The sequence below is a fragment of the Staurois parvus genome, unplaced genomic scaffold, assembly GCF_062004578.1.
Source record: "Staurois parvus isolate SC_StPar_1 unplaced genomic scaffold, SC_StPar_1.0 ptg000087l, whole genome shotgun sequence".
In the NCBI taxonomy this organism is placed as follows: Eukaryota; Metazoa; Chordata; class Amphibia; order Anura; family Ranidae; genus Staurois; species Staurois parvus.
In genome coordinates, this window is record NW_028317883.1 from 6,505,436 (window position 1) to 6,577,524 (window position 72,089).

Consider the following 72,089-nt stretch of genomic DNA (forward strand, 5'->3'; position numbering starts at 1 on the left):
ACTATAATTTTTATATTTTATTTTTTATATTCTAATATGTACAGGTTATTTATGTGTATCATTTGTCACCACCACAGCAGATACCCGTCTGCACACTCAATTCCCCTTCCTCTTCTTTTCCCTCTTACCTATCTCTCAATTGTAATTATAATTACATTATTATCTTTATTTTTATTATTGTTTTTATATATCTTCTTAGATAATGGTCCAATCCCATTTTTTTACTATTCTTCAATATGCTATACACCCCCACTCAGTCCTTACAAACATAGTTCCATTTTTATTTATCTTTGTTTTTTATTTCTTGCTTTCCCAGTCTCCTATTGTTTCACACCAAACAGTCTGCTCCGTATTTACATCCAGCTTGGTCTTTTGGAGGCATGTACCTTCCTTCCCACTGAATGCCCCTTTTCCCGCCTCTTTACCTCTTTATTTAACTGACTCTCCCTAATCCTGAACATTGATCTTGAAGAAGGAGCTCTGTTCATGCTCCAAAACGCGTCACCACTCCATGCTTACATCACTTCCAGTCCGTGGACAGCGTGCGTTCCAGCATGTGGTCCAGTGGTCCGAACAGGCAGTGGGAGGGATGGGGGTGTCCCATCTCACTGCTTGTAAAAGCGATCCAGCGGCTAAATATTGGGTAGGATTTTGTTTACATGAATGCTGATGTTACGGATCCGCCAGGTGATGCCTCTGGCAGCCCACTAAACCGAATCACCTGGAGCGTGGAGTCTAAGTCCCGGTCTGCGTTTTCACCAGGGCCCCTGATGGTGGGGATGGACTTGAAGCAGAACCAGGACCAGGTCACGACCTCCGAGCAATACCACCAGTGGCAGAGGGAACCTCCGGGGATGAGTGTAAACCAGAAGAGAGCCAGATGTGAGGAGGCCGGCAGGACCAGGCAGGATAAACAGGTGGCTGTCACCGTGGGGGATGGCGAGGTACCGAGACGGCAGGCAAAGAGCGGTCAGGTCACACGCAGGGTCAGTATCGTAGTCAGTCTGCAGAATGGTCAAACAAGCCGGGGGTCGGGATAGGAGAAGGCAGCGTAGTCAGGGGCAATCCGGGTCAAACTTAGGAGAAGACAGCGTAGTCAAACAATCCGGGTCAGAGCTGGAGCAGGCAGAGAGGTCAAACAATCCGGGTCAATAATCACAGGGCACAGGAAACTCAGGTAAGCGGTCAAAACTTGCGGCAACTTGTGACAGTGCAGGGCATCTTTAAATATCGCGCCCTGCACTGTCATTGGCCGCCCAGGACGCGCCCCCGGGCTGTCATTGGCCGCCCAAGGCGCACCCGTGGCTCCTACTGCGCATCCGCGGAATCCTGTCAGCCGTGGCCCGCCGGGACCTGGTGCTTGTGTCCCGGCGTGAGCCGCCGCTAATGCGCGTGCGCCGGGGAAGGCGCCGCGGCGGTCCCTGACAGCTGACCACCAGCTAAAAAAAAAAGATATAGGATGATGCTGCAGACATCATCCCGGTATATCCACTCAAAATGCAGTGAAGTACCAGTATGTTATTGGTCCATGTTGGGCATATACCGTATGTAACAGCAGAGAACATGGACATATGATGAATTGGGTCTGTGGACCAATACAACCGCAATTCATTCTTTTTTTGTAATGACCATATTGAGGGTTAGGCCCAAAAGATTTTTAAATTCAGAAACTGTGATAGGTTTCCATGCAAATTGTCTGCAAGAGCTGAATTTGGGTGGGCGATGTATTGTTGTGCGTATATATTGCTTTGGCCCACAATCAATTGATACAAATCTTCTGTGAAAAACAGTGGAGGGGCTAAACTCTAGTGCTGGCTGTGAACAGGGCTCAACCTGCTAACACAGCGTTTTTGGGACACTATACAAAGGAGACACTAGTATAGTTCTGTTTGTGATCAATATATTGATCTGCACAAATACTATACTAGTAATGGTGGTGATCAGCGACCTATAGGGAGAGTGCAATAGTGTGCAAGCAATCTAATGCTAGCTGACTCTGGCTGGGAGGGATGCTAACTGACCGTGACGTTATCTGTTGTTGCTAGTGGCAGTAATAGAGGGATCAGTGAAAAATTATATATAATGACACTGTAATCGAAGAGTTAAATGTGCTAATCTAATGTGTGCGTGTAAAATGTAGTGCTTTTACTCAGTGCTGTGTTTGTTCTTCTCTCCCTAGACAGCACAGGGGGCAGTGGGGGGAACACACAGACACCCGGAAATAGAAAAGATTACATTGCTTTGCCCAGAGCCACCATTCGCCTGCACATTGTTGGCGGGTGGGTGTCAAGCAGTTTTAAAAAAAAAATTCTAAATTTCTCCCAATTTTTTTTCAACATTTTTTTTTTAATACTTTCATCATAGTAATGCAATGTCACCATAGTAACATTATACTACTCTGCGGTGGGGGTATGGTCAGTGATTTTTTTTTTCTACACTTTGCATTGCTCTGAACTGTCACGAATGAGTTAAGGTTATGACAGTTCAATAAATAGAGATCAGTGATTGGCTGCTGTTGGTTCCATGGTACAGGGTGCTGTGATTGGCCCCATGTGTCATGTGAGAGCTGTGGACCAATCACAGCTCTCCAGGAACAGAAGCAAAGCTCTAACAATCAGATTGATTGGGAAGAGGAGAGCCAGTAAGCAGCATTTCTCAGAGGGGACATCTACACTTAAAATAAGGGCACTGCTCATCTGTACCCTAATTACCAGTGCCCATCAATGCTACATGTCACTGCCCATCAGAGCTGCCTTTCAGTGCCCGTAATGATGCCTATCAATGCCCATCAGTGCAGTCTATTAGTACCCATCAGTGCCACATATCAGTGCTGCCTTTCAGTGATTCCTGTCAATGTCCATCAGTGCAGTCTATCAGTACCTGTGACAGAGATCAGAAATATTATTTTATTTTTGTGTTGTTTTGTTGAATTCAACAAGTGTGTCAAGCAGTCAGCTTATCTGCTTAATTAAATCTTGGAGTTCCTATGCCCCACAGTTGGTGGGAGATGAGGTCCTGTGGCTGTGAAAAGCCAGACGTGTCGGCACGGGGGGCTTGAGGCTTGGTTAAATTGAAATAATGTCCCTCTGGTGGGAGAAAACTCTCAGAATGTGCAGAGCTTGAGTAAGGATGGACAGAGCAGCTCATGGCTGCTGGCCTCGCTAGGAGATGCATTGAACTTTGCTTTTTGCAGTGCTGGGACTTGTGGTTCTACATTGTGTGGCTTTCTGGACACTGGGACTCTGCTCTCCTCTCTGCTCTGCCTTTTTGCTGTGTCCCAACCCCTGCGCTGAGGATCCAACCTGGACTTAATCCTTGCCCGCCAGAGTTCTGCCTCCTTGCCTGTTTTGTTGCTTCCCCCTGCCTGCTGCTGAGCAAGGTCGGTGCTGCGGCCAGACCCCACGGACACCCCCCATCCTCCTTCACTGACAGACTGCCAGCCTGCTACGGACCTCCCAGCCCTTTCTGCCCCCAGGCTCTCCACTGCTAGCTGGCGAGTGGATTAACCCTGTTGTGCCCATACCTCTGCCCTGCATTGGACTTAACCCTCTCTGCCCTGCTCTGCATCCTGTTTATTGGACTAACCTCGTTGTGTCCAGACCTCTGCCCTGCATTGGACTTAACCCTCTCTGCCCCGCTCTGCATCCTGTGTATTAGATTAGCCCCGTTGTGCCCGGAGCTCTGCCCTGTGTTGGACTCAACCCCCTCTGCCCTGCTCTGCATCCTGTGTGTTGAATTAGCCCCATTGTGCCCAGACCTCTGCTCTGCATCCTGTGTATTGGATTAACCTCGTTGTGCCCCGACCTCTGCCCTGTGCTGGACTTAGCCCAATTCTGCCCGAAACCCTTGCCCATGGACTCCAACCCCTGTGGTGCCCTGCCCTATTGAACCCTGTGGACTATCAGCCCCCTGTTGTCCCTTATTGCCATCCTGAGAACCCTACTGTATCGCTGTGTCTGTTGTTGTTCTGTGGACTAGCTGTTCGATTGCACCCCAAAAAACTCCCCAATAAATGCCTGCACGTTGGCTTCTGTATCTGTGAGTTCTCTGTCTGCGCTCCTAGTTCATCACAGTGCCCATCAGTGCTGCCTATCAGTGCCGCCTATCAGTGCCCATCAGTGCCGCCTATCAGTGCCCATCAGTGCTGCCTGTCAGTACCCACCAGTGCTGGCTATCAGTGCAGTGCAGTCTCATCATCACACATCAGTGAAGGAGAAAAATTACTTATTTACAAAATTTTATAACAGAAACCAAGAAAACACTTTTTTTTTAAAAAATGTCTTTTTTTAGTTTGTTTAGCAAAATATAAAAGATCCAGTGGTGATTAAATACCACCAAAATAAAGCTCTATCTGTCTCAAAAAATACTAAAAATTTGGTTTGGGTACAGTGTTGCATGACCGCGCAATTGTCATTCAAAGTATGACAGTGCTGAAAGCTGAAAATTGGGCTGGGCAGGTAGAGAGTGAAAGTGCCCGGTAGGCAAATGTACTAAAGCCCACTACCACATATGACAGCAATGCTAGCTTAACATGGTCCTCTGGTGACTCCCCTGCCCTCCTGTAGAAATGTGTTTTATTAAGCATTTTCCCGTATTGATAGATCATAATGAGAACAGTAGTAAGAATGCAGGCCTAGCCATTTTTTTTAAATAGGTATTTCTCTTTGGTATTGTTATCCATGGCTACCTATAGCCCTTTACAGTCTGGCTTTATCCAGCACTCACATGCAGCCCTCTACTACACCCTGGGTACCCTTTGGGGATTGTAACCACTTGGCACTGGGACAGGAGATATGTGATCTTCTGTTAACATACTGCTATCTACCATTGTCTGGTGATTTCTCTCACTAGTACAAGGTTCTGTATATTTGTCACAGAGGATAAATATCTACTGTTACTCTGTTACCCAGACCATATATGCTGCGTTATGTGACTGGAACAAAATATGCATACCCTTTATATAAAGTAGGGAATGGCTAAACCCTCATCAAGATTTTTTGCCTTCTGTCTTTTGCCCATTGGAGAAATTTCCCTTCTTTTCCTTCCCTAGAGACATGACAGAAAGTTATAGGAAATCTCTCCTTAGGAAGAAATCCTCTCTAAGATAGTTGTCACCAGAACGGGTGTCCTCTGTTTTGCTGACCACTGTACAATTGTACTTCCCATTACTTTGTGTCCCGATGATAATGGTTACAAGGACCATTCAACATAGTAAAGATTGGCAGGGAGTATCTGATGCATACTGCTTGTCAAGAGTAATTCTGTTCAAATTCCATTGATTCTGTACTGTAGGGCAAGACATGAGAACCAACTTAGAATGGCAAGTAGAAGACATTAATTTAGGATTAGAGAGAACCACCCATTGACCTTTTTTCTTTTCTTTTTTACTTTTTGGGGGGGTCTCTAATTATTGCTACCTGTACAATTTTGTCATGTTGGATCCACTGTGGGTATGTCTCTTCTAATTTCTTCTCATTGTTTTAGTTTCCTGCAGCTTCTGTTTCCCACTATGTCAAGTTCTCTTTTGATCTGGAACTGTCTGGCCTTTGCTCTACAAACCTGAAAACTGCTGCATGGGGGAAACCTATGCATCTCCTATCAGGCAGCTGCCCAATTCACAGCTCATGCATTGCTGTCATGTGCTGCAAACCTGCAAATAATTATGGTTCAATGCAGCAGGAACTCAGAAACCAACAAGGTTTTATAATTAGATCAAAATGTACAGCAGCACCAAAGGTTGCCTTGACATTGCTATACAGTCCATGTGAAAGGATTAAATGGAATATAGCTGAATCCATTTTGTATACACTAATACAAGATGCTAGTTTAATATATATATATGAGATGTGTGCACACTAACAAAACTGTCTATCTCAGCTTCATGTAGAAATGAGTGTTTTTGCAAACCCTTACAAAAAAGCAGATAAGGTTTACTCTCACTTCTGAAAAGTTTTAACCACAACTTGGGTGTTAGGTCAGATTAGAGCCATGGTCTGGGCGTTGGGTCAGATTACAGCCATGGCCTGGGCGATAGAGCAGATATGGTATGATAGATAAAGCAGAAGAGTGAAAATGCAAACCTCATACAAATAATTGTTGAGTTAAGGTAAAATAATGTACATGTATTTGATTGGAAAGTCTGAGGGTGTGTTTGCCTAAAGACTACAGTATAATAACCCTGACGTTATGCCAATAAAACTGAAGTGTTTGCAATCGCAACTGAGGTGACTTGAGTGCATTCACTTTCCGAGATCTCGTAGCTGTGTCCAGGTGTGACCGTTGGTATCTTGAGGGGGCCCCCACGGAACAGGAAAAAGACCACCTACCTACTTTCACCATGAAAGTAGGACAGGCATCCCTTAGGTGAAAGGGGATATTCACTAATAAAAAAATTGGAGAGGTAAGCAATTTAAGCAAAAGGAAATGGGAGAAATGTTGTGACAACTCTTATCAAACATATTCTAGCTATATTTCATCATTACAGATTATAATTATCATCATACATCTCTCTGGCTGCAATGAGGAATTTCTATATTTTTTCTATGCTCCTAATTGATAAGAAAAAAATGCAGATAACTACAAAACATCTCAATATTACAGCTAAGTTACAAAATAAAAAGTAATAATATAAAAACTTTTTCACCCTTTCTCCTGGGACTTGAACAGAGTGTGACATAATTCCACAAGAGAATGTTGGTGCTTAGGAGCAGAGATTCTTCCAGTTTGATGGATCATTAATTCCACACTTACAGTCCTGTTGACAGGTGATTGTTCCACCTTATTTTCTATTCTCACTGCTCATTGATGTGATAGGGCCAGTCATAAGAAACAAAATAAAACCAGAGCACATTGACATTGTGAAGGTAGTAAATCACACTTTCCTTTTAAAAAGATTAAAATAATAAAAATCCTCATCTTCTCCTTAGCTGGTCCTTGTTCTGTAACAATGCTGAACATCTCTTCATGCTTGGGTGCACATCCTCAGCTGACGTATTGCAAGAGGTGTGCTGTCTTTACCAGAGAGTAACTGATTTAACTCTGCTCGCCCTCCCAACTCAAATCCATATTAGGTCACTATCTACTTGGTAACAATGTTTATATCAACCTTTAGCACTGTAGAAGTTGAACAGAGAGCAAAACAATCTTTGTTCATTATACATTAGGGTGTAACATTACTCAGCAAAGGTATAAATCATTGTCATTCTTCAATTGCATTTTATTGGCCACAGACCAATGATTTTCTCACTCTTCAGAGTATGTATTTTCCATATCTTTCTGGAAAATTTTAAAATAAACATTCACTAGTCTTTGGTGTTCAAGCAACTACAATGCAGTGTCCTGCAGCACTATGATCAGGAGTTATGTTCTGAAGAACACTGCTGTCAAAGTTAGTGCTTGCAAGTCATCTCTATATTGTCATAATCAACAAACTTTCTTAGTGACATCATTCAACATTTTGTTACTAGAAGGCTAGTGCTAGCTGTTATTTTTAGTGCATGTGATTTGCAAGGGCTCCTAATCCAAACAATTTCCATGACATGATCAAACTATTGGCCTTGATTTATTATTATACAGGATTTATATAGCGCCAACAGTTTGCTCAGTGCCTTACAATATAAGGGGAGACAATACAGCAATAATACAGTTCAATACAAGAGGGTTAGGAGGGCCCTACTCTTTGGAACTTACAATCTAAGAGGGAGGGGCTGGTGGCACAAAATGTAATAACTGTGGGGGTTGGACTGATAGGAGGAATAGAAGATTCTGTTATTAGCTGAAGGCAAGATAGGCTTCCCTGAAGAGAGAGGTTTTCAGAGATTTCCTAGAAGTGGGCAGAGTAGGTGATAGTCTGATAGATTGGGGTAGAGAGTTACAGAGGATGGGGAGGCTTTGGAGAAGTCCTTGAGACGAGCATGGGAGGAGGAGACAAATGAGCTAGAGAGCAGGAGGTCATGTCGAGGAGCGGAGAGGATGGTTTGGGTGATATTTGCAGACAAGATTGGTGATGTAATTTGGGGCAGAGTTATAAATGGTTTTATATGTGATTGTTAATGTTTTGAATTTAATTAGTTGGGAAGTCAGTGGCGGGATTGGCAGAGAGGGATAGCGGATATGGAACGGTTAGTAAGGTTAGTAAGCAGCATTCATGATAGACTGAAGAGGGGATAGCCTGCAATGAGGTAGGCCAATGAGGAGGGAGTTACAATAGTCAAGGTGATAGATAACCAGGGAGTGAATAAGTTGCTTAGTAGTTTCAGAGGTTAAGAACGGGTGTATCTTGGAGATGTTGCGGAGGGGAAGTCTACAAGATTTGAACAGTGATTGGATTTGGGGCTGAAGGGACAGATGGGAGTCTAGGATTACACCTAGTACCCTGGCATGAAGGGAGGGACTAATGGTTGTATTAATGATGTTGATAAAGAAGTCAGGGGAAGAGGCATGGGCTGGATGGAATAGTATGAGCTCAGTTTTCAAAAGATTGAGTTTGAGGAAGTGGAGTGATATCCATGCCGATATGTCAGTAGGTTAGTAATGCGAAAGGAGACTGAAGGAGCAAGGTGAGGAGAAAGATTTGTGTGTCAGCATAGAGATGGTACTTAAAGCCATGGGAGTTTATCAAGTGACCAAGGGAGTAGGTGTAGATGGAGAAGAGAAGGGGTCCAAGGACAGAACTTTGATGGACCGCTACAGAAAGAGGAAGTGGAGTGGAGGAGACAAAGTTATAGGTAATGCTGAAGGAGCGCTGCGATAGGTAGGAGGAGAACCAGGAGAAAGCAGAGACTCGGAGGCCAAGAGAGTGGAGTTTTTTTTGAGGAGGGGATGGTCAACAGTATCAAAAGCCACAGAGAGGTCAAGTAGTAAGAGTATAGAGTAGTGGCCATTGGTTTTAGCAGTTAGTAAATCATTAGTGAGTTTTAGTAGGATAGTTTCAGTGGAGTGTAGTGAGTGAAAGCCAGACTTTAAAGGGTCAAGAAGGTTGTTGTCAGTGAGGTGGGAGCTCAGACGATTGTAGACTAAGCATTCTAGGAGTTTAGAGGTAAATGGGAGCAGGGAGAAGGGTCTTAAGTTGTTCAGGTTGGTGGGGTCTAGCGAGGGCTTTTTAAGTATGAGAGTGATGTGTGCATGCTTTAGAAGGGTGGGGAAGGCACCATTAGAGATGGACAGATTGAAGATGTGAGTGAGGGAGCATAGGATAGAAGAAAAGGGTGACCATAGTAGTTGTGAGGGGATGGGATCCAGGGGACAGGTGGTAAGACGGGCTTCTGAGAAAACTTTAGTGACCTCTTCAGTAGTAGCACGGTCAAAAGAAGAAAGTGTTGAGGGAGGTTTAGTATAAGGTATGCTAAGTAGGATAGATGTCTGTGCAGTGGAGATGCCCCTTCGAATTGCATCAATCTTGTTTTTGTTACAGGAATAGAGCATGGTCACTTTGTATTCTACATGTTCACTTCGCTCAATGAATAATTTGAAGCTGTGTTCATTTCAAACATATGTAGCCCTATTTTAGGGGAGATTATAAGAAATAATCCTCCCCAAACAGAATATTGCTCTAAACGGTTGGTAAACAAGAGGACTAGAACCTTCACTAAGTGGAAGAAAGGGGTTGATAATAAAGTGCCTCCACCCAGAAAAGGGCCTCAGTGAACAAAGGGGATTCCTTTTCTGAGAAGCGAATCAGTAATATAAGCTATGCAATTGGGAGCAGAAGAACTATTGCAACCAGTATATAACATTAACCATAAGTATATAGATGCATACAAGTATAGAGATAATAGAAGCTTGATATAAGAAGATATTAATAACAGTACATACATCCAATGTAAAAACAGGTATTACCAGCAAAGGGTCCAATAGTAGTCCTGGTGGGATTGTGCACATATACGCAGGTATATACAGTGGGGATGGAAAGTTTGGGCACCCCAGCTAAAAATTTGTATTAATGTGCATAAAGAAGCCAAGGAAAGATGGAAAAATCTCCAAAAGGCATCAAATTACAGATTAGACATTCTTATAATATGTCAACAAAAGTTAGATTTTATTTCCATCATTTACACTTTCAAAATAACAGAAAACAAAAAAATGGCATCTGCAAAAGTTCGGGCACCCTGCAGAATTTATAGCATGCACTGCCCCTTTGCAAAGCTGAGACCTGCCAGTGTCATGGATTGTTCTCAATCATCATCTGGGAAGACCAGGTGATGTCAAAGGTTTTAAATTCCCAGACTCGTATGACCTTGCCCCAACAATCAGCACCATGGGTTCTTCTAAGCAGTTGTCTAGAAAATTGAAACTGAAAATAGTTGACGCTCACAAAGCTGGAGAAGGCTATAAGAAGATAGCAAAGCATTTTCAGATGTCAATATCCTCTGTTTGGAATGTAATTAAGACATGGCAGTCATCAGGAACAGTGGAAGTTAAAGCAAGATCTGGAAGACCAAGAAAAATATCAGACAGAACAGCTCGCAGGATTGTGAGAAAAACAATTCAAAACCCACGTTTGACTGCACGATCCCTCCAGAAAGATCTGGCAGACACTGGAGTTGTGGTACACTATTCCACTATAAAGAGATACTTGTACAAATATGATCTTCATGGAAGAGTCATCAGAAGAAAACCTCTTCTATGTCCTCACCACAAAAATCATCGTTTGAACTTTGCAAATGAACATATAGACAAGCCTGATGCATTTTGGAAACAAGTTCTGTGGACTGGTTAAAATTGAACTTTTTGTCTGGAATGAGCAAAGGTACGTTTGGAGAAGAAGGGGCACAGAATTTAATGAAAAGAACCTCTGTCCAACTGTTAAGCATGGGGTTGGATCAATCATGCTTTGGGGTTGTGTTGCAGCCAGTGGCACAGGGAACATCTCCTGAGTAGAAGGAAAAATGGATTCAATAAAATTTCAGCAAATTTTGGATGGTAACTTGATGCCATCTGTGAAAAAGCTGAAGTTAAAGAGAGGATGGCTTCTACAAATGGATAATGATCCTAAACACACCTCAAAATCTACGGGGGATTACATCAAGAGGCGTAAACTGAAGGTTTTGCCATGGCCTTCACAATCTCCTGACCTCAACATAATTGAAAATCTATGGATAGACCTTAAAAGAGCAGTGCGTGACAGACAGCCCAGAAATCTCAAAGAACTGGAAGACTTTTGTAAGGAAGAATGGGCAAAGATACCTCAAACAAGAATTGAAAGACTCTTGGCTGGCTACAAAAAGCGTTTACAAGCTGTGATACTTGCCAAAGGGGGCAGTACAAGATATTAATTCTGCAGGGTGCCCAAACTTTTGCAGACGCCATTTTTTTGTTTTCTGTTATTTTGAAAGTGTAAATGATGGAAAATCTAACTTTTGTTGACAAATTATAAGAATGTCTAATCCGTAATTTGATGCCTTTTGGAGATTTTTCCATCTTTCCTTGGCTTCTTTATGCACATTAATACAAATTTTTAGCTGGGGTGCCCAAACTTTCGATCCCCACTGTATAGCTATAAATAGAGATACCTCCCGATGAATGTTGAAGCAAAGTCCAGTTGCAGAGGACCCTGAGGAAGATGCAACATCTATCTTTATGTCAGAGACCTGAAGACAAGAACAGGGGTCATGGGGGGATCCTCCAACTGTTGCCCAATCAGCCTGGAATGGAGCTTCTGACTGGTAGGAACTGTGTTGTAGCACTGGAGCTCACAGCTTGTCTACTCTGCACTTTAGTCCCTCCCTTTTAGTTTCCAATCTGACATGCAACCAGTCCTCTAACTGCCAGAAGTGGGCATCAGTTGCCTAACCTAGTTTTAGACTTTGCTGGTTATTGAGCCCTAAGCTAAAACATGCTATAGAATCCTACACCAGAAGGGAAAGTACTAACAACAGAAGCTGCATATAAACAATAAAGTAGGAATCTGCTACAAAGTATGTTAAAATCCCTGCAATGTACACAGATCACCCAGAGGGGAATGTTTTTCTCAACAAAAGTGGAGTTACTTGGAGGGTAAGAATATGCATGCATCATACATACTGGGGGGGGGGGGGGGGTACAACTGGGGGAATCAATGAATCAATGGTGGAGAAGGATCTGGGGTTTTTGGTAGATCACAAGCTTAATATTGGCACCTGTACAAATCATTAGTAAGACCTCATCTGGAATATGCAGTTCAGTTTTGGGCACCAATTCACAAAAATAACATTGGGGAACTGGAGAAAGTACAGAGAAGGGCAACCAAACTGATAAGAGGCATGGAGGAGCTCAGCTATGAGGAAAGATTAGAGGAACTGAATTTATTCTCTCTTGAGAAGAGGAGATTAAGGAGGGATATGATCAACATGTATAAATACATCAGTGGTTCATATAGTGAACTTGGTGTAGAGCTATTCACACTGAGGTCATCACAGAGGACAAGGGGGCACTCTTTACATCTGGAGGAAAATAAATTTATTCTCCAAACACAGAAAGGTTTCTTCACAGTGAGAGCTGTGAAAATGTAAAATAGACTCCCTCAAGAGTTGGTTCTGGCCAGCTCAGTAGATTGCTTTAAAAAAGGCCTTTATTTTTCTTACATACACAGAATATAACTGGATACTAACATTTATAGGTAAATTTGATCCAGGGAATATCCTATTGCCTCTCGGGGAACAAATTGGATCATGGTTTGCTGGGTTTTTTTTGCCTTCCTCTGGATCAACTGTGGATTAGGATTATAACTTTTTTTTTTTTTAATGGTTGAACTGGATGGACCTTTGTCTTTTTTCAGCCAGACTAAATATATAACTATATATATATATATATATATATATATATATATATATATATATATATAAAACTATGTACTCTTTAAGGCCAAGTGGTTTGGTATGCAAAGTGAACACAACTTCACCTTATTTACTAGACTAAGAAGTATTATAAGAAGTGACGTCACCAAATTAATGGAAGCTCCTTCCCACGTACCGACGGGTTGCGTCATGTTCAACACGTGACTTCCTCAGACCCTGAGGAAGTCACGTGTTGAACGTGACGCAACGCGTCGGTATGTGGGGAGGAGCTTCCATTAACGCGGTGACGTCACTTCCGGCGTGGGGGCCATATTGGATCACCCTGTTCGATCACCCATGCAGCACACCCATAGCATGAGGTAGAAAGCTGGAGGAAGAGACGTTTTTGTTGCAATGTGAGTGAAATACTTTTTATCTGGATATTTATCTATTAAAACTGGTAGCACTATGGAGGGTCTCTGCTTGTGTTTCATTATGACCCTGGGAGGAGCTGGCTGCTAATCTGGTGAAGGCTGGAGACGTTTACCAACAGTGAGGGGAAAGCCTGAGAGGAATTTATTCTTACAGGATCGCTTGATCCTCAAAGCGTGCTGGCCCTGTGGGGTCTAAGTAAGGAGGTTAGGGGGCATTTTGGATATTGAAGGATTGACACATGTGAATCACGTACACTGCACGATACTTTGCACGAAGAGTGAAGTGGGAGGACCACCTTAAGCATCGCATTTATTTTTCAGACTTTGGAATTGACTATTTGTTCACTAATATTGTGCACTATTGTGTTTTTTCACAGTATTGATTTAGGGTTGTATTTGTCACCCTATGCACTGGATATTCCCTTATGAGGGATTCACGCATGACACTATTATCTATATATGTGTGTGTTGTTTTCCCCGATGTTTATATTCAGGGGATGTTTAATTTATTTTGTGTTTTGTAATCACCGATTTACATAATACTTCTTAGCAATATTAGCGCTACACTGTTTTTATTTTTATGTCAAAGGAAGAGGAGTCTTCTCGAAGAGGGACTGAAGGAAGTGGGGCAGCTGAAGGAAAATAGACATGCCTTTTCTACAATATTGTGAACTATATTCTGTTCACAATATTGTAGAAAGGCAATATTGGCTGTAGCATCAAATTCAAACTGCTAACTCTGACCTACAAAGCCATTCACAACGCCGCCCCAAAGTACCTAACCGACCTGATACCCAAATACCACCCTACCCATGCCCTTCGCTCCTCACAGGACCTCCTACTCTCTAGCTCCCTGGTCTCCTCCTCCCATGCCCGATTGCAGGACTTCTCCAGGACTTCCCCCATCCTTTGGAACTCCCTACCCCAATCCATCAGACTGTCACCTACCCTCCTCACCTTCAGGCACACCCTGAAAACCCACCTCTTCAGGGAAGCCTACCCCACCCTCACCTAACAACTGACCTCCTCCACTCCTCCCACCACTCCATCCCCTACAGCCATTTCCACCTGTATCACTTTCCCCTCCCTCCTAGATTGTAAGCTCGAAAGAGCAAGGCCCTCGAACCCCTCGTGTATTGTATTGTTACTGTCTTGTCTCATGTTCTGTCCCCCTTGCTATTGTAAAGCGCTGAGCAAATCCTTTGGCGCTATATAAATACTGTATAATAATAATAATAATAATAATATGTAGGCAATATTGAAGAAAGGCAATTGTAGAGGGCTGTATTCAAACTTACACTTACCATGTACAGTATAAGTGTAAAGAGATGTAAGAGATATCCTAAGCAGGTGGATTCCAATATCATGCAGCTCATGTAAGAGGTGAAAAATATGATAAAACGAAAGCTGTACACACGGACTGAAAGTTCACTGGTTCTTGCTGAACCAACCGTTTTTTGGCTGATCTTTGATTCGTGTGTACCCAGCTTTATTGCTCTTGTAGGTCCAGCCCTGCAACCAGCTGTTGCTGCAATGTCTATTTACCAGACTAACTCCAACTGGGTGAGACAAATGAACAGAGACAAGGAACCTGTCTTTGAAGATCCTGCTACTTTAAAACAATTATATCCGATACCTTCACCACTATTATTTTGTGTTGATGTGTTTGAGATTGTAATTCACCAAGTCTCCAGAATCTCTCTTATCTCTGTGCATGAGCACAGGACTTTATGGCTAAAAGCTTAGTCTTGTGAACATGCCTGTAAGAAACGTCTTCTATGCATGGCACCTGTTTGGGGAATCTGTTGACAAATTCATTAAGGAAATAGCTGGGGGAAAGGTACTCCTACCCCACAAGAAAAAGTTTAGGTCTCTACTCCTATGGCTTTTTTCTTTACTCAGGGATGCTGAGCGATCATACCCAGCTGTCAACCTCAAAACCAAAGCTTAGTACTTCCTTTCATAGCAAGCCTTGGCCCACAAACCCCATCAAGCCTTTCTTCAATGTCCTCTTCACGATTAAAGGGCATCCCCATTCCTCAGCACCAGAAGCTTAGCAGCCCTAAAGGAAACAAGTCTAATATTCTCATGGGCAGAAGCTTATATTCCAGCTCTTTTGGCCATCCACATTCCTGGAGTGGAGATTTGACAGGTGCGCGTCTAAAGCTGTTTATGCCAAGACTTGGGAGAGTGGTCTCTGCACCCCTAAATATTTAAAATTTTTTGTCTAAGGTGAGGAAGACCAGATGTGGATATTCTGGCCTCCATGTTCAACAACATACTGAACAAGTTAATAGCCAACACTAGGGATCTTCTAGCCTTTACAATAAATGCTCTGGTTATTCTGTAGATTCATTTGCAAATGGTTTACTCTATCCCTCTATTTAGGATCCTCCTTCATCCTCCTTCAACTGGGAATTACTGGGATCCTTAGCGGTGGAAAGGGCCCCAGTAATTCCCATCACACCAAACAAATTGGCCCAGAAGAATGTGATACACAAACATATTCTTCTGGCAGATAAGTCTTGACCTCTTCCAAACAGACTAGACTTACAGGCCCAAGGTCCCCTATTCCATACTAATTTTCAGTCACTGCCTTTTTGATGTGTTGGCTATTGAAATCCAAGTCCTAAAAGATAGGGGTGTCTCTGATGTAGTTATTCCCACCTTATCTAGAGCAAGGAAATCCAACTCACACAAGTTTTCACATGCACTTTGCACATGGAAGACCTTCTTTGCATGATGTGAGGACAGAAGGCTGAACCCTAAGGAACACTCTGTAACTCTTAATTTGATCTTTCTTTAGTCTGGTCTGCACCAACACCTGGCTCAGAGTTCCCTCAACGAAGATGTTTTGCCTTATCCATCCTCCTCCAAAAACCCCTTGCCTCGCTATCCTTTATCTGAACTTTTCTACAGGGAATTGCTCATATAATTCCCACAATTCAACCTCTTGTGTCTCATTGAGATCTCAACCTGGTGCTCTCTGCCTTTCAGAGACCCTTTTTTGTACCAAGTAGAGACATTCCATTTGAAGACTTCACCTTTAAGGGTGCCCTCTTGGTTGCCATCATGCTGTTATGCATGTTTCTGAGTCAATAGCTTTCCCTTGTTTTTACTTAAGGTGATCTCCTTTTTCCAGCTCAGTGAAGACATTGTACTCTTTTCCCTCTGCCCTACCCTAAAACATGGCAAGGAATATGACTTACATTGTCTCTTTGACAGAAATATCCTTTTTTCACAAGATTGAGTCCCCTTTTGTTCTACCAGGAGGTTTTTGTAGAAGACATTCTGCTTCCTGCTGCACCAATGCCAAGTGGATCAGACAACTCATTTCTGGGGCCTACACACTTAAGCAAAAGACTCTTCCCTTTCCCATCAAAGCTCATTCCACCAGGACTGTTGGTGCCTCCTGGGCTTTTCAGCATTAAGCATCTGTATCTCACATTTGCTGCCATATGGTCCTCTGTCCACACAATTTCCACAATGTGGACACTCAAGCCTCAGCTGCAAGGTGTTTTAAGCTGTTATCTAAGTTTTTTTGGGGGGTTCCTTAAACTTTTGTGTTTCTTGTGGGCCTATCAGGAATTCTATGTTGCTTTGTTGTTGCCCACCCCTCAGTTTTATTGCTTGGTTACATCCTATGGTCTATCAATACAAGTTATGTGTCCTGTACTGTGTGATTAAGCTATAATGAAATGTGGCTTACCTGTAAATTCCTTATCTTGGAGTACTGTACATTACACAGATCTGCCCCCTCTGTGCAGTGATCACTCCTTATTGCTTGCCAATAAACTGGAGCCCTGTGGAGTAAGTAGGGTTATATGGGTAAACGCTAGGGTTGTCCCTAACAATATTCAAACCAGGCGCTAACTTAAATAGGGGTCTGACATGACCCACTTAATTAATTGGGTACCCCATGAAACAAAAAAAAAATGCCCCAAAATGCGTATCAGATCCCCTATCTGAGCATGGCCAAGAAAGGAGGGGCATATTAGGCCACATGCCATGGATAGGATACCTTGCTAGTGGGTGAGCACCTTGTCCCCATGTTGATTTCCCCATATCCCTGGTCCAGTGGATGTGGAGGTCTAAGGGGGTGGGTACTTATCAAAATGTGGAAAACCCAAGCTACCCCCTCATCCCCACCATGAAGATTGCATAAGGGATACATAGTACCCTTGGTTGCTCATTCACAAAAAAGAATATTACAATGTAGATAACACACCCCATATTTAAAAGAAAGTCCTTTAAATCTGTCATCAATCATATCATCCAGCAATGTCGATCAGGATGAACAATGATCCTGGTGGCAAAACAAAACACACTGACCTGCTAACATATGACATGGATATGACAATGGATTTATACTGTGGGGCATTTTTTTTTTTTTTTTTTTTTTTTTGCAGTTTTTCAAACAAAGGGCTTTTTCAAATGTGTGCTGTTTATTTACTTTTCACCTTTTTTGTGAGGACATACCCCTTATTCATTCATACAAGGGGGTGGCATCTAGGGGCCCCCTCTTTTTGAAGGGGGCTCCCAGATTCTGATAAGTCCCCTTCATGCAAACCCCCCATATTCACTGGGCTAAGCATGTGGGAAAGAGGCCCTTGCACTAATCAACAGGTATGTGGCCTGGTATAGTTCAGAAGAGGGGTAAGGGGGTCATGTCCTATATGAACATGAGCCTATTTGGTCAATAATGTCATGGCCATTCCTGTGACATCATTAACCATGGGCAAAGATGCCACCCAGGAGCCCCCTGGACCTGTCATTCAGTGAAAGTAAGTGACAGAACCAGGCATAGGTCGGTGGGTGGTATTTTTTTTCTTTTGGTAAGTCAGTGGGCTTTGGGCTTCATGATAAAAGTAGATTTACATTGCTGTATGATGTAACTGATGGTAAATGCATGTGGTGGGACTTTTCAGGATATTTTATTAAAGGATTTGTCATAACCTATGTATGTGCGATTTTTGTTTTTTACTGTTTTTTGTGAATGAATAGGGGTACCATGTACCCCTACTACTATGTCCTCCACAATTCTCACTGGTACCTCTTCTGACCTCCATGCAGCTACAGGAGACAGCAGTGAAGCAGGGGTCTGCGGGAGAAACCATTGAAAGCTGTGGTGGACACTAGAGTTTGTCACATCTGAAAGTGTTGGTTATTTAGTAGATTCTGGGGGACCATTCCTCTGGATGGAGCAGTGTTTGGTTTCAAGGAAAGGGTGGAAAGGTAAGTTTTTTATTACTTTTCTTTCCAGGCTAAAGTGTATTTCCACTTTTGTACTCAGATTTATATAGCATTTTCTTTAGATTTTTTACATGTTCTTGTTCACATAACATACTGAAAAAATATTTGTAAATTTTTTTTTTTTAGCTTTTTACTTGCTCTTACATTTTACTTCTAAAGTAAATTTGATTGTGGAATGCAAGGGGATTGGGGAGTAAAGTTGGCTGTCATGTTTCACATGACTGTCATATGCCTTTAAGTGTGCTCTATATTTTATCTCTGCTCCTCCCTTTCCCCTGGTTAGTTCTTGCTGTATAGATAGCCCACCCCGTTTCCCAGTAATGCATTTCAGCAAACCTCATGTCTCATGAAGCAGAGCACATTATGATCTTTTGACCTATCAGATGTTCATTGTTGTAAGATTCTCTCAGCTTATGGAATAAACTTCACAAGATCTACAAGATATCATCTCGCTTGAGTCACTGACTGTGGTATCCAACTGAGATTGGAGTTATCTTTATCTCATCAGAACTGTAAATTACAGAGATTACACTTTCAATGCTTAGATTGGAGAGACAGAACATTGGCCATACTAAGTTCAGTTCTTTTATTCAGCCAGTGGGTGGAGCAAAAAAATAAAACCCAATTCTCCCATCCACACATTCCAGGGGCATTCCAGTTTGCTATGCTATTGAATTGTGACAGCAAGGTGACTACCCCACTGTCAGAATACACATATCAGCATTGCAGCCCCTGATCAAGTGGTTTTTCTCCTACAGGGCTGCTAAACAGAAGTCTATCAGTAGATTTCTGTTCTGTTCAACTGCAGTGGCCACCCATGGATAGAAATTCAGCTGGTTCCTGCTAAACTGGCTAAATTTTGATCCATCTATGGCCACCTTAAATGTGTACCTTAAATGTCTGCACTGTGCTCCTTATCAGATGTAAACTAGATTTGAACTCTGTCTGTACTAACAAATGGTCAGGTAGCCTCCAGCATTCTATGTTAACCACTTGCCGTCCACCTACTGTTTTTAAACGGCAGGACGATGTCACTCTAGGGGCGGGTTGCCGTTCATAAACGGCACCCGCATTTTCTAGTTGTGCGTGCTGCCTCGGAGCACGCAGCACCGCGAACCGGAGCCCGCTGTGTCCTCCGGACACAGTGGAACACCGATTATCGGACGGGACCTCTGTGTGAGGTCCCGATCATGTGATCGCTGATTGGCCAATCAGTGATCATATGCAGCGTAGTAAGCAAGATGTCACTTGTGAATGATCACAGAGGTCACATGGTACAAGGCTATTCACAACAGCCTTGTACCATGTGACAAGCTGTGACCAATCACAGCTCACTCAGTAGTTCTCAATGGCTGTAAGAATGCAGCCAGAGAGAAGGAGAAATGATTGCTTTTACAGCCTTTATGGGTGTAAAAGCAATCAGTGTAGAAAAAAAAATAAAAAAATCTTCATCACACCCCACAAGTAGTACAGTGTCACCTTGTTGGCACTGTACTGCTAGGGTGACAGTATGTAAAAAAAAACCAAAAAAAACCCCAAATAATAATATAAAAAAATAAAAAAAATGTAAAAAATTAAAAAAAAATTATAATTTTTGGTTATAAACTAATTTGTGTTTTTTTTTTTTTTTTTTTACTAAAAAGATAACAGAATAAATTTTGGCCAAGATTTATGATGAAATATTATTTATTTGCAAAATTTTATAAGAAAAACACTTTTTTTCAAAATTTGTGGACTTTTTCATTTAAATAGCAAAAAAAATAAAAATCCCAGGGGTGAATAAATACCACTAAAATAAAGCTTTATCTGTCTCAAAAAATGCTAAAAAATTCATATGGATACAGTGTTGCATGACCGCGCATTTGTAATTCAAAGTGTGATAATGCTGAAAGCTGAAAATTGGCCTGGACAGGAAGGGGGTGAAAGTGTCCGGACAGGAAGTGCTTAATGAGGGATACGCAGGTGTGTCCCCAGTCTCAGTGAGAACAGAGACACTGTGAAAGTGTTCAGAAATGCTTGCAGTCAACCATGAGGCTTTCCCTTCAGAAACATTTGTTTTAAAATTTATATGTAGGTGTGCATGTGAATGGGGAAACATAACAATCAGCTTTCAGGTTTTTTTTTTTGTCAAAGCGTCATTGGACAAGCTGATTGACGACCATGTACATCTGCACCAGATTTTGCACTCTAGTTTTAGTCAATCTCCCCCAAAGTGTATTTTTCAGTAAAAGTGGAAATGTCCTTGTAAGTATTACAGTTTTAGTAGAACAGGTGTTATGGTCTGTGCACCATTTAGGAATGGGTAAAACAATAAAGCCCCGTACACACGATGAGAATATTGGACGAATGATCATCCGTTTTTGGCTAGTTTCATATCGAAAGTGAAGAGGTTATTAAAGTTCCGAAAATTATTGTACAACCAAATGAAAATTTACCCCCCTTCCTGACCAGGCCATTTTTTGCATTATGGCACTCCATTACTTTAACTGACAATTGTGCAATCATGCAATGCTGCACCCAAATGAAATTTACATTCTTTATACTATAAACAAAAATGACAATTTTGAGAAAAAAAACTGTATTTTTGACGTTTTGCTATTAAGCATTTCCAGTAAAAAAATGAAAAAATAAAAATCAAATTTCGTCATAATTTTAGGCCAAAATGTATTCTGCGACATGTTGGGCAGCACAGTGGCTAAATGATTAGCACTCCCGCCTGGCAGTATTAGGGTCGTTGGTTTGAATCCCAAACGTGGCACCACCTGCCTGGAGTTTGCATGTTCTCCCTGTGCTTGCGTGGGTTTCCTCTGGGTACTCCGGTTTCCTGCCACACTCCAAAGACATGCAGGTAGGTTAATTGGCTCCTGTCTAAAATTGGCCCTAGTATGTGTATGTATGAATGTGAGTTAGGGACCTTAGATTGTACAGCCCTTGAGGGTTAGGGACTGATGTGAATGTACAATATATATGTAAAGTGCTGCGTACATTGATGGCGCTATATAAGCACCTGAAATAAATAAATAATAAATAAATGTCTTTGCTAAAACAGAAATCCCAATACGTGTAAATTAATTGGTTTACGTGAAAGTTATAGCATTTACAAATGACGGTATATATACTGGGATTTTTTTACAAATAATGGCGGCGATCATCGACTTATGATCATCGACTGCGGCGGGCATTCTGACATCGGGGGGAACTGACTTGGTGTCACTGACATCCCCAGTGACATCAATACAGTGATCAGTGCTAATAAAAAGCACTGACACTGCCCCCTACCCGGAAATGCAAAATCGCGTATATATACACGTGATTTTGCGCACCCCTGCTGCCCTGTAGCAGTATATCTGCTATAGGGCAGCAGGAAAGCGGTTAAACAAAAATTGTACAATCTGGTATCATACGAGAAAAAAATTTCCTGGTTGTCCCTTCAAACAATTTTGGATGAAAGCTGTGTTTTAATGATCAGATTATCGTACGATCACTTTAAAAGTGGTATTTTTTGTACGCTTTTCTGATGGTGTGTACTAGGCTTTAGGGGCATTTAAGGGATAGTTGCTGTTATTTGATTTTGTCACCCCCCAAAACAAATATACTGACCCCAGACCCCAGTTGTCATAATGTGTGAGGTTTTATTTATCAGATATCTCATGCCTTAATTTTTTCAGCATCATTCCTATACAGAACCTTGTTTTATTGTCCTAATCATCATGTGACTATCCCTATAATATAAAACTGGACATAATAAATCAGTTTCCATGACAACTGCCAGTTATGTTTCTGTATTAAAGCTGATTATAGACTGGAATCCAGTGAATGTTTTTCTTGCTTTATTTGTTTTATTTTGGCACAGCATCAACAAATGGAGTGTTATGTTTTCTGGGAGGTGAGGAGAATAGCTCTTAAATAGAATGTGTAGACTTTGTGTGTACTATGTATATTTTTCTTTAATAAATTTAGGACTTGCTGTTTTTCTGATGTTTTCTGGCTGGTCATGTGACTCTTGGGGTCCTCTTACTCTTTCCTCCTGTTGAGCTCTGGATGTTCCTCGGTAATGTGACACTGTACTCTGAGTACTCTAGGCCCCATGGTGGCTCAATAAAAAAAAATGGGTCCATGACATCCTGGGCTCACAGGAAGTTGGTTTAAGGATGTTGGATGTCATAAACCCAGAAAAAGATTGACAATCATTGAGATCAGTGAGACTCCAAACCCATTTTTTTTTATGAATGTTGGGCTAAATATTTTTTTATGAAAATGAAAAACTGAAGTTAGGGTTTAACTATTTAAAAAAAAAAAAAGTTTTCCGGTTTAAATTAACAACATCCCACCCTCGCACAGTACATTTACTGTAGAAGGGCGACACGGGCAGGCTGGATCACATACATGTAAGTCATCCAGCCTGATCTAGGTTAGCGGCACGCATTACAATTACTGGTAACCGGGTACTAGGTATCATGTGATTGCTATGACTGGCCATAAAGATCACATGATAACAATGTAAACAAACTGTCATTAATGGATTTCCATTTATAAACAACTTCCAGTTATGATCTGTGATTTGCCCACAGCAATCACCTCCCCTCACCCCCCAGAGCAGTACAGTGTCACTATGAACTATTCTGATGAAAGTATGCAAAAAAAAAAATGTTTATAAAAAGACTATAATGGAAATGGATATTGGATTTTTAAAATTTTTTAATACTTGCTGTCACCAGTTAATACCACTGATCACTGTCACACCAGTCATATGATGACCCTGTACTGCACTGGTGACAGTATATAAAAAAAGAAAACTTGTGGAAAAAGGATCTAATTTATTAAATGTTTTCGTTTTCCAAACAATTGTGACAATAAATCACAACTTCACAAAACTCGTCATTTTTCTTAATAAATACCTTGGACTGCCTGCTTTCCAACGAGGGGTAATTTAGGGGATTTTGTACTGTCGTGGCATTTTAGTCCCTCCAGGAATGAGGCCAGCAGTACATCAAAATTGATCAATTTTCAGATATATTTATCATAGTATTTAGACTCTATAACTTTCACACAGGCTAAATGATATACACTGATTTATATTATTTTTACCAAAGAAATGTAGCAGAATACATTTTGGCTTAAATATATGCAGAAAGAGTATTTATTTGCAAAATGTTATAACCAAAACTAAAAATAATTGTTTTTTTTTTCAAAATTTTCGGTATTTTTTTTATATAGCAAAAAAATAAAAAACACGCAGTGGTGATTAAATACCACCAAAAGAAAGCTCTATTTGTGTGAAAAAATTATATCAATTTCATTTTAGGTACTGCATTACTGAGCAAGTGCCAGTTAAAATAGCGCAGTGCTGAATTGCAAAAAATACTCATGAAGGGAGTAAAACATTCTGGGGGGCAATTGGTTAAAGTAATCTTTTACATGTTTTTGCTGTTGTAGGTTAGTAGGTTAGATTAGTAAATTAGCCACTATAGGTGGGGTAGATTAGATGCTACAATGACTATTCATAACTGCTTTGGGGGTAAAATGTTCATCACACAGATAGTGAGCTGTCTTCTGCAAAACTGGCATTGTAATAGGAAGTATTTATTTTATTTATTTGTTTCAGGTACTTATATACAGTAGTGCCATCAATTTACGCAGCGCTTTATATTATTGTACATTCACATCAGTCCCTGACCCTCAAGGGGCATACAAGCTAAGGTCCCTAACTCACATTCATACATACATATACTAGGGCCAATTTGGACAGGAGCCAATTAACCTACCAGCATGTCTTTGGAGTGTGGGAGGAAACCGGAGTACCCGAAGAAACCCACAAAGGTACCGGAAGAACATGCAAACTCCAGGCAAGTGGTTCCGTGGCTGGAAATCAAACCAACGACCCTAGTACTGCCAGGTGGAAGTGCTCACCATTTAGCCACTGTGCTGCCTGTATAGCAGCAAATCATGCTGCAGTATTGTAACCATAACAAGTATATATACAAAATGGGGAAATACAGTTTTAAGTGGTTTTAGAGGGTATTCTTTTAAAGATTCCAATGATAATATACATTGTGACACCACATAGATACTGTATTGCACTGGCTTCTCATACTGTTTTGGGATCTTCTCTATAATAGACGTGCTTCTAAAAAAGAAATAACCTTTTTCTACAAACAGTTTCTGAATATGCACCAAAGTTCATCCACCAAGGGACAAAGGACTGGACTAGAGATCAGATTATAGTCTGTACAGGACACCAAGAATGGGTCATGAATGAATGTTATGTTTTCCCCATTTTTAGGTTGTGGTCCCTTTAAGGGGCAATATGGAGATAACTTACCTGCAGGGTGAGGTCCTTAAAAGACAAGAAGCTGTTTGAATCCTTGTGCAAACATGCAATTTCTGCAAGGATCCATCTTTCAAAATTGTATGATATTATGGATCTTAATCATAGACTGCCATGCATGCAGCATTGGGAGCGTGATCTCATTATTATGTAAGATTTATCAGACTGGCAGGAAATATTAACCAAGAAATCTACTGTATCTCAAATGTCTATCAACAGAACCTTAGTAGATTCTAACTACAACACTTCACCTAGGTGGTATATGATTCCTGTAAGGGTGGTCAAATTACACCTGCATTCTTCCTCTAATTATTCCAGGTGTGGTCAAGCAGGAACTGTGTTTCTTAAATGGTTGCAAAGTAACAAGGTTCTGGATCAGGCTGTTCAATTTATCCAAAAAATATACCAAAGAGCTGATAAGAATGGGTTATTTGAATTTTAACCCATAATGCATGAGATTTTTAAGACTGGGCGGTTTGTTCATCGATTGGACAGTCAGATCGTATAGTGTATGGCTCCTATCAGCTTTTTGGATACATGCTGACATTTCTATACGTTTATATTTGCTAGGTCTAAAAAAAAAAAAAAATTAACTAGAATGCATTATTTTATTTAAAAAAAATATCATTATTCTTAGGACTATTAGCACCAACATAATTTTCATTAACTTTTGGGTCATTTTACAATTGTACAATCAGATTGTATCATGCATGGTTCAATTTATACATTTATCATTTTACTCATGCTTTAATACATTTATTCCTTTTGAATCAATTTATTGCCAAGGATGTATCATTTTAATAATAGTGATTGTCAGTAGTACTATCAGTATTATTATCAATAATATTATTAGTATTTTTTATTATGCTATCATTTTTTTTTGTTTTTGTTTTACAATTGTACAATACGATTGTATATTGTATGGTTCAGTTTATACACATACCAGTTTTGAGAGTTTTTACCCAATTTTTTTACTCTTTTTTTTTTTTTAGGTTAACATATCACCCATAACGTATCATTTTAAAAATAGTGATGATTATTATTAGCTATTATTATTTTGTTGATCATTTTTCTTTACTTTTTCTTTTGGGGGGGTGTGTTTTTCAGTACCCATATTCTCATTTTTGTTGAGCACTCGTGTTCTCATTTTTTTTTTTTTTGTATTTCAATGTTTTTATTAATTTATAACAGTTTAAGACAGGAACAACAAAACATGCCCACACAGGGGCTATCAATTGCACATAAAAAAGAAAATAAAAAAAAAACAGTGCTCTAACACCAACAGAGCAAAAGGTGCGCCCACGCAGGGGCTATCAATGGCACATAAATGACAAAAACATTAGTATAACATCGACAGTAACTCAAACTAAAGGCAACTATCCACTGCCACACCAAAAACAAACAGAAAAAGAAAAAGAAAGAGTACAAAAGGAAAAAGATAACAAGACCAAGAGCAGGGGTCCGAGAACACCAATACTGAGCAACATCACAACCCCAGACTAGCCCCCGGTGGGAGCGTGGGAAAGGCATATTGCAACCACGGCTCCCATGTTTTCAAGAATTTACGTTGGGAGTCGTTACAGATACTCGACATCTGTTCATTGAGCATCATAGTGGTCACCTCCTGAAGAGGGACAAACGGGCTCTTCCAGGCCTGAGCAATTGTTCTAGTGGCTGACAAAAATAAATAGGAAGCCAACTTCTGCTGGTGAGCCAAGAGGTCTTGTTCCCATTTTTATGTACTTATTTCAACACTCTCATTATGATTGACTGGTCCTAATTATGACCCCCTGGTTGGGACACTGTATTGATGGCAGATTGATATGAAAATCTTTTTATGTTCTTTCTAGCCCTGATGAAGGGGGCACCTAGACCCCTGAATTGCATTGGCTACTTCTTGAATTATAACCCTGACCTTTTAATGGAATAAAGTTGTATCTGGACCTCTTAGCAGTGGTGTGGCGCTTCAATTTCAACTCTAAAAATACCAGAAGACAATACAACACCAGAATAGCAGTTGCAAGATGCTGGAATCAGTCAGTGGTGCAATTTGAGAATGTCAAATAAAAACTGAACTGGGTCATGATCAACGATAAATCACATGTACCCTTTAAAATAATCAAAGAAGGTTCAACAAAACATTGGAATCCTTGGATTCACTATTTATCTACTAGCAAGTCATACTAGCATGGGAGCACCTTATCTACCACTGACCCTTCTCCCCCCTTCCATTTCCTTCTCCTTTATTAATCCTTCTCCTTCCTAGTATGGGCAACGTCAATATGTGCCAAGTCTAATCCATTTTAAATAGTGACCTATGTTAGTTGGTTACATAAGAATTTTCTGTTAATGCTGCTATTATTATGGCTCACATGCCTATTTAATTTGCTCACACACGCACTCTGTGTTGATCTAGTATTGATGGCATCTGATAAGCTGTATGTTTACTCCCAATGGGAGACTCTGTTGTCTTTTAAATTTCATTTTTTTTAATTTCGAGTATAGGAATCTCCAGAGATCAAGTGTGTTGAGTGGTGGGAGTTGTGAGTAGGACAAGTGTCTGGGAGATACCTAAATATTCTGGGTTTGTGCCATCATTCCTGCAGGTAAAGCCTTGAGTTGGTGAGCCAGTGTGTTATGTTAATGTGCTGAAGATGAACACACTTTATTTTGTTTGCTAAAGTTAAGCTGCTTTCGGTTTGCTGCTAAAAGCATTATTTGTTTGTCTTTTGCAGGGATAAAAAGACTTTAGCCTAATACACATGATAAGAAAATTGGACGAAAAATACCGCTTTCGAAGCACTCGTCTGATAGTCTTCCTGTTTGCATACAGCTTTCAAGAGCCTATCACGACAGTTCATGAGGAATTATCTGAAAGGACAAGCACAAATTTTTTTCTTGTACGATAACAGAACAAATGATTTTCGTTTAATTAGTACAGTATTCGTCGGTTAAAAATCAAATGACCAAGACCACGCATGCTCAAAAATGAAAGAATACATTATAATACAATACATTACATCACGTCACTTCCAAAGTTGTATTCTGTCTTATGAGAATTTTTGTAACTTTAGTAACCTATTAGTTTTTGATATAAGACTAGCATGCCAAAAAAAAAGGATGAGCTTTTGTCCAATATTCTCATCATGGGTACAAGACTTTTCTGTTTCTTTAAAATGGTTTTGCACGTGGTCCTGGAGCACCTACCATAGTTGATCACACTCCTGAACTTTACAAGTCTAATTAAATTGAAATATCAGTCACTCCCTACTCAATAGAGGAAAACATATTTCACTGTACAAGTAAAGCCTGCCATAGATGGTTGTGCTTTTCTTTTCGGCCAGCAAGCTCCAGCTACTGTCAGAATACGCTGGTCAGCGCCTGTAGCTGCTGATTAAAATAAAAGAAATTCCAAAATTTTCTTTTGACACAAGTTGATCAAATGATCTACATATGTCGAGCATAGCCAGCTATACACTGATCAAAATTCATCCAGACCCCGCTGCACCAGACAAATTATGATCCATCGATGGCCAGCTTAAGTCTGCCTAGAACAGGAGTACAATTCAAAGTCCGCTATGACTCAGATCCCGGTTTATTTTATGTCTATCAAAAGTAAGCAATGTATAAGGGTCAATAGCATTTCAATAATATTTCTTGTCAATTTTTCTGTGCCCCCCTTACATCAGGTGTTCCCACCAGTGTGCCATCTTACTTCCAGTGTCCCCATCAGAGTGCCCCCTTACATCAGATGTCCCTATCAGAGTGCCCCCCTATATCACGTTTCCCCATCAGAGTGCCCCCCTGTTACAAACACTGGATGCAGGGACCTTTTCTGCCCACATCTGTTCTATTATTTGTTATTCTTATATTTCTATTTTTGTTACATTTTTGAAGGACTGTTTCTTGTATTTGCCCTAAAGACTATTTCTGGTTTGTTTTATTTGGAACTATACATGTCATTGAAAGAGCTGGTCACATTTGTCTCTGTACCATGTACTCCTATGTAGGTGCCAGACTGTCTGGGTGGACTCCCTGATTAATCAAAGCATTGTTTGGGTGCCTAGCTGTTAATTGGATTACTGTTTGATATTAGTTGCTAGCTGTTGATTAGCATACTATTAATTAGATTACTGTTAGCTGGTGGCTGTTCATTAGATGCACCGATGATATTACCGTTAACAGTTTGCATTGTGTAGGATAATGTGATCAAGCTCTTACCTGATTTTGTGTGGTATAAATTCAGTGGGAATTGACAGTAAAAAGAGTTCCATTTGCACCTAAGCTAGTGTCGTCTAGTTCTTGGCTGCAATGTTCAGCTATAAAACCTTATTCCTGTATTCCAGTAGTGAGGAAGCAGTTCTCTGAAAGAAGTACCCATGCGAGGTACCAGGTGGTGTGTCACACCCCCTGAATGTCAGGTGTCCCCATCAGGGTCCTCCCTTACATCAGATGTCCCCCTCAGGGTCCTCCCTTACATCAGATGTCCCCATCAGGGTCCTCCCTTACATCAGATGTCCCCATCAGAGTGCTCCCTTACATCAGATGTCCCCATCAGAGTGCTCCCTTACATCAGAGTGCTCCTTTACATCAAGTGTCCACATCAGGGTGCCCCTGTACTTTAATGCCAGGTAGGCTGAAGGCAGGAACTGGGAGGTGAAGCAGGCTGTACAGTCTGGACAGAGGAAGTTTCACTTCCATCTTTCTGTGATTCTGGATACATGACATTTTGCCTGGCCTAGAGTGTAGAAAGTCAAAAAACCTAGACATGTCGTGTATATTTCTCTGAAACTGTCGCTCAACATGGGGGGGAAAGAAATCTGTGAATGCAGTAATCCAGTTTTATATTTATGCAAGCAGTAATTCCCCACTGGATATGTATATGGTGTTTGCTAAAAGTGTAGAAAATAAATATTTAAATGTTCACTTCTCATTTAAGGGTCCAATGCATATGAACATTTCATATCCACTATTATCTGCCGGGCAAGCCTTGCCTGCTTTGCTGAAAACAAAAAACAAAAAGATTGTTTACAGAACTGATTAGCTGAGCTCAGATTAAATACACAGCTAAATATGTTAGAGGACTGATTCACTCCCAACTCTTAAAGCTGCCATCATGCTCTATCTTGAGAGAACCTAAAATGTCTAAAAATATCATACCATAATGCACTTTGATACTTCACCAAACAAGAATTTGACATGGTTACATAGCTACATAGTTAGTCAGGTTGAAAAAAAGATGCAAGACCATCTAGTTCCATCGATAAAAAAAATAGAATTCATACACACAATCCTATACACACAGTTGATCCAGAGGAAGGCAACACAAAAAATAAAGCATTATCCAATTTGCTCCAGCGGGGGCAAAAAGCAAAAACAAAACCCCAGGAGGAAATCAGAAATTATCTGGATTATCTACGCCTGGTGTTATTACCGCTAAATGTTAGTATCCAGTTATATTATGTGAATTTAGGAATTCATCCAGCTTTTCTTAAAGAATAAGTAAACTTTTTGAAAACAAATAATCCATGCACATTTTTTTGCAGGTGAAAAATATTTTTTTTTTCTAAGGAGCCTGCAGAGCTTTGTTTCTTGTGGTGGCTTCAAGAGAAGACGAGTTTCCTTTTCTTTTGTTTTTTTTTTGTGTTTGTTTTTGCTCTTGTTCTTGCTTTTGTTTTGAGGTTATTTTGTTTTCAATTGCATGTGTTTTGTTTTGCTCTTGTTTGGTTTTTGTGTCTGATTTTGTTTTTATTGTTTTTGTCTTTGGTTTAGTTGTTAGGAGCTGGTTTGGTATCCCCCGTCCCACTTTGCCTCTTCCTGTTTGCTGTTTTGACCCTCCCTCTTTTTTTTACCTGCCCTTGTCCCCTAAGTACTCCCCTCTACTTCTGAGTCCCTGGCTGTCTTGGGTAGCCATGTTCATTTGGCACCCCATATTATGTTCTAGTTTATAGCCTTACCATAGTGATTGGGATTGTCCATTGTTTGCATAGGCTTTGGATTACATTTTGCACCATGTTGAACCATTAATTGGTCTCCTTTTATGCAATGATTCCTGCTATGATGGTTGTTATTTGATATGTGTTTTTTGTTTTATGTGGCCCTAATAGGGGAAGTTTGCTCCTTCCCCTCACCGCCCACTTCCTGCTCTGGTTCATGCTGTGGTGATGTTCAAACATGGCGGGTTCCTGCAGACTCTTAGGATAGCTGTCTGCCCGTTTTTCCCATATGGGCAGGCAGTTACTTGAGAGCAGGAAGATTATTGAACTGCAAGAGCACTTACCAGCACCCTCACAGTTCATTGAGAACTACAAGCCATCAGCCGCAATGACTGACAATACTTGTAATCTATATATGCACAGAAAACAGTGAATGAATAACATAGCCGTGTGGGCAAAGCCCAGTACAGCCATGCTGTTTTCAAATTGTGACAGTGAGTGTGGGGAGAAGATCCCCAGCTTGCTGTCACGGGGAGTGGGGCATTGGGGGAGAGGGGATGCATTCTAATCATTTTACGTGCTCCACTCTAAATATGGGTGTAACATGCTCAAGAAGAAAAATGTAGCCTTTCAAACAATCTACTGAGCTGGCAGAACTAGTTCTTGAGGGAGTCTATTCCACATTTTCACATCTCTTACTGTGAGGAGGCCCTTTCATATATGAAAGTTCAATCTATTTTCCTCCAGACATAAAGAGTGCCCCCTTGTCCTCTGTGATGACCTTGAAGTGAATAACTCAACACCGAGTTCACTATATGGTCCACACACTGTATGTATTTATACATGTTGACCATATTCCCCCTTAATCTCTTTTTCATTAGAGAGAATAAATTCAGTTCAGCTAATCTCTCTTCATAGCTGAGCTCCTCCATGCCTCTTATCTATTTGGTTGCCCTTCTCTGCACCTTCTCCAGGTCTCTGCTATCCTTTTTGTTAGCTGGTGCCCAGAATTGAACTGTATTTTCCAGGTTAGGTTTGATTAATAATTTGTAAAAGGGCAAAATTATCTTTCTCTCTCGTTCTCTCTCTCTAGAGACATATAAGCAATAAAAAATAATGTAAACCATGTTTAAAAACATTCAAATAAAATTGTCCCAAAACCATGAGGGTGTTTCTTAAAGTTGTTTTAATCCATTCTAGAAAATCTTTGCAAAAGTGCCCCATCCCCTTTTAGTTTTCAGTTTGCTACTGAACCTCTAATCTACTGAGGAAACAAATATAAATTTGACTTAGGGTGTAAAATTCTTAAGACCTTCTTAAATACTTACAATTTTGCTTCAGATTTCAAATTTCAGGTATTTACATTTTGCAGAATATCAGGGGAATTCATGAAGAGTGTCTAAGACACTGTTTAGAATTGTGATGTATGTCTGCATGACAACTGTTGGTGTAGGTGACAGATCCATGTATCTGTTGTAATCAGGTACATGGATCCGTGGCATGCACTGCGTGCAGAGGCACAATGAGGTGGGAGTATCTACTGTATACAGACGCTCTAACCTCAGTGCAGCTGAGCTTCCTCCTGTCACACAGACAGTAAAGCAGCCGAGGATTTTTAAAGCTGGGTGGGCAGAGCCTGATGGGGATTCACAGATGCTAGTTCCCCATAAGGTCCACTCCCTTTGTGATTAACAGCAGGCAGTGAGTAGGTTCTTAACCAATAGGCAGCCTGCTATTGACTTTAGATTCTGCTCACTAAGTGCTGGTGACAAAGTGCAAACCTGATGAGGAGATAGTGTTGTGACAAACCAGGGTTAGACCATTGCCCTTTTCACCATCTTGTGACAAAAAACTGCTCAACCTCACACCATGCTGTCATTGATATGCAACAATGACACGCTTACCCTCACTCTGCACAAAGATTTTCCAGCTTGCAGGACCACAATCCAGGTGTCAACAGATTGTGAGTGATTGTCATTGGGTTAAGTTAACAAAGCAATTAGCTCTTTAAACTGACACCAACTACTTTTTTTTTTTACTGAAAAGTAGTAAACATTCACAATGTTAGCAATGGGCTTTTTTTGTGGCATTTTGCAGTTAAAGCTTCTTTCTGGCAACTCGACCATGCAGCTCATTTTTGTTCTTGTTCTTTTCCCAGAGGAGCCTGTATTTCCCCTGAGGTTACCTGTGGGTTTCTTTCTTTAATCCTGAACAATTCTTCTGGCAGTTATGGCTGCAATCTTTCTTGGTCTACATTACCTTGGCTTGGTATCAAGAGATCCCCGAATTTTCCACTTCTTAAGTAATTGAACAGTATTGACTAGCATATTCAAGACTTTGGATATCTTTTTATATCCTTTTCTATTTTTTAAAGTTCTATTACCTTGTTAAGCAGGTCTTTTGACAGTTCTTTTCTGCTCCCCATGGCTCAGTATCTAGCCTGCTCAGTGCATTCATGTGAGAACTAACTAACACATTGACTATTTATACACAGACACTAATTGCAATTTTAAAAGCCACAGATGTGGGACATTAACATTTAATTGCCATTTTAACTTGTGTGTGTTACCTTGTGTGTCTGTACCAGGGCCAAACATTGCAGGGGATGTAAACTTTTGATCAGGGCCATTTGGGTGATCTCTGTTATCATTATGATTTAAAAAGGAGCCAAACAACTATGTGATAATGAATGGTTTCATATGATTACAATCCTTAAATAAATAATTTTTTGGAATTATCAGTAATATTTTCAATATCAATACCAAAATTTCACAATTTCTGCCAGGGTGTGCAAACGTTTGAGCACGACTGTATGTCCAGAGATTTACACTAAAGTAGCACATTTTAGAGAGATAGGGATTCTTTTAGTTCTGCGTTACTACATTAGAGACAATCTTAACACTTTTCAAAATATGGTTTAATTATGAAAGGTAGAAATGGTACAAATAAAATATTTACAGAAGAAGGGTATTACAAAGAAGCCACAATGCAAAAGCAAGACTAAAGGAGTGAAAAATGAAAATACTTGGAAGTCCTGGTTTGCAGAGTCCAATGAATAAGCAATACTGTACAGTGGCTCCCACGAGTCCTGTTAGGTGTCCTTTGCTTTGATGTTAAACAAGGGTTCACCACTGTGGTTGCAATCGCCTTTTTCTGGACCTCAAGGAGGTGTTGACTGAAATGACAACCAATCATCCGTTCTAAGGTGTGGCTGCTGGGATGTCACTGTGTTTACAACCATATCCCAGATGCAGTTTTCTATACTAATGTCTTTGCATAACTAGAGGTTACAGTCTGCTAACTTGCACATTATCATCCATCATTGAATTACCTTTACAAAGAATATAATTATTACAGGTTTTGGATGCCCATTTCACCTAGGAGACGAATTGGGCTGGTTCTGCTCCCGTTACTCCTAGAGTTTGGGCTTAAATTGCTACTAATTACCTGAGGGTGGTAAATATGTCATTTTTCTGGCTGTACTCTTATTATTTCAGAAGTTACAAAATACACTGGAATTATAGATTCTACCAAGAGGAAGAGAGAGAAATGTGTATTTTACAGACTCCAGCTAAGGTATTTATAATGAGGGTGGTCAGGCAAGATCTATATTTGTATTCCAGGTTGCTCAAGCTTATGAATTTGACAGATTTGCGAGGGTTCCAAAACTGAATTTTGTATTGGTTAATGGAAAGGGTCTATGTGTGTGCGATCAATGGGATTATGAGAAGGTCCTGGCATCAATTAACAGTTTCTGTATTGTACCAAATATGGCTTCCTGGTGGAATGTAAAAGGGAACCACTGCTGCATTAGGTCTCCTTGTGTTCCAAACTGTCATGCTGAATTTTGAACAACATGGCATCCTTGCCCTTTCATACAGCTTTGTGAGGGGCCCAGTATGTGTTAACATTGCAAGTGTCTCAGGCTCCGCCTACTGTCAGCATTACTGATTGTTAGGAGGCTGTTGGCTGTGAAGCCAACAGTGTCCTTAAAGTGTTACTATACCTACAACAGTAAAATCAGGCTGTATATGCAGTAAAGCATGCTTGTTATACTCACTGTGGAACCTAAGGGGTTATTCCTCTGCATTGTGTAAAAATGCCTTCTTCCAGTGTCCCCCTCTTATCTCCTAATGAGACATATCATGTGGAGTCACTCTGCACATGCTCATTTTGGTGTGTATTGCTAGGGAAAGGGTTTTTTTCCTTCTTCTTGGGAGAGTGCATGTGATCAGCACAGGGTCAATCAGCACTGTCCAGACAGTCCTACAAGCCTACAAGTCCTACAAGCTTTAACATGTGTTTGGCTGGACACTGAGAGAAGTCACAAGACTGCTGTAACTGCTGATGAGAAAAGGTATTTAGCAGTTTATATTTACTAACATAATTGTATTTTCATGTTGTGTGTACTGTGAGAGACCAGATATAGTGAATGCAGGGCAGGACCCAGGTTTAGTTGCACTTTACCAACCAGGGACAGTTGGGTAGAAGGTAATGCTGGCAGATATACTGCCTCCTACACAGCATACAGAAATTGGCACTGTGCCTGTCTCTGTGCACCAATTTAGAGTTGAGCATACTTAGCTCGGGTTTTGGTATTCATTTGAATTTGGTGTAGTAATAGTGCCATCTTGTAAAAGTGGCACTATTAAGAACTACCTGAATCTGCTGCGTGTGCTGGTAAAGCTAGTAAAAAAGGGCAGCTGGTGTTTTGAATCAGTCCCGGACAATTTAAATGGCCATACTGACAGAAAAGTGTCTTCAGGACTTTAATTCCCCCATATGAGTTTTATATAAGTATTTGGTTCTTTTTCTGGTTATTGAATCAACTTGGTGTCACAATCCAAGATGAACCTACTCACTGTGCAGCTGCTTTTCCTGTGAAATCTAGGAGGTTGCCCTTGTTTTGCCAGGGACCCCCTCACAGGAGTTGGAGCATTGCTGCTGGCTACCGTCAGTAGCCCAACAGGTGTTTGCAGACTTGGAAGAGGGCATGTTCTGAGTGACAAGGAACAGGAGCACAAGAGAGGCATGAGGTGCTGGTCAGCTGGAGGCAGGAAGGAATCTGGAGGCTGCGGGTACAGAGATGGCACAGTGGAGATTCAGACTGTGGATACAGTGGAGGTTGTGGGTACAGAGATACTGCAGCATGTGCTGCTGGTGCATTGAAGACTATGGATGCTGCCTCTGTGCAGATGAGATTCAGTGGAGACCTGTGGATATAGCAGAGGTGCAGCAACAGTTACGATACAGCACACTAAATGTAGCAGAGGTGCAGCAAGAGTTGAGATACAGCAGAAACTGTGAATGTAGCAGAGGTGCAGCAAGAAAAACAATTGTCATTTTCTAAAAATGTGTGGCAAAAAATAAAATGTTCCATGGACTCAGCATGCCTCTCAGCAAATTCCTTGTGGTGTTTACTTTCCAGAGAGGGTTTTTTTTTGTACTGCCCTGGCATTTTAGAAATGTGATAGGCAGTCAGAAAGTAAAGGCTGCGTAACATATATATATATATATATATATATATATATATACATACTGTATATATATATACCATAGTTTTTAGACGCTATTAATATACATGTATTGGGATATATTTTTACTAAAAACATGCAGCAGAATGCATTTTGGACTAAATTCATGACTAACTTTGAGTTTACTGGATATTTTTTATAACCAAACATAAAAAAAAGTTTGTTTTTTTTTCAAAATGTTCTGTCTTTTTTAGTTTATATCACAAAAAATAAAAAACCCATTGGTGATCAAATACCCCCAAAAGAAAGCAGATGAGATTCAGTGGAGACCTGTGGATGTAGCAGAGGTACAGCAAGAGTAGAGATACAACAGAGACTGCGACTGCAGCAGAGGTGCAGCAGACTGGGTGTTCAGCAGAGATGCAGCAGGGACTGTGGATGTAACAGATATACAACGAAGGTGCCAAAGAGCCTATCGGTTAAGCTGGCCATAAATTGTTTTTGTGTGAAAAAAAGGACATCAATTTTGTTTGGGTGCAGCACTGCATGACCACGCAATTACTAGTTGAAATAGCACAGCACCGAATAGCAAAAAACGGCCTGGTCATTAAGGGGGGTAAATCGTCTGGAGGGCAAGTGGTTAAACTGAGTTCTGTTGGGCTTTAAAATATATGCTTTATTTTTAAAAGAAAATAAGATTTTGGAACAAATTAGGGTTTGGCTAAGTGATTCACAGAATAAAGGATTTTTTTCCCTTTGGAGATGTTATATTTTTACTTTAGAGACAACAAGAAAAGAATTAGTATTCCTGAAAGTGCTTCTGACCTTTAAGGAAATCTTAAGTGAATAGCTGAATAGTGTTATCCCCTCAGTTATCAATGTATGGCAGTAAATGACCAGAATATTATGATAATGTAAAAAAATCATCTAATTTTGTTAGCTGGAAATATTCTGTTGATAAAAATGTAAATTTTTGAAGAGATATAAGGGTTACATTATGCTTTATTTACATTATATGTATTATAATAGCAACTGCACAACTTTATTTGCAATCAATGCTGTATAATGTGTGTACATTATAAATGTGTGTGTCCTGTATATTGAATGTACAGGACACAGAGAATGTGTCCTGGGCGGCAGGTATATTTCACCATTATTTGAGTTGTGGTCCCTTTAAAGGGGATGGTTTGAAGATATTGAGCAATTAGGGGTTCTCACACATGCAGGGTGAGGGGTTTCGTGGTTATCTGATTGGAGAGGAGAGGACTGTTTTTTAGCATTCTCTGGATTGAGACGTCCTTATTAGGGACCCAGAATTACAGAGGTTTAAAGAGTTTTGAGAGGGAATAACCTCCAAACCCTGATTACAGGGACTCTGGTCCTAAATGGGTTAAGCCACATGCAAGAGGGTCTTTAAAAACAGCAGGATGGAATCCGCTGCTATGCCTGTGAGGCAAAGTGGAGTGGTTCACAAGAGTGAACACTCTGACAACTGTGATGTTTGTTGTTGAACCCCTGCAGCCTTTGCGGCACCCTGAAACAAGTAGGAACCCTACTCCAGTTTGGGACCTAGAGCCTGTTGTATGGTTTCTTATACCAAGATTATGAACTGTTTGCTGTACATTTGCTGAAGAAAGCTATTTGTATTTGCCTGATTTTAGAGACCAATAAAGACAATTTACTTTTACAAATGGCTTGCTGATGATCTGGGTATATACTTATATATTTCACTTCCAGTCCTGTAGAAGAAAACTCTCCAAAGTTAGGGAATCCCATCTTAAGTGGGATATACACTATGAGAAAATTGGACAAACTACCGTCTGATTTTCCATGAAGGTGCTTACCATGATGTAACCGACAGTGATTTTAACTTGTACGAAAATTCTTGAACCACAATGTTCTATCTTGTGTACTATTTCTGTGTTTGTTGCCACCTTCTTACAGGTCGTTCTTTGCATTGAGCATTTTTTCTATTTGATTAATTGCATATGATTACTGTAAACGTGGAGCGAAAATCAGACATTGTGTTCACATATGATAAAAGTGTTCTAGTTTGCACCTTCGTGTTTTTTTTTTATTCGAACAGTCATAATTGGCTGCCAAAAGCACTATACTAATGATCAGATAATTGTCCGATCATTCTTCCGATTTGCTTCAAATGTGTACCCAGCTGTAGACAACTGTTGTCAGAACACGTGCCCCCACTGGAAGATTTCCCTCTATTCCTATTTTGGTGGCAACCTGAAATCTTGGATTGTATTCCCCTGTAGAGATAACAATAATCGTTGTATCTAAATGGGAAAAAATCCAAAACAAAGGTTTTAACTCCTCAACCCAGCGATCCAAAATAAAGGAAAAACATTTTGGGTCCAGATGTTCTTTAACCCCCTCACGCCTAAGGGTAAAACAAATCTTAAAGCCTAAGCACAATTTTGTAATTTTGACATGTGTTAGCAAAACTGTACATCATCACAACTACTTTGAACGTCCAAGTGGATTATACCTTGTTTTTTTCAGGACAAATTGGACTGTCATTTGGTGGTAAATGGTAATGGATATCTCCTGATTTTTTTTTTTTATTATCAAAGGAAAACTGACCCAAAATAGTAAAAAAAAGCAAAAAAAACCAACTTTTTTTTAATTTCGTTTTTTTATATTTCTTGCTACTGCCATATCCAACCACCAAAGAACAACCCAAAATAATTTCTCCTGCTCCTGACTATCGCAGCAATACCACATATGTGTATGTTAGTTGTTGTTTGTATCTGTAGTACGGCCCAGAAACAATAGTGCGCCTTTTTTTTTTTTTTTTCATCCTGCCACTAACTGACACTGATACTAATATAAAAATAATGCAAAGAAAATCCTGACAAAAAAAATAATAATACTGACCCTGACCTTAACCCAAACACTAACCTTGGCACTGACCTAGATCAAACCTTGATCTAGGTATTTTTATTTATTTAATTATTATTATTTTTTTATTTATTTTTGTCTCTCTGAAAGGACAGAGAGAGATACAATGTATCTCTCTCCTCCATTCAGAGAGAGAAAACAAGGGGGCGGACTTCACAGTGACTGATCACTGTGTGTCAGGGCTCCGGGTATGACCAGAGGTGTGTGGACAGACACAGGGAAACACAGATTTCAGGTATAGCGTGTAAAACAATATAATTTATTAAGGGCAACACAAACATAAACGCAGTGCAACAAACCAAACCCAAAACTAACGCAAATACGTACAACAAGGTACAACAAACCCAAACCTTAACTGATATATATATATATATATATATATATATATATATATATATATATAAATATGGAGCACAACGTAGTCAGGCGGGCCGGGCAGGCCTGGCCATTCCTTAAATACACCTCCTGTAATCAGCCTCAGGTGATGGCTTGATTGCAGGAGTGAGCTTCTGGCTGCTGAGAGCACCCGCTGGCCAGCCCTGGTACTGCAGCCCACAAGGCAGGTGAGTCCCACCACCATTGGTGAGTCCATTCCTGACACTGTGATTTCCAATCAGAGGCTTTTGATATCCAATCAGAGGCTTTCACAGTGATCATATGACCCAGAATCGAGAGTTCTCACTGACACCCTGGTCTTTGTGCTGGGAGCATGCTGTGTGGCGTGCTCACAGCACAAAGACAGATAATCAAATTAACGGCCCTGCGGAAAAAAGCCCAGTCCAGTGGAGCCGCTAATTTGTGTACGCTTGGAGCCAAGGTGTTAAAATATAAATGCACATTTTTGTAGGTAAAAAAAATGTATATGTATATTTTTTTTCCTGGGAGCTTGTAAAGAATTGCACCCACAATCAGCAGATAGAGGGTGCAATGTCAGGCTCTTGCATACTATCAGTACACTGTCCGATACCTCTGATATGGGCAGGCAGTTACTGAAGTCCAAGAAGCTCAATGGACTACTAGAGCACTCACCAGCACCCTCACAGTTCATAGAGAACTACAAGCCATCAGCCAGAATGGGTGTGATGGTACTTGTAGGCATTCATTAACAGAACTCTGTGAATGAATGATGGGACCATCCCTGCATGGCCATTCTATTTTAAAATTGTGATGGGGGTGCAAGGAAAGGGTCCCTTGTCTGGTGTCACAAGGAGGGGGTGGCTCGGGGAGCGACGTGTTAGATGCTCAACATGGTAAATGTTACACCCTAAATGCGGGTGTGACATGTTCAGAAAAGTGAACTTTTCCTTTAACCACTAACCGGTTATCTGGAATGCTGCACACTCCTGGTGGAAGGCTCATTCTCTTTCCTATGGAGAAATGATTGGAACTATCTATGGAAATCTTCAAACAAACATGAATATACATTTGATGCTTGTAAGTGCTGGCGATCACTCTACTGCTAACTACTAAATACCTCCATGTCCTGACAGCGTGCTGTGGTCACAAGCAATCCTTGCATTTGTTGGGTCATATGAGGAAAAGACACAAATGTCTGTTGTTGCTCTGCCAAGGCTGTGTTTGAAAGATGACACAGCATATGATATGTGCTAGATATTGGGACATATGCAGCTTTAACTCAGGAGCATACAAAAATGAATGTTGAAAATTTCTACCCAGACAGAATAGTAGACAGCAGGGTTAGCGCCGGCATCATTAACAATTGATAGCAGAAATTCTGGCTTCTGTTTCAGAGTATAAAGATAAATGTTTCTTTCCATTTCTTTTAAAAATGTTCACATTATTATTAAAGAATGATCTTAAAATAAGAGCAAGTGGCATTTTGAGAGATCATGTTCTAATTAGAGACAAGTACATGTATTAGCCTACAATAATAAAAGATGCCCTTCGCTGTTAATCTAAAAGTAGAGAGCAAAGTAAAAATGGTACGATTAGAGAAAAAAAGATGATGAAAAAAAACGATGATAAAAAAACAAACGGGAATTCCATTCTGATCGTATGGATCAATTAGATGTGTTCACACTGCCTCTTTATCTTCAGAATGCCACACAGTAATGGATTCAGAGCTTCCCAAAAAAGAAATAAGCAAAAGAAGTGCTAAAAAAGAAAAATGAAGTGGTGATAATTTCAGGACCTCGCTGATAGCCCTACAGGAAACAATTAAAGTAACTGATGTGATAGATATGAAGATCACTTGTTACAACAAGGGGCAAACAAATTCTTGGATGTGTGTGACTTGTATCTACACATTGGTTGAAGGCCAAGTAAACCCTCACTACTTATGAATGTAATGCAGTCAGTATATACAGTGATAAGTACAGGGCTCTTCTGCTTTTTAACTGCTAAGTGCTGCAGCAAAGGTTAACATACCCCGCGCTTGCAGCACACAGGAGAGTCCGAACTCTTCTATGATATACATAGGAAACTAATGCAGGCCATAGACGGGGAGAAAACCGCCCATTTTTTTAACAAAAGAACGAAAAATCGGTTGTTCCATAGGCCGACATTACCACCAACAGTAAAAAAAATTTTCTTCCTGTCTACGGCCGGCATTTAATTACTTCTGTCCCTGCAGAGAGCCCCGCTATTATATTTGACATTAAAAAGTATTGCGGTTGCAACATTGTATCTATTTGTATCCATTTCGGATACAGATTTTTTTTCAGATACAAATAGATACATTGTTGCAACCGCAATACTTTTTATTGTCAAATATAATAGCGGACTGGAATTCTTCTTCTTTCTGTTCTTCTTTCTCTTCTTCTTTTTTCTCTTCTTTCTCTTCCTCTTCTTTCTCTTCCTCTTCTTTCTCTTTCTCTTCCTCTTCTTTCTCTTCCTCTTCTTTCTCTTCCTCTTCTTTCTCTTCCTCTTCTTTCTCTTCCTCTTCTTTCTCTTCTTCCTCTTCTTTCTCTTCTTCCTCTTCTTTCTCTTCTTCCTCTTCTTTCTCTTCTTCCTCTTCTTTCTCTTCTTCCTCTTCTTTCTCTAATTCCTCTTCTGTCTCTTCTTTCTCTTCTTCCTCTTCTTTCTCTTCTTCCTCTTCTTTTTCTTCTTCCCCTTCTTTTTCTTGCAGGTCACGGCTCATGCGTAGATTTTTTATCGGTAAAAAGATCGGCCAATTTGCCCATCATTGCCGCAAAAATCGGCCGATTTTTTTCCAACTTTACTGATCAAAAAAATCTGACAAAATCCAGAAAAACAGCCGACCTATTAACCCATTAACGGTGCGAAAATCGGACGATTTTGTTTCGCCCGAAAACCGGCCGATTTTTGACCCATCTATGGCCTGCATAAAGCAGTGTTGGTGGGGGGAAGGTTCAGACCACTGAAAGGCTGGGCTGCTGCTTTGTGTGAGAGAGCAGTGGTATCACTCTCCTGTGTGCTGCCAGCACAGGAGATTTTAGCAGAAATGAGAGCAGACATGGACATGCCAGTGAACAAGGGGCCAATGGGATTTAGGTGTTGGTTATGTGTTAAGATGAGGCACTAAGATCTTGAGGAATGTAGAATTCTACTTTACTTGCATACAGTGCCGTCTTTAATATTGATTGGACCCATATTCTTGCCCCCCCATACAATTTTTCTCTCAAAAAACAAACATACACACACACACACATAGACTTGTCTAAAAAATCTTTAAAAATGTAAGCATAAAGAACTGGTCCACACTCATTGAATGGTCCAGGCTCACTGATTGGTTACTAGAGGCTACTGCACATCCTTACCGCTGACTGATTTATTGTTAGACTTTACTGCACATCATTACCAGTCACCCATTGGTTGCTAGACATGACTGCACATTATTATTGCTCACCCATTGGTTGCTAGAGGTTAATGCTTATCAATATCGCTCACTGATTGGTTGCTAGAGGTTACAGCTCATCAATACCACTCACTGATTGGTTGCTAGAGGTTACATCACATCATTACTGCTCACTGATTGGTTGCTAGAGGGTAATGCTTATCAATATCGCTCACTGATTGGTTGCTAAAGGTGAGGCCAGTGCAAGGATTTTGTCTACACAGGCGAAGGCGCATTTTGCTGCCCCCCACTGTCTGTGTGGTTGGATTAAAATGAATATTGGGTCTGACCTAATACAGCATAGTTTCTGAACAGAAACAATGAAGAGATTTAGCCCAAATTAAATTCATTAACTATACACACAGTCCCCCTTTCCCCTGCACACTGTTCTTCCCTATACACTGCGCACCCTCTGCACACTGCCTCCATTTTCCTCTGAAAACATTGCCCCCTGTCCACACTGCTCTCCTCTGCACAAATCCCTCCACCCCAGTCCCCTGCACACATTGCTCCATACCTCCCATCCGTACACTTTGCCCCCTCTGTGTAAACACTGCCCCATACACATTGCATCCCTGCAAACATGGGGGGGGGGGGGGGTAAGTGATAACTTTACTTTTTAATAAAAAAAAATATAAATGGACATTTTTTTGCTGGTAAAAACATTTGCATTTACTATTTTTGATTTAGGAACCTGGAAAGCATTGCACCAGCTTATCCCTTGTTGCTATGCAGGTGTCTTGCAGACTGTCAGTGCATGCTGTGCGATGCACGAGCAGGCGGTTGGACACTGACAGGAAGAATCAGTGAACTACCACAGCACTACTACTCAACAGCACCGTGGTAGTTTATTGAGAATTAAAAGGTGACATTGCACTTGTCTTCACCCCTGAAGAACATCACACCCGTCTTCACCCCTGAAGAACATCACACCTGTCTTCACCCCTGAAGAACATCACACCTGTCTCCAGCCCTGCAGAACATCACACCTGTCTCCCCTCTCCCTGCAGAACATCACACCTGTCTCCCCTCTGCCTGTCCTGCAGAACATTACACCTGCCTCCAGCCATGCAGCACATCACACCTATCTCCCCTCTCCCAGCCTTGCAGAGCATCACACCTTTCTTCCCTTTCCCAACTCTGCAGAACATCACACCTGTCTTCACCCCTGCAGAATATCACACCTGTTTCCCCTCTTCCTGCTCTACAGAACATCACACCTGTCTACCCTCTTCCTGCCTTGCAGAACACCTCAACTGTCTCCCCTCCACAAGCCCTGCAGAGCATCATACCTGTCTCCCCTCTCCCAGCCCCGCAGATCATTACACCTTTCTTCCCTCTCCCAACCCTGAAGACAATCACACCTGTCTTCACCCCTGCAGAACATCACATCTGTCTTCAGCCCTGCAGAACATCACACCTGTCTTTCCTCACCCATCACAACTGTCTCCCATCTACAAGCCCTGCAGAGCATCATTCCCATCTCTCAACCCTGCAGAGCATCACACCTGTCTTCCCTCTCCCTGCCCTGCAGAACATCACACCTGTCTCCCCCTCCCAGCCCTGCAGGATATCACACCTGTCTCCCTCTTCCCAGCCCTGCAGAGCATCACACCTGTAGCCCCTCTCCTACAGAACATCACACCTGTCTCCCCTCTTCCTGCCCTGCAGAACATTACACCTGCCTCCAGCCCTGCAGAACATCACACCTGTCTCCCCCTCCCAGCCCTGCAGGATATCACACCTGTCTCCCTCTTCCCAGCCCTGCAGAGCATCACACCTGTAGCCCCTCTCCTACAGAACATCACACCTGTCTCCCCTCTTCCTGCCCTGCAGAACATCACATCTGTCTTCAGCCCTGCAGAACATCACACCTGTCTCCAGCCCTGCAGAGCATCACACCTGTCTTTCCTCACCCAGCTTTGTAGAATATCACAGCTGTCTTTACCCCTACAGAACATCACACCTGTCTCCAGCCCTGCAGAACATCACACCTGTCTCCCCTCTCCCTGCAGAACATCACACCTGTCTCCCCTCTGCCTTTCCTGCAGAACATTACACCTGCCTCCAGCCATGCAGCACATCACACCTATCTCCCCTCTCCCAGCCTTGCAGAGCATCACACCTTTCTTCCCTCTCCCAACTCTGCAGAACATCACACCTGTCTTCACCCCTGCAGAATATCACACCTGTTTCCCCTCTTCCTGCTCTACAGAACATCACACCTGTCTACCCTCTTCCTGCCTTGCAGAACACCTCAACTGTCTCCCCTCCACAAGCCCTGCAGAGCATCATACCTGTCTCCCCTCTCCCAGCCCCGCAGATCATTACACCTTTCTTCCCTCTCCCAACCCTGAAGACAATCACACCTGTCTTCACCCCTGCAGAACATCACATCTGTCTTCACCCCTGCAGAACATCACACCTGTCTTCACCCCTGCAGAACATCACATCTGTCTTCAGCCCTGCAGAACATCACACCTGTCTCCAGCCCTGCAGAGCATCACACCTGTTTTTCCTCACCCAGCTTTGTAGAATATCACAGCTGTCTTTACCCCTACAGAACATCACACCAGTCTCCCCTCTTCCTGCCCTGCAGAACACCACAACTGTCTCCCCTCTACAAACCCCGCAGAGCATCACTCCCCTCTCCCAGCCCTGCAGAGCATCACACCTTTCTTCCCTCTCCCAACTCTGCAGAACATCACACCTGTCTTCACCCCTGCAGAACATCACACCTGTTTCCCCTCTTCCTGCTCTACAGAACATAACACCTGTCTACCCTCTTCCTGCCTTGCAGAACACCACAACTGTCTCCCCTCTACAAGCCCTGCAGAGCATTATTCCCATCTACCAACCCTGCAAAGCATCACACCTGTCTTCCCTCTCCCCGCCCTGCAGAACATCACACCTGTCTCCCCCTCCCAGCCCTGCAGGATATCACACCTGTCTCCCTCTTCCCAGCCCTGCAGAGCATCACACCTGTAGCCCCTCTCCTGCAGAACATCACACCTGTCTCCCATCTTCCTGCCCTGCAGAACATTACACCTGCCTCCAGCCCTGCAGGGCATCACACCTGTCTCCCCTCTCCCAGCCCCACAGATCATTACACCTTTCTTCCCTCTCCCAACCCTGAAGAACATCACACCTGTCTTCACCCCTGCAGAACATCACAGCTGTCTTTACCCCTACACAACATCACACCAGTCTCCCCTCTTCCTGCCCTGCAGAACACCACAACTGTCTCCCCTCTACAAGCCCCACAGAGCATCACTCCCATCTCCCAACCCTGCAGAGTATCACACCTTTCTCCCCTCTCCCAGCCCTGCAGAGCATCACACCTGTCTCCAGCCCTGCAGAGCATCCCCCCAGCTCCCCGCTTCCTGTTCTGCAGAACATCACACCTGTCTCCCTCTTCCCAGCCCTGCAGAGTATCACACCTGTCTCCCTTCTACAAGCCCTGCAGAGCATTACACCTGTCTCCAGCTCTGCAGAACATCTTGCCTGTCTCCCCTCTTCCTGCAGAGCATCACACCTGTCTCCCCCCTCCCAGCCCTGCAGAACATCACATGAGACCAGAGATATTTTGCAGTGCTAGGAGAGGGGAGACAAAGCACTGTTAGTAAACTAAGGAATTTGCCACAGTTCTTATCTTGCTGCTGGCCCCCAGTACCACTGAGCTCTCCAGACCCACCTCCACATGGCTGCTAAAGCTCTCAATCGGAGCTCTGTTCTTCAGCAGTGCTACCTCCTCCACCCACAGGACAAGGTAAGAACTGCAGCAAACTAGGAGGAAGAGAGAAGGCTGAGTCCACAGTAGGGATTATAAAGTAACAGGCAGAGCAGAGGATCAAGCTGTCCTCCACCTTATCAGCTCGACAATGCTGACACACCACATGTGCTCTCTGTAGCATGTGCTGGAAGCAGTCAGTGTTGGGCTTAAGCGGCAGCTGCTTTGGGACCCACAACAATGACAGGGCCCAGGGCAGCTGCCCCTTTTGCCATGCATTAAGATGGTGCTACTTATATAATAGAGCATGCAAGTTGCATAGGAGAACAGCAAACATGTGAGAACAGCATTACAGGAAAGAGCAGAAAAAAATTTCCTTCCTGTGCAGAATATACAAGCATATATAAACACACAGATGCTAGTATATTACTACAGTGACATCTATAGTTAGGTGTGCATAGTGAATGCTGTTACACTTCCAACATTAGGGACCCATTTATATTAGCTGTCAGTCAGATGAGTGCTAGGATGGTTCCCAGAGTCTTGTGGATCTGGACACAGATCACTTCTATCAATACAGGGATTCCGTGGTCATTGTTTGCCACTAGATGACTGCAAATGTGCAAGAGATTGCATTGTTTACATTAATCGGTGTCCTATTCTCCTCTATATTGTCTTGTAGCCCTGTGACTACTGACACTTTTCAATTGTCTGCCAATTTCAAGACTTTGCAAGAGCACAGTTGATGTTGGGCAGTGATGCTAAGCAGCATATTAAGTACAGTAATAGTTACATAGTTGGTAAGGTTAAATAAAGATACCAGTCCATTCAGTTCAGTGTGTGTGTGTATATGTTTGTCTCTAACATTAGCCATATCCCTATTTATTGCATTCGCTTAGATGCCCATCTAAACGTTTTTGGAAATGATCAACACTCCCCAATTGACACCATGAATTGTGGAAGGGAGTTCCACATCCTTACTTTTCTGACAGTAAAGATCCCCTTTCACAGGTTAAACCTCCTTTTGTCCAACTTCATTGAGTGGCCATGTGTCTTTTCAAAATAGAAGTATGACCAACGTTTTTTTGGCCATGCTTTTCTTCTGTGTCTCAGGAGTGCTAAAGCCTTCTGTTGGCTGACTTCACAGAGCTGATCTGGGCTATTCAGTAATACAGACAATAATGTAGGCATCTACCCAGATGCCTGACTGGCAGATAGCCGTACCCAGCTGCTCCTGTTCCCCTTCACAGGCCAGCACTCCAGTGAGTGCTGGAGGGGCAGAGCATAGAGCCGTTGACTGACTTCTCTGTTCAGTGAAGATTGAGAACTGAACAATCAGCAGTCATGTGATTTCTAAGTTCTCCAGCTTAGAGACTGCAGGAGACAGCCGCAGCATCAGATCAATGGTTCAGCAATATAGGTGACCATTATATCTAGGTTTGCTTGCTACAGCTGTTACTGTTGAGCCTGTGATCTACTAGGACCCCCAGATCCTTTGCGATCCTTGATTCCCCCCAGACGTTCTCCCCAGCAAATAACTTGCATTCCTATTTTTAACTCCCAAGTGCAATAGTTTACATTTATCAATATTAAATCTAATTTTCCATGTAGATGTCCACCCCTTTATTTTATCGAGTTCTTCCTGTAAAGTTGCTTTATCCTGTTGTTAGGTTATTACCCTGCTTAGGTTTGTTTAACCACTTGGCAACTGTGCTATAGCTGAATGACGGATACAGAGCGGTTGTCAAGTTCTGGGAGGGCGTCATAACATTCCTTTCCTTTTCTCTCTCTACACCTCCTCCCTGGGCCAACTGATAACCTCCCATGGCTTCCAATACCACCTCTATGCTGATGACACCCAGATCTATCTCTCCACTCCCCAGCTCACCCCATCAATCTCCTCATGTATCACAAATCTACTAAGCGACATATCAGCATGGATGTCACACCACTACCCTAAACTCAATCTTTCCAAAAGCTTTTACTGTACATAACTACAAAAGTTTGGTGGAACAGGCAGGGGGGGGGGGAATGTTTATGTTTTGTACTTTTGCAACCATTATATGCACTTTACTAATTCATGAGACTTCTGCAGGCCTTCTAAAGTGGTAATAGTGTAATTCATACCAACTTTCTGAGATGAAAAAAGGACACTTTTTTAATCAGAAAGCAGGAAGGGAAAGAAACCACCCTTGTCATGCCCTCAACCTATACAGACTATGAAGAATTAAAACGCAAAATAATTAGCTTTTTTAGTTACTGCTTTAATGGCTTTTCAAAGTAACAAATCTAATTCTATAGTGCATGGGGCCTCTAAATGTCTAAATAAAGGGCCAGTTTACTGTCTCAGGCTTGGTGGTAACGAAGAGTAAAACAATTATATAGCACCTACGGTAAGTAGGAGGATGAATAGTTGCTCATTATTGGTGTTAGCGTGAAGAATAGTGCCCAGTTGTTTATCACATACATAGTTACATAGTTGGTAAGGTTAAACAAAGACAACAGTCCATCCATTTCAAACTTAGAGTGTGTTTGTGTACGTGTATGTATTTATATCTGTGGGATGCATTATGCCCCATCAATGGTGTCAGTGGAAGGAATGGTGCGCCATCATTGGGGTCAGTGGGAGGAACAGTGTCTTGTATCAGTAGGAGGAACAGTGCCCAAAGGGCCAGAAAAAGGCAAGCAAAGGGCTACAGTTTGCAGACCACTACTATAGTGGTTAGATGAAAGTTTTTTTAAAAGTACATTATTTATAAAGGCCTGTACATCACACCAAAAAAGGACAAATGAGGAGCAAAGACAGTCCCAGCAATTTGGTTCCAAAAAGAGACAGTCCTTTCAATTAAGGATCTCTGATTATTAAAAGGGTTGGCCAATGTAACAAACCTGTGCACTGTTACATGGCAGACAAACTGCCCTCCAAGCCCAAAAGGCCACTTGTGTATTTTTAATAAGGGCAGTTATTGTAAAGGTTGCCAATGTACTCAGTACACTTCTACAGCTACACAGCAGAGGATGTTCAATTCTGCAGCTTTTGATAGTCTGTTGTGTGTAGCAGCAAATGAAGAGGGCATCAAATGTCCAAAATTCACTTTGGTGTTCCTTGATTTCTAGTTATATCTTGTTTTCATGCAGAAGTCTGGCTTCCCTTTTCTCTAACCCTGCTCCTCTGCTGAGGAATGGATTTGACTGACATGCAATGGAATAAATTTCAACCTAAAAATGTGCATCAGCTACACTCTGCATGCATACAATGAATGTGCATGTAAGACAAGCTATACGGGTAATCATCTTCTTATACTCAGTCAGGCACAACCACTGTAACTTCTAAAGATCCGCAGCATTCAACTAAATGTGAAGTCCATCTCCTTGCCAATAATTTGCCATGTATTTCTCTTCCATCTGTTTTATCCACATTTCCTAGGAGACTACAATGACAAGACACTTGTGACTTTTTTTTATTACAAATGTGTTATTTAAATAAAAAGAGCATAACTATTCATTTGCAAACCATAAACTGTTAAACACGGTGCAATACATGGAAATTTCTGTTTGTTGCACACAGGTCAATTCAGTCTTGTCAAATGGTTCCTATCTTGTCTGCCCCCCTGCATGATGCTCTGTAATTAGGGTTGGTCTCAATTTACTGGTCATTTGCACAAAGATTATACGTTGCTCCTTGTGCCTCGTCTGGAACTGCTCATCTTCAGGTAACGATGGCCACTTGAAGGCACACAATCTCACAAAGAACACATTCACCCTCAGGCCATAACTTTATGATAATAGTTGCACATAAGGATTTCACAATGGGCCTTTTTTAAGGACCCGATAATAGTGAAATTACAAAAAGCGTGGGTGAGGTAGACAGCCTGATGTGTGAGCATTGCATCGGACTCAAGCTACAGTGTAGATATTTTTTGAAATATCCATAAAAATAAAATGGAGAGTCTTTTATCTGTGTTGCTCTTTTTATTCTTAGCTGTAAGTTCAGTTTTTATTTGCATTTAATGTTAAAGCTGAACTTACTTGATTCAGGTATATGTTACAATAGATAATCATTGTACAATATAAACGTACTCCGACAAACAATGCATGTACATTTATCTTACAAATTACAATTACTTTAAAGGGACTGTTATGTATACTGTAAGTATGGGTGCCGCCACTGCAGGGCTCCTACTGAAAATGCTAGTTTTCTGGCTGTATCTTTGTTTGGTGTGTATTAGTTTCAGAGCAAGCTTGCTCTAAAATGGTAAAAAGTGTCTTGCATTTTGGATGAAATAGTAAAGCAGACACCTTTGGGCAGCAGCATTGTCATTCTATGGAGAGAGTAGTGTACTAGTAGGTTTAAACTGGCCATAGATGGATCAAAAATCAGCAAGGACTAGCCCAATTTCTAGCCATCTATGGCCGTTCCTGACAAGATGATGTAATGATTGACTTCCCACAAACAGGCTTGTTGGAAATATTTTGTTCAATAAACACTGTAACCAATCAAATGCAGCATGGATCATTGTATTCTGACAGCAGAGAAGTCCCAGCTGTCAGAACACGATATCACAACTGGGACAATTTCTCTATCCACCTTGCTGATGTGGATGGGGGAATCTGTTCAGTTTTTTGTTTCAATTAGCCGCTAGCTGATTGGAAAAAATGACCCATATATGGTCAGCTTTAGATAGATTTGACCAACAAATTGAAGTTGAAATCCAACTAACACTTTATAAGCAGTTGCAGCAACAGATTTGTTTTTTCCTTTTGGGATATTTTACATAAATGTATAAAATCTGATAATTGTAAGGCCCCCTATCAGTGGTAAATGATTTGTGTCAACCCTGCAGCTGCTACTTTGTCTGGACAGCTTGCTCTGTTAAAGTGTTCCTAAACCCACAACAATAAAATCAGTCTGTATACAGTATGTAGCAAAGCATGCTTGGTATACTCACTGTGGAACGTAAGGGGTTAATTATCTGCATTGTGTAAAGACGCTGTTTGATCCTGACTTCTCTGATCCTCCCCTTCTTCCAGTGTCCCCCTCTTATCTCCTGATAAGACATATCATGTGGAGACACTCTGCACATGCTCAGTTTGGTATGTGTTGCTAGAGAGGTTTTTTTTTTTTCTTGGGATAGTGCATGTGATTAGCACAGGGCCAATCAGCACTGTCCAATAGGAAGAAAGGTCAACCACACACTGGAGCAGAGATGAATATAGTGTGTATTTATTGATCCATAGGACACACAAAACACCAGGACATGAATACAGGACTAGTTAACGCGTTTCACACGATCTCGTGCTTAACCACTTGCCGCCCTGCCACTGTAGAAATACGGCGGCAGGGTGGCACGGGCAGGCAAAACCACGTTTTAAAACGTGTGTTTTGTAAACAGATAGGGGGCGCGCGCGAGGCGCGCGGCCGCCCTATTTGTCCTGATGATCACCACCGCGGATGTCAGTCGCCGGGTCACAGCCAGTTCTTACCGGCTGTTTCCTGGCGATCGGCCGCAAACAGTGACAGAGAGCACAGCTGCAGTAGCTGTGCTGTCTGTCACTTCCCTGACAGCTCGAGGACGAGCTGATCAAGAAAGAAGAGTTTCTCTCTCTCGATCAGTGGTGTTCCATGCAGCACACACCCCCGCCCCCTAGTAAAACTCTCCCCCTCACACAGATAACCCTTCCCTGCAAAATAAAGTTAACCCCTTCCTCCCTAGTGCCATTAGTACAGTGTCAGTGTTTTTTTTTTTGCACTGATCACTATATTAGTGTTTTTGGGGATGTCAGTGACCCCAAGTCAGTACCCTCCAAAGTCAGAATGTCCGCCGCAGTCCCGCCATAAGTCGCTGGTTGCTGCCATAAGTCACTGATCGCCACCATAATTCGCTGATCGCCGCCATTATTAGTATAAAAAAAAACTAAAAATCCCAGTATCTTTCCCACCATTTGTAAACGCTATAACTTTCACGTAAACCAATTAATTTACACGTATTGGTTTTTTTTTTTAGCAAAGACATGTCGCAGAATGCATTTTGGCAGAAATTTATGACAAAATTTGATTTTTGCATTTTTTTTTACTGGACATGTTTTATAGCAAAAGTCCAAAATATTGTTTTTTTTTCCTCAAAATTGTCAGCCTTTTTTTTTTATAGCGCAAAAAATAAAAACCGCACAGGCAATCAAATACCACCAAGAGAAAGCTCAATTTGTGGGGAAAAAAAAGATGTAAATTTCATTTATGTACCGTATTGCATGACCACGCAATTGTCAGTTAAACTAGCGCAGCGCTGTATAGCAGAAAAATGGCGTAAATTGCAGTATTTATACCATAGTTTGTAGACACTATAACTTCCACACAAAGCAATCAATATACACTTATTGGGATTTTCTTTACCAAAAACATGTAGCAGAATACATTTTGGCCTAAATTTATAACCAACTTTGAGTTTACTATATATTTTTTATAGCTGAAAGTAAAAAATATTGTTTTTCTTCAAAATTTTTGTTTATAGCGTGAAAAATAAAAAGCGCACAGATGATCAAATACTACCGAAAGAAAGCTCTATTTGTGTGAAAAAAGGACGTAAATTTCGTTTGGGTACAGCATTGCATGACCGCGCAATTATCAGTTGAATTAGTGCAGCGCCGAGTAGCAAAAAGAGGCCTGGTCATTAAGGGGGGTAAATCCTCTGGAGCTCAAGTGGTTAATCATAACCAGAGATAGAGATCAGGGATCCTGCATCCTCCTGAAGCAGAATGAAAACTCCTCCTTCAAGCTTTAATATGTGCTCTGCTGGACACTGATAGAAGTCACAAGACTGCTATATACTTCTGATGAGAAAAGGTATTTAGCAGTATATGATTACTAAAATAATTGCATTTCCATGTTCTGTGTACTGTGGAAGACCAGATAGAGTGTGTGCAAGGTCCTCAGTTTAGTAACACTTTAAAGTAAATTGAAAATCTACAGACTTACTGGCCAGATCACCAGAAGAAAATATAGGAAACAAGCCTAAAAAAAGAGAAGTAATGCAGGCACCACATCTAATAATTGGTGAGCTGCAATTAAATACATTTTTGTTTTTTGGTTTAATACCGCTTTAGCTTGACAACAATTGGTGTGCTAAAGCACTGAATATCAAACAATTGCCATGTTTTAATAAAATATTTGATTTCACCCCCTATTGCACTGCTGATCTCATGCAGGCTCTATGCAGCCACTTCCTGTCTACATGAGCTCCAGTGATGACTACATGTCAGTTGTCAGGGCACATTTTCTGATGGTGACAACAGTGGACTGTACCTGTGCATTGCACTTTGGCATGGTAACTTTTAGTTTCCAGTTTTGGGAGAGCATGTGACAGGTTGACAACCTAGCAGAACAAATGGCAGATGAGGAAGTGCATTGTCAATCTCAGGAAGGGCCTGCAGAAGGATCCTCGCAACAGGATCACCAGCTATGACCTTAATGCAAGCTGTAGGCTTTAAAAGCTTGAAAATAGCTATTTAAATGATTTAAACATAATAAAGTCTATAAGAGATTTTCAAGATAGGGTAGCATTACACAAGACAAGAAAGGAGCAGGGATCATCAGCACAACAAAACACTGGCAGTAATAAAAAACCTAACAGAAATTCTAACTTCCTACATTACCAAAAAAGTTTATGTTTCTGTCATTCCCAGTTGGAGAGATTTCCCATCACTTTCTATCTCTCTGAATCAATGTTGCTGTTTCAGAATATGAGGATAAAACTCCCCCATACTGACACAGCTACAAAAACTTGAGGGAAGTTTTAATTGTTACATATTTACACAGTTAATCTAGTTGAAAAAAGACAAAAGTCCATCCAGTTCAACCAACAGAGAAAAAAAACACAAATTGAAAACCTCCATATACACTATCCAATACCAATGGTTGATCCAGAGGAAAGCAAAAAACCCCCAATAAAGCATGATCCAATTTACTCCAGTGGGGAACAAAATCCTTTCTGATATCCCCAAGAGGCAATCGGGTATTCCCTGGATCAAAATGGTGCTGTTTATATCCTGTGAAACTGAAGTGATGAAATGTTCGTAGCTTCTGATTTCTTAGGCTATAGAGATGATTGGCACCATTCTGGTCTCCGATCAGCTCTATGGTCAGCTGGCAGAATCAGGTTGCCCGAGAAGGCCGTGGAAGGCAGTGGTGGAGGGGGCATCATCTCCCTCTGCTTGTAAAAGCAATCCTGCAGCTAATTAGCCACTAGGATTGCGTTTACGTGAAAGCCAATCGCTGGCTGAAAAAAAACCATACCAGGAAAATGCCTGCAGCTGTAGGCATCATCCTGGTATAACCATTCAAAGTTCAGTGACGTACCAGTACCTCGGTTTACGAATTTATTTAGTTCTGCAGGACTTTTCGTATAGCGAAAAATTCATAAACCGAAACACTGTTTCCCATAGGAATGCACTGAAAACCAATTAATCCATTCCGAAGGTCAGAAAAACAGTAACCGCTACTAAAATACTGCATGAGTTATTTTTTTAACTCATGCGGTATTTTAGTAATGACAACCATGTGCTAATGTTTCAGCTGTCAGCAGGGTTCCCCACTGACAGCTGAATGTAAAAGAATTCTGGCAATTAAAAATTTTTTTTAATTGCCTGAAATTCTTTTACACTCAGCTGTCAGGTGCCAGTTTTTAAATTTAATTACCGTATTTTTTTCTTCACTATACAGTAGTTGATAAATTCAGCTGTCACTTTTCCCCTCCAGCTAAAAGAGAGAAAGTTTATTTTAGTTTATTTCCCCAAGTTAAAAGAAACAATGTTTCATTTCAGTTTCTTAAAAGATACAAAGTATCCTTTAGCTCCAGGGAAAGTGACAGATAATGTTGTGAGCTATAGTGAAGAAAAAAAAAAGACGGCAATTGCATTTCAAAATCAGCACTGACATACACTTCATATTGTGAAAAAAATTAGTAAACAATTTGTAAACCGAGACATTATTTTCAATGGATTTTCATTCATAAATGGTAAATTACGTTAACAGAGGCATTCGTAACATGAGGTATTACTGTATATGCTATGTTCTTTTTTTTTTTTGTATGCAGCCTGTGGACTGAATGAAAAAAAGAGAAGAAATCTCTGCCAGAAAACGTGTGTGGTATGCCCACCATTAGATTATACCATCCTGCATCCACCCACTTCTAATGGTGGGCACACATTAGGTCGCACTGTGCCACATGTACCAGTTCCAAGATTGTACAAATGTCTAAATAGTGGCACGCTTGAATAAAAATTGTCCACGTATAAGTGGTACCCCATATGGAAAAAGGATGACACCAAGTCCCAAACTATCTTGCCACTACTCCCCATGTAGTCTGGGCATCCGGGGGGCTCCAAGTGACTATCTTTTCCCTCATAAATCTTAAACTTAGAAGTATAGCCTGTTGTCCTCTCACAGGTCTTCTACATCTTGACCCCATATCTGGCACGCTTGCTGGGGAGAAATTGTTTGAATGTAAGGTGGCCAGAAAAATTAATGAGGGACTCATCAACGCAGATTTTATGCTGGGGAGTATAGACATCTGCAAATTTTTGGTTTAGGTGATTTACGAGGGGCTGAATTTTGTGGAGCGGGTCAAATTCAGGATCACCCCGAGGATGACAGAGTGTATTGTCGTTGAAATGCATGAAGCACATTATACCCTCATATCTATGCCTGGCCATGGTAGCAGAGAACACGGGCATATGATGAATGGGGTCTGTGGACCAATACAACCGCAATTCATTTTTTTTAGTAATGTCCATGTTGAGGGTTAGGTCCAAAAAAATGTATATTCGGAAACTGTAATGAGTTTCCATGCGAATGGCCTGGCAAGGTTTGAATTTGGGTTGGCGGCAATAAATTGTTGTACATATAAATTGTTTTGAACCACAATCAATGCATACAGATCTTCCATGAGAAACAGCTCCAAAAAATCAAGGGGAGTAGTTAAATTTGCTATTTCCACCCGAATTCCAGGTTGGGCAGTGAATGGGGGAAGTAGGGGTGCTGCAGAATTTGTGGGCTGCCAATCCGGGTTTGGAAGCATATTTGGGGCTCTACAGGCCTGTGTGTGAATTCTTGGTGGTTGCAGGACAATACTTGTGCTTGCCACCGCACCAGCTTGTACTGCACTTATGGGACTCGCCACTTCACCAAGTGATACTACAGTGCTGGTATTATAATTATTATACAGGATTTATATAGCGTCAACAGTTTGCTCAGCGCTTTACAATATAACGGGAGACAATACAGTAACAATACAGTTGAATACAAGAGGGTTGGGAGGGTCCTGCCCCTTGGAGCTTACAATCTAAGAGGTATGTGAAAGACCAGGCCACTAGTACTCGACAGTTCACCAAAAGGTAGCGCGGCACTAGTACTGGCACTCTGCTGCATATGAGAGTCATCAAAATTTACCGGCAAGTGCTAACAGAGATCAGGCCTGATTCTGCGAACACTGCGGTTTTGTGTACAATGTATCAAGTGACCTTCTGACACTGCACTTGCTGGGGGAGAAGGGGGGGTAAGCGTAGGGGCTAAACGCAGGTGCTGGCTGGTGCCGGGGCTGATCCCACTAACGTTGAGTTTTTGGGGACGCTATACTAATGTGAACACTGGTATAGTGCTGATCTGATCAAAGTTATTGATCCGTTCCGACACTATATTAGCAATGGAGGTTTATTGTGTATGAGCATCTTGCTGGCAATCAAGGGGTTAAATGTGATGACTGGTGTACTGACGGGCAATCTGATGCTATCTGGAAGGGGTGCGAAAACCACGGGAGTGCAAATCGCGTATATATATGTGATTTTGCGCACCTGTGCTGCCCTGTAGCAGTATTTATACTATAGGGCGGTCAGGAAGCGGTTACATAAGCGGTTTGTGTTATGGCACTGCGTTACTTTAACTGACAATTGCACGGTCATGCAATGCTGCACCAAAATGAAATTTACATCCTTTTTTCCCCATGAATTGGGCTTTTTTCGGTGGTATTTGATCGCCTGTGTGTTTTTTATTTTTTGCGCTATGAAAAAAAATGTAAATTTTGAGAAAAAAAACAATATTTTGGACTTTTTGCTATAAATCATGTCCAGTAAAAAAATTTAAAAATCAAATTTCATCATAAATTTCAGCCAAAATGTATTCTGCGACATGTCTTTGCTAAAAACAATCCCAATACGTGTTAATTAATTGGTTATAGCTTTTACAAATGGTGGTATAGATACTGGATTTTTTTATACTAACAATAGCAGCAATCAGTGACTTATGGTTGCAATCAACGACTTATGGCAGGACTGCAGTTGGCATTCTGACACTGGGGGGAAACTGACTTGGGGTCACTGACATCCCCAGTGACACCAATACAGTGATCAGTGCAAAAAAAAAGCACTGACACTCTACTAATGGCACTGGGGAGTAAGGGGTTACCATTTTTAGGCAATCAAAGGGTTAACTGTGTGAGGTGAGTGTTTTACTAGTGGGCGGGGGGTGTGTGCTTCACTGTTACTCACTGTCCCGGAAAGCTAAGCTTTGCTCTCCGGAACAGTTTGTTGGAAACTGACAGGGAGCAGAGCTACATTGAAAACAAAGCAGCTGTGCTCCGTGTCAATGTTTGCTGGCAATCACTGGGACCCACGGGCAGGGCGGTCACGCGCCTCACACGTACCCCCTACCATGTAAACAGGATGACGTTTATAAACAGTGTATAAGTACTGTGGGCGGTCCCCTAGTGGTTATGAGAGTGTTCAACAACAGCTGTGAAGTCCTGGAGCTGTGATATCACCCATAGACTCCTACAGCCCAGCCATTGTCAGTGCTCCCTACTCTCTTCTGTAGCAGTCGTTCTCTGACACAGGGGAGCAGGAGCTGCAGGATCATGGGACCAGACCAGAGTGGATTAAAAAAGGTAAGCAAACAGATCTTTTTTATATATGGTGTTAGAATAGGTAGGAGGAGCAGGGAGAATACAATTTTAAAAAGAGTTAGTTTTAGCCTTACCTTCCACCTTAAATCTAGAGGCTTGCAGTAGTTAAATGCCCATTTCATGTGGCACAATAGCAATTGCATGTCTAAGTGGCATTTACTGTATGTTTGTGAGTTGAACGATTTTAGGATAATGAATGGAGTTAAAATAATTCATCCATCATTGTGAATTAAGCTTAATGTACCATTTGTTAAATTTTAATGTTTGGAACAGTATAATTAAAGTGTCACTTCAGCTGGTATGTTTTGGATAGTCTGGAAAGGGTTATACTTCTATCAGTTTTTTTTTTTTTTTGTTTGTTTTTTTTAGCGCTGTTAAGGAGATTTCTGCTTGCTTCCTCTCTGAGTGACAGCATTGCCCTTGGAACAGGAATTCACAGCAAATCTCTAACAAATTAATCTATGAGGAACTGTTCAACAAAGCCCAAAATACATCCACAGCAACCCTTCATTTCATGTTTTTGCTTACTTCTTCAAAAAAGCTTATTTGACAACTTTTGTCTTTCATATGTTTATGCCGGCTATTACTGAACTCCTTATGCACTTATGTGAGGCCTCTGGGTGGATGGGCTTTAATGCAGAGGCCACATACACTAAAACCGAGCTCCTGGTCTCCCCCCCCCCGTGCCCCCCCCATCCTCTCCATCACTACTAACAACGCCACCATCTCTCCCACCCCACATGCCAAAGTCCTGGGTGTCACCCTGGACTCCCACCTCTCCTTCCTACCCCACATCCAACTGCTATCTAGATCTTGCAGGCTCCACCTCCGCAACATCTCCAAGATACGCACATTCCTCACCCCAGACACCACCAAACAACTCGTACACTCCCTCATCATCTCACGCCTGAACTATTGCAATTCCCTTCTCACTGGCCTACCCAAACGAACGCTATCCCCACTCCAGTCTATCCTAAACTCAGTGGCTAGACTCATCCACCTCACCAACCGCTCCACATCTGCCTTCCCCCTCTGCCAATCCCTTCATTGGCTCCCGATTGCCCAACGCATCAAATTCAAACTGCTAACTCTGACCTACAAAGCCATTCACAATGCCGCCCCGAACTACATAACTGACCTGATACCCAAATATTACCCTACCCGTGCCCTCCGCTCCTCACAGGACCTCCTACTCTCTAGCTCCCTGGTCTCCTCCTCCCACGCCCGATTGCAGGACTTCTCGAGGACTTCCCCCATCCTCTGGAACTCCCTACCCCAATCCATCAGACTGTCACCTACCCTCCTCACCTTCAGGCGCACCCTGAAAACTCTCCTCTTCAGGGAAGCCTACCCCAACCTCACCTAACACCTGACCTCACCTAACAACTAACCTCCTCCACTCCTCCCACCACTCCATCCCCCCACAGCCATCTCCTCCTGTACCACCTTCCCCTCCCTCCTAGATTGTAAGCTCGAAAGAGCAGGGCCCTCGAACCCCTCGTGTAGTGTATTGTTACTGTCTTGTCTCATGTTCTGTCCCCCTTGCTACTGTACAGCGCTGAGCATACCCTTTGGCGCTATATAAATACTGTATAATAATATTGCGAAAAGTATTGGGACACCCGCCTTTAAACACACGTGAACTTTAATGGCATCCCAGTCTTAGTCCGCAGTGTTCAATATTGAGTTGGCCCACCCTTTGCAGCTATAACAGTTTCAACTCTTCTGTGAAGGCTGTCCACAAGGTTTAGGAGTGTGTCTATGGGAATGTTTGACCATTCTTCCAGAAGTATATTTGTGAGGTCAGGCACTGATGTCGGACGAGAAGGCCTGGCTCGCAGTCTCTGCTCTATTTCATCCCAAAGGTGTTCTATATGGTTTAATGCAAAGCACTTACCTGCACCCTATGACTAAGTGCTTCACACGAAACGCTACAGCATCTTGACGTCCTGCCGCTGTTGGCGGCCATCTTTATTCACATGGTCAGTTTTTTGGTTTATTCTTTCCTTGTATATTTTGCACCTTTACTGGAATAAATACCCTATTGAATGCAGTATCACCCTATGTGGCATTATTCTTGGGCTCTCTACGAGTCTCACCATTCACAGAGGCCGGTTTACAAGTGTCCTGAGACAGTGATACCATTTGAGGGGTCCTTAAAGGCACAGGCACAGGAACCTGACCATACCTGGAAGCAATTGTCCTGGCTGACCCAATGAGACGATTATGATCTCAAATGCATTTTGATAGCGCACTTCTGGTGAGTGTGCAATTCTCTTATTTCTTATCTTTTCATCACATCACTGATTATAAGGAACTGAACTCCTAGAATTAAGATCTGATATGACCTACAAGTCTACAATTTGGACTTATTCTTATTGACGTACGTTCTAACCATTTGTGGTAGAATACCACCGTTTGCACCTTAATAATATTGTACTTATATTGCAGTATTGCTTGACTCATTATTCTTTACATATTCATATAACAGCGCTGCACTATTTCCTATAAATTATCCATTTTTCGAGGTTTTATGGTACCTTTAGGTGTCCTAGCTGCTGTCACTTTATAATAACGCTCGCATATCCTTATTTTGATTAATGGTGTAGATATAACTGATTTCAGCTCTTGGAGAACTCATGGAAGTGCCATTAATTTTCTAATCACAAGCACAACTTCAACTTCGCACAATCAATAGTCTAGTTGCATGTGCCAATAACAATTTAACAGTCTAAAGCCAGGAGATGATTTTAGGACAACTATATCTTTTAGGCAGCATGGTCCAAAATTTTTCAGATGATTCAATGTTTACAAGAAGCTAACATTTGCTCTATCATCACTCTTTCTGTACACTGATTTTCAGGACCAAAGTGGCAGAAAATAGGCAAGTATATACATATTTCTTACAAAGGTTAGTTGGCATAGGTGTTAAGAGGGAGCACTTTTAAGACTAGCTAGGTTTAGGTTGGAATTGCAATTTCAATTTTGTAACTTATGCTGTAATAATTATATGTTCTATTATAAGAGATCCAGCAGAGTGTGATTTCTAGATATTTCTACAAATTGTCACACAAACAATTGTACAGTTTGTGCTACACTAAGTCAAAACATTTCAACCATTTTGCTGTGTCAGCACTACTCATTTAGAAGAAGCTAGGAATGAGTCCTCATGCTATCTCTGGCTATTTTAGATAGCATTAGAGCTTGTCAGTACCTCCTGCTCCCTGCCATTGATTATGGTCAGTCCCTATGATCAGAAACCTCATGGGCCAATAGGAATGTCCCAAAGGCAGAAAGGCTGGGAGTACTGCAGCATTTTCAGAAAGTTCAAGAACATTACTTCAGAATGTTCTACCATTCTGGCAATCTCCTGGCAAGGGGAAACCTGTTTTGGCAACAAAAGTATTACAGCGTGAACGTTTTTTCCTTTTATCTTTAACTTTTCGTTGTATTTCTGGGAAAAGAAGTTAATTGAAAACTCCCAGACAACTCCCTGAACTCCCAGACAAAAAAAGTTTTAATATACCCATTTAAAATTTTTGTTATTTAAACACTTCCCACCTGCCCAATGCCTATAGATGGTGGCTGGGAGCCTTTGCTGTTGCAGGCTAACATACTTGTACATCAGCCTATATCAGCAGCTCCTGTGCGGCTTACAGAGCACACACCTGGGAGCCAGGCGATCTGTATGTTGCCTGGACAAAACGGATCACATTACCGCTGTGTTTGGGCAATCACATAGTGTTTTACCATGTGATATCTGTGACCAATTACATTGTAAACACTGAAAGTGAAAGTAAAGATCGGTTCTCTATACTCTCACTGTGAGAGCTGAGAGAAACGATGGAGCAGCCTGTGAGTGTACATCAGCCTGTCAGGCTGCATGTACACTCACAGACTGCTGTGCCAGCCACCCTAATGTGCCTGATTACTGCACCAGTGTCCCTGATCGCTGCCCATTGTAGTCAGTAGTAAACATGCAGCCGTCACCTGTCCCAGTGCTTACAATAACATGGCCTTACACCATACTAATGTCCTGATCACCACCATACCAGAGTCTTGTTCACCACCATACCCCATACCAGCACCCTGATCACCGCCATATCAGCACCCTGATCACCGTCACACCCCATACCAGCATCCTGATCACTGCCATACACCATACCAGGGCCCTGATCACCACTACACCCTATACAAGCAACCTGATCACCCCATATGCCATACCAGTATCCTGATCACCACCATGCCCTACACCAGCATCCTGATCACCACCATCCTCCATACCAGTGTTCTGATCACCGCCATACCAGCATTCTCATCACCACCACTGAAAATTGGCCTGGACTGGAAGGAAGTGATAGTGTCTGGACTTGAAGTGGTTAAAATAATTTATTCTGTAATATTGATGCTTTCACATAGAGAAATACTAATCAGTTTGTGTTTTTTTTATGCCAGAAAGTTTTAGTCTGTCAGAACAAAGTCAATATTCCTATTCTGCACATACCATACCCATTATCACTTTAGCATTGTTATAGAAGACTTCTACTTTTCTCCTTTTTACTGAGTTTCAAAGGAAAAAAAAATTAAGCATTCCTGTGTATATTTGAAACATTTATTAATTCAAATCACATATTCCCTTATATCACTGTTGCCTTTGTGGCCTGGAAAATAGAGTAGCACTGGAAAATGAGTCCGTAGAGGTGGAAATTTGAATGCAATTCCTTAATGTTCATTATTTATTATCCAGAGATAAGCTGGTGATGTTTATGACCTTTCATGTGGAGCTTGCCTAACATACAGTAAACACTAATCTGCATGTCTGAGTAAAAAGGGATCTTTTCCACACAAATGATCTTCCTTGTATGATTATTATTATTATACAGTATTTATATAGCGCCAAAGAGTTTGCGCAGCGCTGTACAATATAGTGGGGGACAGTACAAGAGACAATACAGTAACAAAACAATATACGAGAGGTTCAAAGGCCCTGCTCTTCCGAGCTTACAATCTAAGAGGGAGGGGATAGTGGTACAGGAGGAAGTGGCTGTGGGGGATGGAGTGGTAGGAGGAGTGGAGGAGATCGGCTGTTAGGTGAGGGTGGGGTAGGCTTCCCTGAAGAGATGGGTTTTCAGGGTGCGCCTAAAGGTGAGGAGGGTAGGTGACAGTCTGATGGATTGGTGTAGTGAGTTCCAGAGGATGGGGGAAGTCCTGGAGAAGTCCTGCAGTCGGTCACAGGAGGAGGAGACCAGGGAGCTAGAAAGTAGGAGGTCTTGTGAGGAGCGAAGGGTACGGGTTAGGTGTTATTTGGGTATCAGGTCGGTGAGGTAGTTTGGGGCAGTGTTATGAATGGCTTTGTACGTCAATGTTAGCAGTTTGAATTTAATGCGTTGGGCAATCGGAAGCCAATGGAGGGAATGACAAAGGGGGGTGGCAGATGCGGAGCAGTTGGTAAGGTGGATGAGTCTGGCCACTGAGTTCAGGATAGACTGAAGCGGGGGTAGTCTGTGATGAGGTAGGCCGGTGAGGAGGGAGTTGCAGTAGTCGAGACGTGAGATAATAAGGGAGTGAATGAGTTGTTTAGTAGTGTCTGGTGTTAGGAACTGATGTATTTTGGAGATGTTGCGGAGGTGGAGCCTGCATGAGTTTGTCAGCGATTGGACATGGGGTTGGAAGGGCAGATTTGAGCCTAGAGTGACACCTAGGACTTTGGCTTGCGGGGTGGGAATGATGGTGACGTTGTTGGTCGTGATGGAGAGGGTGGGGGGGGGGCGCGGGCTGGGGGGAAAATTAGGAGCTCGGTTTTGGAAAGGTTAGATTTGAGGAAGTGGAGTGACATCCAGTCTGATATGTCGTTCAGTAGGCAGGTGATTCGGGCGGAGACTGAAGGGGTGAGGCGAGGGGTAGAGAGGTAGATTTGTGTGTCATTGGCGTAGAGGTGGTAGTTGAAGCCGTGGGAGTGTATCAGTTGGCCAAGGGAGGAGGTGTAAATGGAAAAGAGAAGGGGCCCAAGGACAGAGCCTTGAGGGACCCCAACAGAGAGGGGGAGGTCGCAGCGTTATTGTCAGGGCTCCCAGGTATGACCAGAGGTGTGTGACTGATGCAGGGAAACGCAGACTTCAGATATGTGATAAACAATACAATTTATTAACACTAACCATACAAACATAAACGCAGTGCAATACTAAACATAATACAGTGCAAACAAACCAAACCAAACCACCCACAGATAACAGTACATACAAGCAAGCGTCGTCAGGCAGGCCGGGTCAATATCAATTGGGCAGGTAGGTACAGGGGGAGCAAGCGGAGAATGGTCGGGGTCACAGGCCAGGTTCAGCAGGTAGCAAGCAGCGTAGTACAGAGGGTCAGGCAGAGGGATGGTCAGGGTCACAAGCCAGAGATCAAAACAGGTAACAAGCAGCGTAGTACAGAGGGTCAGGCAGAGGGACAGAAACAGGATGCAGGACAGATACAGGGCCCAGGACAAACACAACACCAAGGCAGAGTCTGTGGGTCTGGCCATCCCTTAAATACCCCAGCATCATCAGTTCCAGGTGTTAGCTGGCTGAAAGGTTGAGTCTCTGATTGCTGGGAGCACCCGCTGGCCAGCCCTGGTACTGCAGATCAAAAGGCAGGTGAGTCCCACCATTGCTGGCCAGTCCATTCCTAACAGTACCCCCCCCCCAAGGAGCGGCCTCAGGACGCTCCAAACAGTCCTAGATGGGCAAAATGTTCCACCGCCCGGGTCTGGTAACTGGCGGGATATCAAAGACTGGCACACCGGGCAGGACTCCGGGCAGCGGCACACCGGGCTGGACTCCGGGCAGAGGCACATCGAGCAGAGGCACACCGGGCAGAGGCACATCGGGCAGAGGCACATCGGGCAGAGGCACATCGGGCAGGACTCCGGGCAGAGGCACATCGGGCAGGACTCCGGGCAGAGGCACATCGGGCAGAGGCACATCGGGCAGGACTCCGGGCAGAGGCACATCGGGCAGGACTCCGGGCAGAGGCACATCGGGCAGGACTCCGGGCAGAGGCACATCGGATTACCAGGCGAAGCAGCAGGCAGCGGGCCACCAGGCGGAGCAGCAGGCACCGGGCCCCCGGGCGGAGCAGCAGGCACCGGGCCCCCGGGCGGAGCAGCAGGCACCGGGCCCCCGGGCGGAGCAGCAGGCACCGGGCCCCCGGGCGGGGCGACATGCATCGGGACCCCGGGCGGAGCAGCAGGCACCGGGCCCCCGGGCGGAGCAGCAGGCACCGGGCCCCCGGGCGGAGCAGCAGGCACCGGGCCCCCGGGCGGGGCGACCGGGCCCCCGGGCGGGGCAGCAGGTACCGGGCCCCCGGGCGGGGCGACAGGCACCGGGCCCCCGGGCGGAGCGGCAGGCACCGGGCCCCCGGGCGGGGCGGCGGGCGCCGGGCCCCCAGGCGGGGCGGCGGGCGCCGGGCCCCCAGGAGGGGCGACAGGCATCGTGCCCCCAGGCGGGGCGACAGGCATCGTGCCCCCAGGCGGGGCGACAGGTCTCGGACCCTCAGGCGGAGTGGCGGGCGCCGGACCCCCAGGCGGAACGACAGGTCTCAGGCCCCCAGGCGGGGCGGCGGGCACCGAGTCACCAGGCACAACCGTGGGCTCCGAGTCAACTGGTATGACCGCGGGCACTGGGTCAGACATTGGATCGTCTGGCTGGACAGCGGGCACTGGGTCACCAGGCATCAGGTCATTTGGCTCGACAGCGGGCACCGCGTCATCTGGCAAGGCAGTGGGCTCCGAGTCAACAGGCACGACAGTGAGCACCGGGTCATCAGGTACCGGATTGTCTGGCTCGACAGCGGGCATCGGGTCACCAGGTATGACAGCGGGCACTGGGTCACCAGGCATCAGGTCATTTGGCTCGACAGCGGGCACCGGATCAGGTACCGGATCATCTGGATCAACAGCGGGCATCGAGTCAACTGGCCTAATAGGATCGTCAGGCTGGATCAGTTCATCATGCTGGGTAGAGGCTTCAGGCTGAATGCCGGCGTCCGGCTGAGTAGAGGCTTCAGGCCGAGTAGAGGCTTCAGGCCGAGTAGAGGCTTCAGGCCGAGTAGAGGCTTCAGGCCGAGTAGAGGCATCAGGCCGAGTAGAGGCTTCAGGCCGAGTAGAGGCTTCAGGCCGAGTAGAGGCTTCAGGCCGAGTAGAGGCTTCAGGCCGAGTAGAGGCTTCAGGCCGAGTAGAGGCATCAGGCCGAGTAGAGGCATCAGGCCGAGTAGAGGCTTCAGGCCGAGTAGAGGCATCAGGCTGCATACAGGCATCAGGCTGCATACAGGCATCAGGCTGAAGAGAGGCATCAGGCTGCGTACCGGCATCAGGCTGCGTACCGGCATCAGGCTGAGTAGAGGCATCAGGCTGAGTAGAGGCATCAGGCTGAGTAGAGGCATCAGGCCGAGTAGAGGCATCAGGCCGAGTAGAGGCTTCAGGCCGAGTAGAGGCTTCAGGCCGAGTAGAGGCATCAGGCCGAGTAGAGGCTTCAGGCCGAGTAGAGGCTTCAGGCCGAGTAGAGGCATCAGGCCGAGTAGAGGCTTCAGGCCGAGTAGAGGCATCAGGCCGAGTAGAGGCTTCAGGCCGAGTAGAGGCATCAGGCCGAGTAGAGGCTTCAGGCCGAGTAGAGGCTTCAGGCCGAGTAGAGGCTTCAGGCTGAACCACGGAAGGCAGGCTCACCGGTTTGGATACTGGCAGGATGGTATTGGTTGGAAAGAATTTTTGCTTTTTTCTGGTTTTAACTACTGGAGCACTGCAAGTAAACGCAGGTCTGCAAACGAATGGAGCAGATGGAGACAGAGAAGAACTGGAGGATGGAACAGGAGAGGGAGCGGTTGCTACAGAGGGCTTTTTTACAGGGTTAAAGGCAGGATAGGTGCAGCGAGTGGGAACAGGGTACTGACATGCGGTAGATAGCAGGGCAGGAGGAGCTGTTGGGAATGCAGGAATAGAGTTTTGAGGAAATAGATTAGAAGCAGGACTGGGTCTTTGTAAGCTGACTGAGGCTGGGTGCAACAAATCTGTCCATGTCTGCAGTATGGGTTGAACAAAGCTGAGCTTACACAAAGCCTGTCTGGTCAATGACTGTACTGCGTTTATACAATCTCTTAGTGTCTGTGGTGAACATGTGGAATAACGCTCCAGAAAGTAACCCACATCATCCTCTAATAACCACACCAGGGACTCTACCTGGTCTGCACTAAATGGTGGCAAAAATTCATCCCTGCATTCGGGGGAACCAGATGAAACCAACTCAGCACAAACCTCAATCAAAGGCTGCACCTCAGAGAACTCTGTGCCCTGATCTACTAGAACATGAGCGAGCCGTATACATTCTAGCAGTTCATCCCGGGTATACTCCTTCAGAGTTTGATAAGCATACTCCCTGTCATCAAACACTAGCAGATATAAATATTCAACCTCATCAAGATCCATCCTTCCCATCAACAAGCCAAGATGGCTTCCCTGTGCAGCCACTTCTGGTCAGGATTGGCCTTGGTGTAATGTCAGGGCTCCCAGGTATGACCAGAGGTGCGTGACTGATGCAGGGAAACGCAGACTTCAGATATGTGATAAACAATACAATTTATTAACACTAACCATACAAACATAAACGCAGTGCAATACTAAACATAATACAGTGCAAACAAACCAAACCAAACCACCCACAGATAACAGTACATACAAGCAAGCGTCGTCAGGCAGGCCGGGTCAATATCAATTGGGCAGGTAGGTACAGGGGGAGCAAGCGGAGAATGGTCGGGGTCACAGGCCAGGTTCAGCAGGTAGCAAGCAGCGTAGTACAGAGGGTCAGGCAGAGGGATGGTCAGGGTCACAAGCCAGAGATCAAAACAGGTAACAAGCAGCGTAGTACAGAGGGTCAGGCAGAGGGACAGAAACAGGATGCAGGACAGATACAGGGCCCAGGACAAACACAACACCAAGGCAGAGTCTGTGGGTCTGGCCATCCCTTAAATACCCCAGCATCATCAGTTCCAGGTGTTAGCTGGCTGAAAGGTTGAGTCTCTGATTGCTGGGAGCACCCGCTGGCCAGCCCTGGTACTGCAGATCAAAAGGCAGGTGAGTCCCACCATTGCTGGCCAGTCCATTCCTAACAGTTATAGGTAATGCTGAAGGAGCATTGGGATAGATAGGAGGAGAGCCAGGAGAGAGCGGAGTGTCTGATGCCAATGGAGTATAGTTTATTAAGGAGGAGGGGGTGGTCAACTGTGTTGAAGGCCGCAGAGAGGTCGAGGAGTAGGAGGACTGAGTAGTGGCCATTAGCTTTGGCGGTTAGCAGGTCATTAGTGATTTTGAGTAGTGCGGTTTCGGTGGAGCGTAGGGGACGGAAGCCAGACTTTAGTGGATCTAGGAGGTTGTTGTCATTGAGGTGATTGGGCGATTGTAGACTAAGCGCTCGAGGAGTTTGGATGTAAATGGCAGCAGGGAGATGGGTCTAAGGTTGCTCAGGTCGGTGGGGTCCAGGGAGGATTTTTTGAGTATGGGAGTGATGTGCGCGTGCTTTAGGGGGGAGGGGAATGTACCAGTAGAGAGGGAGAGATTGAAGATGTGGGCGAGGGAGCGTAGGATGGAGGAGGAGGGAGACCGGAGGAGTTGTGTGGGGACAGGGTCAAGGTGGCAAGTGGTAAGGCGGGCTTCTGAGAAGACCTTAGTGACCTCTTCAGTGGTAGCAAGGCTGAAGGAGTGGAGTGTTGGGGAGGCTTTAGTGTGCGGGATGTTGGGTGTGGTGGGGGCCAGGGCAGTTGCGAGGTCAGAGGAGGGGAGAGTTGAGGGGGTTATCGTGGGAGGGAGGCTAGGTGGGGAGGTAGATTGAGCATTGGCGATGTCCTTACGGATTGCATCGAATTTGTTTTGAAAGTGGTTGGCAATCTCGTGGGCGGTGAGTAAGGTACTGGGTGGAGGTGGGGGGGAAGAGAGTAGGGAGTTGAAAGTGGAGAAGAGCTGGCGAGGACAGGTGGAGATGGTATTGATGAGGGTTACGAAGTAGGCTTGTTTGGTGGCATGGAGAGAGGAGGTGTAGGTGAGAAAGGCGGATTTGTAAAGGGTGAACGCTTGAGGGGATCTGGTTTTGCGCCATAATTGCTCCAGCACGCGACTGCGTCGTTTAAGATTTTTGGTGTGGTCGTTCTGCCAGGTTTGAAGCGGTCGGGGTCTGATGCTGCGTGTGGTTATGGGTGCTAAGGAATCTAAGGCAGCTGACTGCGAGTTGTTATATGCAGTAATGCCCAGGTCAGGGCAGGACAGTGGAAGGATACTGTCGTAAAGACAGTCAGCTGCAGAGTGGAGAGGGTCTGGGTTCAGGTTGCGGAGGTTACAGCTGATGATGGTTTAACGTTTGGGGGGGGAGGTGTTTGAGGATGGGGAGACGGAGAATGTAATGAGGTTGTGGTCAGAGAGAGGGAAAGGAGTGTTTGTGAGGTTGTGCAGAGATGAAAGAAAACGAGGTCCAGGGTGTTCCCGTCGGTGTGGGTGGAGAACTGTGTGCACTGTGTGAGTGCAAAAGAAGAGGTTAAGTGGAGGAGTTGGGATGTAGTCGGGTTGTTGACGTTGGTAGGGATATTGAAGTCATCAAGGATGATGGTGGGTAGCTCAGAGGAGAGGAAGAAGGGTAGCCAGGCGGAAAAGTCGTCAAGGAAGTGAGAAACAGGTCCGGGGGGCCGATAGATTACTGCAATCCTGAGTCCCAGGTTGGAGGGTTATGAGGGGGTTGTCAGGTGGGCTGCAGGTCAGGATAGGGTTGATCATCCAGTGGCCACAGGAGGTCCGGGATGGTAGGCCTCACCGAGGGTAGGGTCGCTCGCCAAGTCTACTTCGGGGGTGGATAGAGGGGCCTCGGGTCAGGGTCAGGCCGCATCTTGGTAGGCTGTGGCAGGTCTCGCTACTCACGGGGGTAGGCAGGAGGGCCTCAGGGCCGGGTCAGGCCACGACGTGGAAGGCTGAGTTGGGTCTCGTAGGCCAGGTTCATCTGTGGGAGGAGAAGGAGAGTGGTGGGTGGCTGGGTCATCTGCTGGCTAGTCGTGGCGGTCTGTAGGTGCTGTAAGCCAGTGTCTGTAGGTTCTGTAGGCCGGCGTCTGTAGGTGCTGTGGGCCGGCGTCTGTAGGTGTTATTATTAGTGTATAGGTCCTCCATAGTTTGCTTTTTAGCTAGCTCTAGAATGACAATAATTTCCTATTCCCTCCAATTCCAACAAAGCAAAATGTGTTGCAAAAGACTTTGTACAACTATTCCCCTTGTAAAAAGTAATAATTATTATTAAAGTAAATTATTATAAAAATATATATTAGATAATGATGAACAACTGTATGTAGCTCTACCCCCTGCAGAACCGACTGAGTTTGTTTGGGTCCCCCTAAGCTCTGCAATGCTAGGCAACATGTATTTTCCACATTTACACACAGTCAGTAAGACAGTCCTTGAGCTGATTTTTCTTTAGTTGTTTTAACAACTAAACAACTTGGATGGGGTCTAGGGGTACATGGGATGCTCAAGGAACTGCAGACTTGAGGACAAATTTCTTAGCAACCTGTACACTGTATAAAAAAAATGTGGATCAGGAAAATAGCACTGTCTCTTTAAGGAGCATTGTAGTCCTCTTCATGTACCTCCTCAGACCCCAGATGAATCCTTCCTCTTCACCCAGCTGCACTGAGGGTATCCCTGAGCAAGGGATTCCAAGAGCTAGCAATTAAGTAGTCCAAGATGAGAACTAGTTGGGTCTTGCACCTGGCTGCCCTTTCCCTCAATCTGGCCCAGGGGCTGCAGAAGTACTGCCACTGTCCTGGGTTGGTAGCTGCTTTCAGGCTTTACACTAGTCTGGCTCCTTCCTTGCTGCACAGGATGTCCTCCCAAGGAATCTTTGGGCAGTGGAGATCCTTCTTTCCAGTATCCCACATGTAGGTAAGCTCCCCTCCCTGAGGCCCCCTCCCAGGCTCCACACTCCAGCATTCTCTCAGTCTATCTTTCTTCTGACTCCAGCCACAACTCCCCTGCTGCACAGGCTCTGCTGCTTGTAAGGGTTTCCCTTGGCCACCATGGCTGGCCTCTTGCCTGGGGATTGGCCAAGTTCCCCTAAACATGCAAATCTGGGCCTCCTCCCCTCCTCCGCCCCCCTCCAGAAAGTTCTTGCAGTTTCTGGAAGGGTGGGAGGGCTCCAGAAGCCTTGACCTGCACAGCTTTCCAGCCTGTCCCGAGATGAACTCACTCTACCTTACGCACAGGCTGACTCATCCCAGGCTGCTACCCAGCCTCTAACTAACAAAACAACAAAGCCTATCACTAGAGGATGCTACATATGCATGTAATGTTAGGGACTCATCTTAACCAAATCCAGACTCCCAACTTTTAAATTTGAAAAAGAGAGACACCTCAGTAAGAAAAGGCATATGACACATGTAACAAGCTGGGCAGAAAAGTGCGTTTTTATAGGTGTGGCCTTAAAGGGACTGGCTCATTCTA